The sequence below is a fragment of the Solanum lycopersicum genome, chromosome 3 (assembly GCF_036512215.1).
Source record: "Solanum lycopersicum chromosome 3, SLM_r2.1".
Taxonomy (NCBI): domain Eukaryota; kingdom Viridiplantae; phylum Streptophyta; class Magnoliopsida; order Solanales; family Solanaceae; genus Solanum; species Solanum lycopersicum.
In genome coordinates, this window is record NC_090802.1 from 53,513,038 (window position 1) to 53,579,689 (window position 66,652).

Here is a 66,652-nt window from a genome sequence, read left to right on the forward strand (position 1 = left end):
TCTACATATGTGAGTAAAACTAAATTAATTATCATATATATATATATATATATATATATATATATTGGGTAAATTTTTATCGAGGGGATTTAGGTGAACACCCTCCCACTCCTAGATCCACCCAGGATGCAATTTTCTTAAATCCGGATGACATTAGGGTGGTGAAGACTTGTCTTACTACATTTTAAAGTCTTACTTACCCTGTTTGCTTATTTTTTCGACTAATCATGGGCACGTGCATTGCAGGTGTGAGTCATTGCTTCTTTCTCTATCAAGCGGCATTTGTAAAGTTGTGTTGACATCAATGCGTGCAATACTATTGATGTAGTAGAAGGAGACAATACATAATTGCCCAATTAAATTTATACCTATTTTTTAAATAGAAACTTAATGTTTGCGAGAGTCTCATTACCCCCACTAAACTATTTTCAACTAATATAAATATAGTTAATCTCAAATCCCGCGCGTGTGTTCACTCTCAATGAAATAATATTATTTTATTTTATTTCTATCCACTAATAAAGAATATGTTATCTCTTGTATTAAGATTAGCAAACCAGAAAAATAATAAAAGATGAAAGAAAAACATAAAGAACTATTCGGTCCACAGAATCCACTATGTCCTTAAGAAATTCAATCCCCTCAAGTACACGAGGTTGCAGATTAATTTCTCCCAAGATAAAAAGGATTAACCATTAATGAAGTAGTGGTACCTCAAACTTCAATAATTTCAGCGAACTCAAATGACAGCAACGAATCACACATACAAACATGATCGATCAATTTTGTTTTCTAAAAAATGTATGCAAAAGAAAGAAAAAATTCAATGTAGAAAAATGACACAAAGTCTCTCTATTTATAGTCAACAAAGGGTAAAGGTCACAACTCTTTGGAAAGAAGACAACCTTTTAGAAAGGTCACAACACTTTCGGCACAATCTTTCAAACAGTCACAACCTTTTAGAAAGGACACACTCTTTCATAAAGGTCATAACCCTTCGACGAATAGACAACCCTTCAGGAGAGTCACAGCCCTTCATTTCGAGTTCACACCTTTAAAACCGAACAATCCCTCACATGAATAGGGAATGATGTTTTTTTTAAAAAAAACATATGCAAGAAAAACTATGCAATTCGTAAGCCAGTGTTAATCGCATTTGGATAAGTAGATTTCCCTTTAAACTTCCTGTAGTGTACATATATCGGATATACTCGATCAATTGATAGATTTGATATCTTTGAACCGTCAAGCTTTGATGTATACATAGACAACATAATTCACACAATCAACCCTTGAACTGTTTTTGGTTCTCATTGTTTTGTTCATTTCATCCATGAACACGTCTCGATTAATAAGTGCTTAGAGAATTGGTCTTACCGAGTTCTCCTTGAAGCGACTTACACTTAACACTTACATAGCTGAATTCTAAATGTGTTAGACCGTATATACACCATTTGATATACTTTGTATCAAACTTAGAAACCATTAAAAAGTCATAATGTCTTTATCCTTGTTACTGATCATTGTCATATCATGAGAATGGACCATAAAAATAATATTTTGACAATGTTTAACCGTCATTAATGATTTTGTTTGATCTCCTTGAACCTAGATCTTGGGATCTCCAGTCTTCTAGGTAGAGTTACCACCACAATGGCTTGTTCTAGCCATAGTCTCATTCCCTTTGATAATCTATCAACTCCCTCTCTAGTTAGGCCTTTTATAAGTGCATCTGTCACGGTATCCTTTGACTTTACATACTCAATGATGATAATTTCACTATAGAGTAGTTCTTTAATGATATTTTGTCTACCTCATATATGATGAGCCCTTCCGTTATACATCATCTCCATGCCCAACCTATTGCAAATTAACTCTCACAATGTATGCATATTGGAGCTAAAGGTTAGGGCCAAAAATCTTTTAAGAAATTTTGGAGTCATTCAACTTCTTCACCGGCCTTATCTAGAGTAATAAAATCAGATTTCAAAATAGAGCGAGCGATATATTTCTGTTTGGAATATTTCCTAGAGACTGCTCCTCCACCAAGAGTAAATACATATCCACTAGTGGATTTTATTTCATTTGACCTGGCGATTCAATTTGCTTCACTACTTTTAAATACTCAAAACTTTTTTCAGTCATCCAATGAGTTTGATTAAGATTAAAAGTGAACTGACTCAGTTTACTAATAGCACATGTTATATCTGATCGTGTACACTTCATGATATATATCATACTTCTCAATACTCTTGTATAATTCAATTGCGAGTAACTTTTGTCTTCATTCTTTTGAAGTACAAAGATCACATTCTTGACAATATTAAAATCCAAATGCTTGAACTTGTCGAGTATATTTTCAATCACATCAGTAACTTCAAGTCTTTCATATCGAAGTTACTTTCTAGCATATGCGTAGTAGCATTTATGTCAGAAATGTCTCTTTTGATGATCAACATGTCATCAACATAAAAACAAACAATGACCTTGTGATTTGGATGTCTTTAATGTAAAAACATTCATCACATTCTTGAATTCATTTGCCAACATAGTTTGGTCAAACTTCGCATGTCATTATTTGGATGCTTGTTTTTAGTCCACAAAGTGACTTGACAAGTTTACAGACTTTCTTTTCTTTACCATGAACCAAAAAACTCTCGAGTTTTTCCATGTAAATTTATTTCTCCAATTTTTCATTTTTTAGAAAAATATTTTCACATATATTTTGATGAATTTGAAGTCCATATACCACAACTAGCACAATCAACATCTGACTTGATGTATCCTAGTTAGTGGCTATTTTGTGTCAAAATAATCAAGGCTTTCTTACTATCTAAAGCTTACGACAACATGTCTTGCTTTGTATTTGTCAATAGTTCCCTCAACTTTCTTTTCCTTTTGTAGATCCACTTTGAACCCAAAAGTTTATTTCATGGAGGAAGATCAACCAACTCTTAAGTATGGTTTCTTAAGATTAAATAAATCATACTACTCACAACCTCTTTCCAAAATGAGTTCACAAAGAGCATAACTTCTTCGAATTTATGGGACTCATTTTCAAGAAGAAATATTGCAAAATAAAATTTGAAAAAAGTAATTTGTCCATTTACATTTACTACCCCTCTAAATCTCTTGATTAAGTACATTCTCCTTTGGTTCATTCCAAGGTCGTTTAGACCCTTCACTTAACTATCCGATGGTTCAGACATACGGGCCATAACTTGACATGTTTTACTATTTTAGAGCATATCCAATTAACATACAATCCACAGTCTTAGGTCCCTATTTTTACCATAGTTCCCTCATATCTCATATGGAATAGACTATATTTAAAATTGTTAAATGTAACGACCTGTTTTGTCATTTTTGAACAGTAGAGTTTATTCTGGTAATAATTGTCTGGGTGAACGGATCCCACGACGGACTGTCAAGGGGGTCTCGTTCCAAAACACTTAGAATCTAAAAATTTGGGTACTGAGAACAACTCTCTGAACTTCGCGACGACATGGCAGGACGGACCGTCGTGGGCACGACGGACCGTCACAAACCCTTTAGTGAAATTTAGTCTCTGAACTTTGTGACGGAAGCAGCAGGACGAACCGTCGCAGGCATGACGGGCCGTCACAGGCTGCGTAAACCTGACTGGGTCGGATTACTGTTAAAAGTTTTTAAGGGGCATTTTGGACTATTCCTGCTTATGATTATAAAGTTAGTGGTTTAATGTTAATAATTCAATTACCTGGGGATTAAAGGAGACAACCTTGGAATAAATAGTGGGTTACTTTTGTCATTTTTTATACTTAATTATATAGTAATTAGGGTAAAACAAAGAGATTTTGAAAGAGGAGAAAATTAAAAAGAATAAGAAGGGAGAACGACCGAGAGGGAGAGAACGAAGAGGAAAGCAAAGACCTTGAGGAGTAGCTTGCGTGATCACGAATTCTTCGGTGGAGGTAGGTTATGGTTTATGCTATTTCTTCGTAAACTTTTAATAGCGAATGATATGTATTGGGTAGTATTGTAAAGTCTTCTATATGCTAAATTGTATGCTTGCATGATGTGATTATGTAATTGTAATGGGTTGGAAAGATAAGGTTATGAAGCTTAAACCTAAAACCGTCTCTGTTAATGATGATGCCTTGGTATAAAAGAAGGCTTGATGAACTAAAAGAATGAGGTTAAGGGATCGGGTGTCACGTTCCGACACCAGGATAGTAATAGTGGATCGGGTGTCACGTTCCGACACCAGGATAGTATTAATGGATCGTGTGTCACGTTCCGACACTAGGATAGTATTAATGGATCGGGTTTCACGTTCCGACACCAGGATAGTATTAAAGGATCGGGTTTCACGTTCCGACACCAAGATAGTATTAATGGATCGGGTATCACGTTCCGACACCAGGATAGTATTAGTGGATCGGGTGTCACGTTCCGACACCAGGATAGTATGAGGAGGATCGGAGTGTCACGTTCGGACACCAGGATAGTAAAAAGAATGAATCTTGAATTATGCTAATATACTCAGATTTAATGAACCTGTTTCCCAAATGAGTATGGTGTGGAGGCTTGAGTCCTCATTGATGTGCTTGGGTTATGCCCAATGGTTCATGTGTTTTTTGCTTGACACGTGTTAAGTATTGTAGTTGATTTTATATTATTATTCATTATATATTGCTCTCTATTCTGAGTTGGGCGATGATATCTACTCAGTACTTGTGCTTGTACTGACCCCTACTTGTATGTTTCTTTCTTTGTTATTTGTGGAGTGCAGCAAACGTACCGTCATCTTCAACTCAACCGCAACTCTAGCCAGTCTTCACCACGTCAGATTTCAGGGTGAGTTATTGTTCCTAGCTCGGACTGGATTCTCTCGCATTCATGTCTTGATGTCCTTGAAGTTCGGACATGGACCATTTGTTTACTTATCTTAGCTTTCTAGATACTCTTAGATTTAGTAATTTGAGGATAGATGTTCTTGTAGAAATGACTTCCAGATTTTGGGGATAATAATAAGTTTTGAGTTTTAGAAGTTAATTATTGATTGCGTTAATGAGTTTTAAGTCTTCCGCATTATTTTTTTGTTCATTATGGTTCAATTATTAGTAAATGATTTGGAGTTTAGATTGGTTGGTTCGCTCACATAGTAGGATAAGTGTGGGTGCCACTCGCAGCTTGTTTTGGGTCGTGACAAACTTGGTATCAGAGCATTAGGTTCGTTGGTCTCATCACACAAGAACAAGTCTAGTAGAGTCTTGAGGAACGGTAGGGGGACGCCTTTACTTTTCTTTGAGAGGTTATAAGACTTTAGGAAAATTCCATTCTCTCTTTCTTTCGTGCTATTACTTGGATCCAATTGGTATCTAGGTGATACAAATTGGTATCTGACCATCTTCACTCTATTTCGCAGATGGTTAGAACTAGAGCAACAACTGCGCCGATGCCAACACCGGCAAGACAAGATACATCTGAACCAACCACTGAGGCTGTAGCTCGAAGAGGAGCAGTGGCAAGAGGCCGCGGTAGAGGTCGCGGGAGGACGTCCTCTAGAGGAAGAGGACAAGCACCTGACCCATCTGGTACTAGGGCAGTGACTCCTCCACCGACTGAGGAAGTATTAAGAGAGGGTGAGGAAGGGGAAAATGAACAAGTGCAGAATGAGGAATTACCACCCCAACCTACCCCAGAGATGATTAATCAGGTTCTTGCTTATCTTAGCGGGTTATCTGATCAAGGCCAGACACCTCCAGTGTTTTCTGCACCAGCACCTCAGGTTCCGGGAGTACAACATACAGCTGTTGTGGCTCCCCGCATGGATGCCTCATTGGAAATAGGCACGTTTCCTCGGTTGACTACAGGGCCTATAATGACAAGTGACCAGCACGAACTTTTCAGTAAGTTCTAGAAGTTGAAACCTCCAGTTTTCAAGGGTGCTGAATCTGAGGATGCCTATGATTTTCTGGTTGATTGTCATAAGTTGCTACATAAGATGGGCATAGTAGAACGATTTGGCGTCGAGTTTGTGGCCTATCAATTTCAGGGGAATACCAAAATGCGGTGGCGATTGTATGTCGAGTGTCAACCAGCTCAAGCACCACCTATGACTTGGGCATCATTCTCTAGCTTGTTTATGGAGAAGTATATACCCCATACTTTGAGGGATAGGAGGAGAGATGAGCTCCTGAGCCTAGAGCAAGGCAGGATGTCGGTTACTGTGTATGAGGTTAAGTTTCGTGCATTATCTAGGTATGCCACCCAGCTTTGCTTCAGTCCACAAGAGCGGATTCGCAATTTTGTGAAGGGGTTGAGGTCAGATTTGCGGATTTCAGCCTTACAGGTAGCTGCTGCAGCAAAATCCTTTCAGGAAGTGGTAGACTTTGTGATAAAGGTGGAGGGAGTGAAGCCAGATGACTTCACCATGGCATCAACAACTAAGAAGTTTCGTAAAGGAGGCGAGTTTAATGGTTTTTACTCTAGAGGACAGAGTTCAGGAGGTTATCCAGCCCGACCTATTCAGTCTTCACTAAAGACTGTAGTTGGGGGTCCACCGCAGACCGGTCAACATTTCTCTGAGTTTGGAGGTTATCCCCAGACTCCGTCGTTCTCACAGAGACCTACGGGTGAACCCAGAGAGTGTTATGGATGTGGGGAAATTGGGCACATTAAAAGATATTGTCCAAAACAGAGTTACAGACCCCCAATAGTCAGAGGTAGAGGTGGTCATGGAAGAGGCCGTCATTCTGCAGGACGTGGTGGTCAAGGTAATGGTGGTCACCAAACCAACCGGGGTGGCGGGCAAACTGGAACTTCTGCAGCGCAACATGGTAGGGGCAACGGACAGACAGGTGATAGGGCCCATTGTTATGCTTTCCCTGGGAGATCTGAAGCGGAGGCATCTGATACTGTCATCACAGGTAATCTTTTGGTTTGTGATTGCATGGCTTCTGTATTGTTTGATCCTGGATCCACATTTTCATATGTATCTTCCTCATTTGCTACAGGTCTTAATTTACATTGTGAATTGCTTGACATACCTATTCGTGTTTCTACTCCGGTGGTTGAGTCTGTGATAGTTGAAAAGGTGTATAGGTCTTGTCTTGTGACTTTTGTGGGGAGCAATACTCATGTAGACTTGGTTATCTTAGAAATGGTTGACTTAGATGTAATTCTGGGTGTGACTTGGCTGTCTCAAAATTTTGCAATCTTAGATTGTAATGCTAAAACTGTAACGTTGGCCAAGCCTGGGACAGATCTGTTAGTGTGGGAGGGTGACTACACTTCCATTTCAGTTCGTATTATCTCCTTTCATCGTACTAAGAGAATGGTTAGTAAGGGTTGTTTAGCTTTCTTGGCACACCTCAGGGATGATACTACCCAAGTACCTTCAATTGAGTCGGTCTCGATAGTCCGTGAGTTTCTGGATGTGTTTCCTGCAGACCTCCCTGGTATGCCACCGGATAGAGATATTGATTTCTGTATTGATCTGGAGTCGGGTACTCGCCCCATTTCCATACCCCCTTATAGGATGGCTCCCGCTGAGTTAAGAGAGTTAAAGGCCCAACTTCAATAGTTGTTAAGCAAAGGCTTTATTAGACCAAGTGCATCCCCTTGGGGTGCTCCTGTTTTGTTTGTGAAGAAGAAGGATGGAAGTTTTCGGATGTGCATAGACTACAGACAACTGAATAAGGTAACCATTAAGAACAGGTATCCTCTTCCTCACATCGATGATTTGTTCGATCAGCTACAAGGTGCTTGTACCTTCTCAAAAATCGATTTGAGATCTGGTTATCATCAATTGAAAATACGGGCAACGGATGTGCCAAAGACTGCTTTTCGGACCAGGTATGGACATTATGAATTCTTAGTAATGTCTTTTGGGCTTACGAATGCCCCTGCTGCTTTCATGAGTTTGATGAACGGGATTTTTAAGCCCTATCTGGATCTCTTTGTCATCGTATTCATTGATGATATACTGGTATACTCAAAGAGCAAGAAAGAACATGGGGAGCACGTGAGATTGTATTGGAAATGTTGAGGGAGAAAAAGCTTTATGCCAAATTCTTCAAGTGTGAGTTTTGGCTAGATTCAGTGTCCTTCTTGGGGCATGTGGTTTCTAAGGATGGATTGATGGTGGATCCTTCTAAGATCGAAGCAGTGAAGAGTTGGGTAAGACCTACGAATGTTACAGAGGTAAGGATTTTTGTTGGTTTAGATAGCTATTACCGTCGGTTTGTCAAGAGATTTTCTTCTGTTGCTTCTCACTTGAAAAACTTGACTAAGCAGAGTGTTCCATTTGTATGGTCAGACGAGTGTGAAGAAAGCTTTCAGAAGCTCAAGACCCTGTTGACTACTACACCAATTCTTACCTTGCCGGTGGAAGAGAAGAACTTCATTGTTTATTGTGATGCATCCTATTTTGGTTTGGGTGCAGTGCTAATGCAAGAGAAGAATGTAATCGCTTATGCTTTGAGGCAATTAAAGGTGCATGAACGTAATTATCCGACCCACGATTTGGAGTTGGCTGCGGTAGTGTTTGTATTAAAGCAATGGAGACATTATCTATATGGGGTTAAGTGTGAAGTCTATAGAGATCATCGCAGTTTACAGTATGTCTTTACTCAGAAAGATTTGAACTTGAGACAGAGGAGGTGGATGGAACTACTGAAGGACTATGATATCACTATCTTGTATCATCCGGGAAAAGCTAACGCTGTGGCAGATGCGTTAAGTAGAAAAGCAGGGAACATGGGAAGCCTAGCTCACTTACAAGTTTCCAGACGCCCATTGGCTAGAGAGGTTCAGACTCTGGCTAATGACTTTATGAGGGTAGAAGAAAATGAGAAGGGAGGATTTTTGGCCTGTGTGGAGGCAAGATCTTCCTTTCTTGACAAGATTAAGGGAAAGCAGTTCACTGATGAGAAACTGATCTGGATTCGAGATAAGGTATTGCGTGGAGAGGCTAAAGAAGCAAAAATCGATGAGGAAGGTGTTTTGAGAATTAAGGGAAGAGTATGTGTACCACGCGTCGATGATTTGATTCACACTATTCTTAAAGAGGCTCATAGTTCAAGGTATTCTATACATCCTGGTGCAACCAAGATGTATCATGACTTAAAGCAACATTTTTGGTGGAGTAGGATGAAGCGTGACATTGTTGATTTTGTTGCCCAATGCCCGAATTGTCAGCAGGTAAAGTATGAACACCAGAGGCCTGGAGGGACACTTCAGAGAATGCCTATTCCTGAATGGAAGTGGGAGAGAATTGCAATGGACTTCGTGGTTGGCCTTCTAAAGATAATGAGAAGTATGACTCCATCTGGGTAATTGTTGATAGGTTAACTAAGCCTGCTCACTTCATTCCGGTTAAAGTGACTTACAATGCAGAGAAGTTAGCCAAACTTTACATCTCAGAAATTGTTCGATTGCATGGAGTTCCACTTTCCATCATAGCAGATAGAGGTACGCAGTTTACTTCTAAGTTTTGGAAAACATTGCATGCTGAATTAGGTACTAGGTTGGACCTTAGTACTGCATTTCACCCTCAGACCGATGGCCAGTCTGAGCGAACGATTCAGGTGTTGGAAGATATGCTTCGTGCATGTGTGATAGAATTTGGTGGTCATTGGGATAACTTCTTACCCTTAGCGGAGTTCTCATACAACAATAGCTATCACTCAAGTATTGACATGGCCCCATTTGAGGCACTGTATAGGAGGAGATGTAGGTCTCCCATTGGGTGGTTTGATGCATTTGAGGTTAGACCTTGGGGTACTGACCTTCTGAGGGAATCGTTAGATAAAGTGAAATGCATTCAAGAAAAGCTTTTAGCGTCTCAAAGTAGGCAAAAGGAATATGCAGATCGAAAGGTTAGAGACTTGGATTTTATGGAGGGTGAACAAGTCTTACTGAAGGTTTCACCCATGAAGGGGGTGATGCGGTTCGGTAAGCGAGGTAAGCTTAGTTCGAGGTACATTGGCTCATTTGAAGTTCTGAAGCGCGTGGGGGAGGTAGCGTATGAATAAGCCTTGCCCCCAGGACTGTCAGGAGTGCACCCGGTATTTCATGTGTCTATGTTGAAAAGATACAATGGGGATGGAAACTACATCATTCGTTGGGATTCAGTTCTTCTTGATGAGAATTTGTCTTATGAGGAGGAGCCTGTTGCTATCTTAGATAGAGAAGTTCGCAAGTTGAGGTCAAGGGAGATTGCATCCATCAAGGTCCAATGGAAGAATCGACCAATTGAAGAGTCCACTTGGGAGAAGGAGGCTGATATGCAAGAAAAATACCCACACCTGTTTTCAGATTCAGGTACTCCTTTTCGCCCTTGTTTCTCTTCTTGTGATCGTTTGAGGACGAACGATGGGTAAATTGGTATCTATTGTAACGACCTATTTTATCGTTTTTGAACAGTAGAGTTTATTCTGGTAATAACTGTCTGGGTCAATGGATCCCACGACGAACCGTAATGGACACGACGGACCGTCGAGGGGGTCTCGTTCCAAAACACTTAGAATCTAAAAATTTTGGTAGTGAGAACAACTCTCTGAACTTCACGACGACATGGCAGGACGGACTGTCACAGACCCTTTAGTGAAATTTAGTCTCTGAACTTTGTGACAGAAGCAGCAGGACAGACCGTCGAAGGCACGACGGGCCGTCACAGGCTGCGTAAACCTGACTGGGTCGGATTCCTGTTAAAAGTTTTTAAGGGGCGTTTTGGACTATTCCTGCTTATGATTATAAAGTTAGTGGTTTAATGTTAATAATTCAATTATCTGGGGGTTAAAGGAGACAACCTTAGAATAAATAGTGGGTTACTTTTGTCATCTTTTATACTTAATTATATGGTAATTAGGGTAAAACAAAGAGATTTTGAAAGAGGAGAAAATTAAAAAGAAGGGAGAACGAGCGAGAAGGAGAGAAGAACGAAGAGGAAAGCAAAGACCTTGAGGAGTAGCTTGCGTGATCACGAATTCTTTGGTGGAGGTAGGTTATGGTTTATGCTATTTCATAGTAAACTCTTAATAGCGAATGATATGTATTGGGTAGTATTGTAAAGTCTTCTATATGCTTATTTGTATGCTTGCATGATGTGATTATGTAATTGTAATGGGTTGGAAAGATGAGGTTGTGAAGCTTAAACCTAAAACCCTCTCTGTTAATGATGATGTCTTGGTATAAAAGAAGGCTTAATGAACTAAAAGAATGAGGTTAAGGGATCGAGTGTCACGTTCCGACACCAGGATAGTAATAGTGGATCGGGTGTCACGTTCCGACACCAGGATAGTAATAGTGGATCGGGTGCCGACCCCAGGATAGTATTAATGGATCGGGTGTCACGTTCCGACACCAGGATAGTATTAATGGATCGGGTGTAACGTTCCGACACCAGGATAGTATTAATGGATCGGGTGTCACGTTTCGACACCAGGATAGTATTAATGGATCAGGTGTCACGTTCCGACACCAGGATAGTATTAGTGGATCGGGTGTCACGTTTCGACACCAGGATAGTATGAGGAGGATCGGAGTGTCACGTTCCGACACCAGGATAGTAAAAAGAATGAATCTTGAATTATGCTAATATACTCAGATTTAATGAACCTGTTTCCCAAAAGAGTATGGTGTGGAGGCTTGAGTCCTCATATATGTGCTTGGGTTGTGCCCAATGGTTCATGTGTTTATTGCTTGACACATGTTAAGTATTGTAGTTGATTTTATATTATTATTTATTATATATTGCTCTCTATTCTGAGTTAGCCGATGATATCTACTCAGTACTTGTGCTTGTACTGACCCCTACTTGTATGTTTCTTTCTTTGTTATTTGTGGAGTGCAGCAAACGTACCGTCGTCTTCAACTCAACCGCAACTCTAGCCAGTCTTCACCACGTCAGATTTAAGGGTGAGCTATTGTTCCTAGCTCGGACTGGATTCTCTCTCATTCATGTCTTGATGTCCTTGAAGTTCGGACATAGACCATTTATTTACTTATCTTAGTTTTCTAGATACTCTTGGATTTAGTAATTTGAAATAGATGTTCTTGTGGAGATGACTTCCAGATTTTGGTCATAATAATAAGTTTTGAGTTTTAGAAGTTAATTATTGATTTCGTTAATGAGTTTTAATTCTTCCGCATTATTTTTTTGTTCATTATGGTTCAATTATTGGTAAATGATTTGGGATTTAGATTGGTTGGTTCGCTCACATAGTAGGATAAGTGTGGGTGCCACTCGCGGCTCATTTTGGGTCGTGACATTAAATCACTATCTTTCAAGAGTTATTGCTTGTATATACTTTAAGGGGCGACAAACATTCTCCATCAGGATACAACAAAGTCTGAACAAACAAAACTTTTTGTTGCTCCCTTTTTCTCTTTCTGAACAGACAAATTTTTGTTGTTCTATTTTGCTATAATGATAGCACCCCCACAAATTTTGTGGAGCACCCCCCACAAATTTTGTGGTAAACCTGAACTTGACATTCAACATTTCCTTCAAAGTTTGGTTTTTCCTGTCAAGAATTTCCTTAGATTGAGGTGAGAATGTGCAGCAATTTGATGGATGATTCCAATGTTCATGTCTATACAATGTTCATGTTTTACAACACATATATAACATGTCACTTTTCACCAATGTTTGAGTGAAATTTTTTTCATCAAAGAAAACAATTCTTTTGAACGAGTAATATGATTTTGTGATTTTATACTAGTCATATCATATACCGGTAAAGAGAGATTCAACAACCACAATATCAAATATACTCCAAGAATTTTGTGGGTCTAACATAATACAAGAACGACATCAAATTTTATATTTTTTAATTTAAAATTTAAATTAGGTAGTTAGTCTAATTTTGTCTTTATCACAAGTAAAGAACCCCCACATTTTAAATATTTTCTCAAAAATATTTTTCAAGTATTTGAAATTATTTTACACATATCTTTTTCCATGCTTTCAAATTGTATACCGTCAAAATACATATTGGCAGTACGAAACCTTCTTTTGGAGATTTAATCCATAGAAACACCCATTGCAGGCACAAAAATCAATTATTTTATGTTACTTGTGTTTTTTTTTCCTTTTTGTCACAATTAGACATACCACTTAGTGTTTAGAATACTAACAATAAAGATTCAATCTTTATACAACTTGTTTCTAATTTAATGATGAAGTTTAATGAACCTTAAATTATGATGAAGTTTTTATATTCTTCGAAGCAGTCTTACATTAGACATAGTAGTAAAACAAAATGGTTTTAATCTCCAGAAACCTCAAATACAACACTGTTTCTAGCTAATGATGAAAATTTTGTGTTTTTCAAATCATTTAGCCTTAATCTTCGTGACGAAGATTTTGTACTCTTCAAGTAAGAATATTCATTCAAACAGAGTATTCGACAAATTGATGAAGTTTATATATTCTTCAAACCAATGCACAATCTGATTTGTTCGTGAAGTTCTTATATTCTTCAAATCAAAGGAATTAAAAAAAATCAGACGATTTTAGTCTTCAAAAGTCAAACACAATCAAATTTCACATTGAGTATAAACTACAAAAGGTTTTTCCCCCTCTTAACACAATAGATATTAGTAATAATCATCACATAATGACCATCTATCAAAGGATAGAAAAAATAATAATCAAGGGAAATAAAAATATAACTTGATTTTTACTCTCAGTGACTCCTATTCTATCTGTCAGCAATGATTCCATGCAGGTCACTTTTCGTGCTATTTTTTTCTTTTCTCAGTTTCTATCATATTCCTATTTTTTTCAAAAAGACATTTAATTTCAACAAAAAACGAAATTCAAGTTCAAATATTTTTAGAAGACAACATTTGTCCATTTACTTCTTCTCATAGTTATGTAAAATCAAGAATATAGAAAAAAAATTAAAGTGCATATCTTAACTTTTATGCACAAAATAACTTTTTTTATTGAAGAGAAGACTGAATGGGTGCAATGCTTCAATGCACTTGGGAAGAAAATTAAAATAATCTCACCCATCCAAGGAATTCTTACTTCAAAAAATATACTCAAACATATTAACGTAGTACTAATTCATCCCAAAACTCTTTTATCATATGATAAAATAATTTTCTTTTTCTTTCAAAAATAAACAGAGAAAATAAAAGTAATTTCCTTACCACAGAAAATACCATCAATATAAATTTCTTAAGCTTGTTATCTCCTTTATTCAGATTAGTAAACAGGAAAAATAATAAGAGATGAAAGAAAAACTCAAAGAACTATTCGAGAACACAGAATTCATTGTGTCCTAAAGAAATTTAACCCCTCAAGTACCCGAGGTTGCAGATTAATTCCTCTCAAGATAAAAAGGATTAACCATTAATGAAGTAGCGATACCTCAATCTTCAATAATTTTAGCAAACTCAAATGACAGCAACGAATCACACCCACACACATGATCGATCAATTTTGTTTTCTAAGAAATTATGCAAAAGAAAGAAAGAACTCAATGCAGAAAAACGAGAGAAAGTCTCTCTATTTATAGCCAACAAAGGGTAAAGGTCACAACTCTTTGGAAAGAAGACAACCTTTTAGAATGGTCACAACACTTTGGAAAAGGCACAACCTTTCAAACAGTTACAACCCTTTAGAAATGACACAACCTTTTGATAAAGGTCACAACCCTTCGACAAAGTGACAATCCTTCAGGAGAGTCACAACCCTTTATTTCCTGTTCACACCGTTAAAACCCACCAGAATCGGGTAATACCCTAACCATTCACATATTAACCCTCAAATCTAATCGGACCACCCATTTCACTCTCCCCTCTCTCCTTTTCACTCAAACTATTGTGAAAAGTTTTGTTCTTTTATGAATTCCACCATGAACAAGAATTGCAAATTAATGAAAACCAATGAATAAAATTTATATTTGGATTATCAATTGGTCATGCGTATTGATTCAAAAAGCTTATTCAACACATTTTGTATGTATTTTTGGATTAGTAATTGCTCATGGGTGTTGATTCAAAAAGCTTATTTAACATGTTATGTATTAAAGCATATAAAGCAAAAAATGGTCACTCTCTAATGGCTAAAATTGTGTTAATATCGTTAGAAATATTGACTTCTAAGTTGTAAATTCATCAAATTTTGCTATTTTAATTATGGGTAGCTTTTTGTTGTTGTTTCAGATTGGAATTTGTCTGAGAGACTCAATTGTAACTTGATAACAAAGTCTAACTCCATCAAAAAAATAGTCTTTTTGGTTCGTCACAGGGAATGAATTTCATCTACAACGAACTGGTTTCCTCTGCAATAGTGATGGCGATATCTGATTTCTTCTCCTCATTCTTGGCTGATGTGGGTGGCGGTGGAGCAGTGAGAGCATCTTTACAACTAAAGCTTTTTTGCTCAGGTTTTGGAAGTTCTTCAACTTTGCTGCATTACTCCTTAAACAAAGAAGATGCAATAATTTAGGGCTCAAATTGGCAATGCCGCACGTCATTTTAGCACTGGTTTGGAGCTGAATTTTAGTCATTCACGCGCTTCTCAGACGTGATATCACAACCTCTATTAGAATGCGTTAAAATGGTGTATTTATAATGATTGAAAATGGTTTCGTGGGGTAATAGGACCCTCACAAACTTTAAGGGATTGTTTGGTATAAATATCAATAATGCAGGGATTAGTAATGTAGAAATTATTCTTATCAAGTGTTTGGTTCATTGTTTTTTACCTAATTTTTTGAAAGTTTACAAAAAAAATTATTTCCAATTAAATCCTAGAGTTATTATGAAATTTTATGGGTCAAAGTAGATAATTAATAGACAACATTATTTTTCATAACATTTTTGACTAGCTAGGAGAATAAAACTGTATTGTCATGTTCACTATTTTCTCACTTAAATTATTTGAAAGTAAATAATTGTCATCTTAATAAATTGGAGTTAATATCTCAAAAGGTCACATAACTATAATGATTTATAGAGAAAATTTATTGAACTTTGTTTAATAAATTAAACTATTTTTATACTAGAGATGTGTGTGTATTTATATATATATATATATATATATATATATATATATATATATATATATATATATATACACATGCTCTTGTTTTAGACTTATTGTGTAAGTTTAATGGACTTTTGTTAAGAGGTAATATTTTACTTATGAATTGTTCTTAAATTCATACATCAACATTAGCATATTAGCCGGATTATAATATTTTATATTAATAATAAATAGATTAAATAACTCATATTTTAGAAATAAAAAATTATATCTAAATAATAAAACTTGTAAGGTAATTTATTTAAATAAATTTTTAGTATAAATATAAAATATAAATATAAATCAAAAAAATAAACAAAATGATTAAAAGGATTTGAGGGGGTCTTTACCTAGATTAGTCTCATGGTATTAGAGCTAATACCACCAAATGAAAGGTATTACTTATACACCCTCTAATACCATGTGCAGTGCATATTTAATCTCTAAAATTGTGTATGTGCCTTCTAAACCTGAGATTTGAATCAATGTAGTATTGTTAGGACTCCACAATAGATTGGAATTGTTTAACCTTACACTTTATTTATAGTCATTGCTAAGCAAAGACGTATCGAAAATTGCTTTCGAATAAATTTAAATGGATAGGCTTTAGTTTTTGGTGACAGTTGAATTCTGAGAAGAAACAAATGCTTCGTTGCACAATGACCACTTGATATTTTGACATGCAAGGCATAAGCATGTCATTCGGGTGTCATTGCATAAGCCATTTGAAGGATCTAAAATCCTTAGTAGCATGATGGGTGCATTTTCCTTTAATTCTAGTTTAATAAGCTAAGATATGTCAAAATATATTTTGAAAATTTAATTTGTATGACTTTGTAAAGAATCTGATGGATCCCTTGTACTAGCATGAGTTTATATTGTGGTCCTTTTTATTTAATTATTTGTCAATTAAATCTTTAAACTCAACGAAACATAATATATTAAACTCTTTTGATCATTGACCAAGCTAATGTGACAAATTAATTGTTAAACTTGAAACAGTTGTGTGATTCACTCACAATAGGAGCGTAGCATACCAGTCCCCAACCCATTCCCCCATTTCTCTCTCTTTCTCGCCTTCCCCAAGATTTTTCAATTTCTTCTTCTTTCTAAACATTTTTATCTCTTTGTTGATTTTTTACATGATATTGATTTTAAACAATATAGAAAATCTTGGAGTGAGCCACAACATGTCTGAAAAAAAGAGGATAGTAAATCCCAAAGCTAATAAGGAAGAGTGGGGAGCAATCCTTATACAATGATAATTGATAAAAACGGATCCCACCATGAATGAGCAAAAAAGAAGATGGAAAAGCTCAAGTTCCAATTCCAGACTCATGTTTTTCCGCTTCTCAAATAATTTTTTTTCTTTAATTTCTAATTTGATGTCCTTCATTTAGTTTTTACTTTTCATTTCTACAAATTTGTGAAATAATACATTTGATGGGTAAAAAATAATTGTTAAATGTCATTGTGAAATCAGATAAAGTGTTGTGTAAAATTGTGTATAATATTCAGACATATTGAGATATTTAAATGGTGATGAAGTTTGCATTAATGGAGAAAGGAGATTTATGGAGTTTTATGCGATGAACAAAGTTTTACAAAAAAAAATATATAATTGGAATTTATGAATGATGAAAACATAGAAAATAATGATGATTTTTGTGATATAGGAAAGTGGTGATAATGATGAAGATGATGTTTGTGGTGGTGAGATCTAATGGAAAAAATGGAGACATGGTTAAAGAAGAATGAAAGAGGAAAGAAGTGAAAATAAAATTATTTTTTTCTTAAAAATAAATAATTAATTATGTGCCATTTAAAATCTGATGTGGATGACGACGTGTCACTTTTGTTGAGCGATTGAAGTTCACGTAAAGCCAAGGAGGTTTACAATATTGAGTTTCGTTGAGTTTAAGAGTTCAGTTGACAAATAATTAAGTAAAAAGAATCCTGAATTTAAACTCATATAAGTATAAAGATCCGTCAGACCATTTTACTATTATTATATTCATTTATTTGGTGGAGTAAGTAATACTTTTGATAGTCATTTGTGTAGTTTTACTTTTCCTCATAACCAATATCTTTAGTAATACAAATTGCACAATTATTTGACTCTTGGCGGGTTTCTTTGTTTGTGTTGTCCAGAAAGAGGAGGACTCAATGATTATTAGTTCGCCGGAATCAGAAGTTAAAATTTTACTTTTTATTTGTAGCATTTCTCATTTCTTGCAAACATAATACTCCAACAGAGGACATAGGGAGAAACAGATAATGTACTTGGGCTTTTAATTCAAAGTATGAATAAATCAGTTATACACCAAGCAACAATAGGCAATTAAGATAACACTGTGACAAGTAACATTAAGGAAATAACAATATCAAAGAAGTAGCAATGTGAAGAAGAGACATGATTAAGAGAAGCAAACGAAATAAGCTAGATAAAGGCATACGTATGAAAACAGAGCAGTTGTTGATAAATAAAAGAGGAGAAAAAAAATATTTACCAGCAATTTTTTTTTAATAAATAAATAAAAATTTAAGTATATATTTTAATTTTTCCTACCCTGCCCTAATTAGTTCAGCTTTTAAGTTTGCAACTGTGCACTTTTGTTTCCCTACACCTCAAATCATCTTAATTATTATCATCCAATGGTTTATTGGCAAATGCAGTATATTTTGAGATTTTATTTGTTCGTCTTACTTAGATTTGAATTTGATACATTCTTTATTTCTTTATCAAATGTTCAAATTCAAAGTAATTTGTTAGTGTCCAGACAAGAATTTGATACTACTATTCCTTGGAAGTTGTTTGAAATCTCGCAAAATCTACCAAAAAGATACCTCAATGTGAGAAATCTAAAAGATACCTGAATAAAAATATAAAATATAGAATTTTTATGTCTCTAACTTTTATTTCTTCTTTTTAGCTCCATTGTTTTTGTCATGAATTACCTTCAAATTTTATTAATTATATATGGTTATGCCTAAGGTTGTTCATGATTATGTTAAAAAATTAAATCGGATCGCAGTTTGAATCAAATCTATATTTCGTTTTATTTGATTATAAACTTTGAATACTGATACAATTTGGTTTTTGTTTTGATTTTACTAAAAAACAACCGCAAAAATAACCAAATCAAATTGATAAATTAGATATATAAATTTAATAATTATTTATATATTCTTCATAAATAAAATATAAATATTGGGAAACTTTCGCATATAATTACTCAAAAATAGTCTAATTACGCTTAATAGTTATGGTTTGCTAATTACAATTAGTAGCTACATGTTATAAGAAGGAGAGTGGCAATTGGCGAGCGAGATTGGGAGAAGAGGAGAGAGGCGAGCGAGAGATGGCAGAGAGTGGAGAGAGATGAATTATATATGTTTATATTTATCAAAGAATTGTATATATGTACCTAATATACATATGTATTTGTATATCTGGGAGCGAGATTGGGAGAAGAGGAGAGAGGCGAGCGAGGTTGGGAGAGCTGGGAGGAGATAGGGAAGAGAGTGGAGAGACACAAATTGTATATGTATATGTATATGTATGTGTATATATATATACATATGTATTTGTACTACTAGTATGTGTTTGCTTTTGCATTTATTTTTTCATAAATATTTTGTTAAATTTTAATTAATTTAAGTCTTTAACTTTACCATTTTCTCAAGTCAACACTTCGGCCCAACAATGGCAGTCCTAAGTTTCAAGTCCATCAAAACTCATTTTAGTCTTTACCTATCCTACTTCACATAAAATAGTCACATTTTCTCTTAATTGAATCACCTTGTTTGTAATGATAACTCTATTATTTCTTAATTTAACCGACAACGGCTTTTTTGTGGATTGTACATGTACTAGGTGCTTGTATCTATCTTGATAAGTACGTCCTCAAAAAAGTTATTACTTCAAACTGCATAAACCAGAAAAATTGAACCGAACCGATGATTATCTTTTTTGTTTGGTTTGATTTAGAAATTTAAAAATTGACTAGATTGATTTGATTTTGATTTTAATCAATAACCAGTCTAAACTAAATCATAAAATTTCTAATATACCATGCAAATAAAATAAAATATTTTTTTGTTATATATAATGCAGATCATGGGTTAAAAATTGGTCTAACTAGCTTCACAAATTAAAATCTTAGGTCAGTCGATAAGTATTTTCGGATGCTAACATTTTTTTGGATCTAGCACAGATATAAATAGAGTATAGCTGAGGAAACGAGGATAATTTAATCTTTTAAACACCACACCAAATAATATAATGGCAAAAATATTATTTTTCGCTATTATTATATATTTTTAGCGACAATAAGGAATATATACATGTATAACCAACATTTATATAAATATCGCTAAAGACTTTAGCGATTTTGAATATAATGATGTTAGCATAATTACCGCCCAAAAAAAATTATTTTCACTAAATATTTTTTTTTGTCATAGTGAAACACGATAAACAAAAATATAACACCTTAGTGTAATGTTCAACTAAGCATATTGTATGAGGATTAATACTAACATAAATTAACATAATTTAATGTCTTCGATCTGTTATTTTTGTAAACACCATATTATAGCATATAGTAAATATTAGAGTATAAATTGAATCGAAAATCGAACCAAATCACAAATTGTGTTAAACCGAGAAAAAAATTCAACTAGCGATTTGGTTTGACTTGGTTTGATGTTGAAAAAAAATTCAACTATATTTTGGTTGGTTTGGTTTCAACTAAGAAAAAATAACCCAAGACCAAATCAACCCGACATTATATATATGATTTTAAAATTTTATTTTATACGTAAAAGCATTTATTTTGATATAATTTATAAATATCTCTTATACTTTTTCATAGTTTTTATCTTTTAATATATTTATTTCATGTTTGAAAGTTAGAATTCTTAATGATCTAATAAAGATTATAGTCCATACATGTTGGTAATTATAATAAAATTTAAATAAAAATCAAATTAAAACTAATGCAAAAGGAAAGTCAGTTTGACACTAAAAATGACAATATTATTGAATATTTGTTTTTTAGTTTTACTTAAATTTAGTCAATTAAAATACATAATCTAATTTTACTTTCTTTTAATATTTAGTCATGTGACTAATACTTACTAAACATATTTTAGCATGATTTAGTACTTTAAATTATGATATATTATGACTTATTAATTTGTAATATTTTATTACGCGATTTTATTATTATTTTTTTGTTGGATATTTTAGTGTCATTACTCATATCATATTTTTTGTTATTTTTTTGAGAAATAACTTAAATAGTTGCATTTTGATGAGACTAAAGAAATATTTGAAGTACAAGTAAATTATATGTTTGTATGATAACTTTATCCAAAAAAACCCCCAAAAATCTGGGGGGAAAAATCGAGAAACCCAAAAAATCCCGAAGTTAAAAAACTCAAATTTTATTGGTTTGGTTTGATTTATAATCTCTAAAAATCGACTCAAATAATTTGATTTGATATCTGAAAAATCCAAATCAACTCGATCATATACACACCCCTGGTAAATACTTGAGTCCATTTCAGTGAAATTCTATATTGTCCCTATTTTATCCCTTCAATACATAACATACTTCTTTTCTATTGATTGTTTTATTGGAAGAGCTTTGTAAGATTCACATAAATAAAATAATTAGTTTAATTATATCAATTTTTAATATATTAATATAACAAATTGATATACTGAATAATAATTATAATTGATAATATGAATAAATTAAATTAAAAAAATTGATTTTTCAATCAAACAAATAAAAAAGAAATTAATTTAGTATAATGACCAGGTGAACACACCAAGTATTAATTTTATTTTATTATCATTACTCTTTCCCCTCTATTTAAATTCCGTTAAAAGAATTTTGGAAGACATCCCTTAAGACTCAATTAAAGCATTAATATATAACAACTAAATAATGTACTATAACAATTAAGAAAAAAATTGTTTAAAATGTTATAAAATCAAGTTCATAAGACTATAATCATAAAGAGAAGAAGTCAAGAGAAATAGATAAAAGAAGAGGACTTTTCTTCTTATTCAAGTGTATACAATGGTGAATGGTATCTCTATTTATAGTGTTGAGATATCATAGTCAAAGGTCACCTTGGAATTTTACATAGTTATCATCAAGGTTCATATCACATTGGAACCACTAATACATGAATCCAATTAATTGTTGGATAACTCTAATGGATCATCCACATAACACAATAGATTTATAACACTCCCCCTTGGATGTCCATAGATAATGTGCCTCGTTAAAACCTTACTAGGAAAAACCCTGTGGGAAAAAAATTCTAGTGAAAGAAAAAAAGTACACATATCTTTTGATACGCACTATTTGTTGCCTCATTAAAAACCTTGCCAGGAAAACCTAGTGGGAAAAAACATCGGTCAAGCAAAAAAAGAGTGCAACGCATATTATACTCCCCATGATTAAAACATCACTTAAATTCTTGTGATGATGTCTCCAATCTTCGTACATTGTGGTTGGTATATTCTTTTTCAAAGAAAAACCACACATTTCTTGAATATGGTGTGTCATTTATCTCAACCATACGCACTTTCGACTTGCTTCATGGAGGACTTTTGTTTCTGCATAGAAACATTTGCTTCATTGATCGCTAGGATATTATTGTGCCTCGACATGCAAACACATAGCGTGCTTGAGATAGATCTTTATGCGGATCAGATAAATATTTTGCGTCTACGTAACCAATCAATTTTGTCTTGGATTCCTGGGGATAGAATAAATCCATAACTATGGTCCTTCAAGGATATTCAATCATGTGCTAAACACCATTTCAATGTCCTTTTATCAGGGAGAAACTGAATCTTGCCAGTAAATTTACTGCAAAACAAATATCTAGTCGAATATTGTTAGTAAGATGCACTAGTGCCCCGATTGCTCCAAGATAGAGCTTCATCACCAAGAAACTCTTCATCCTTCTTTTGAGATCAAACTGAATCATCATTTATCTCAAGTGATCTCATAATCATTGGGGTACTCAATGAATGTGATTTATCCATATAAAATTGCTTCAAAACTTTTCAGTGTATGTGCACTGTTAGACAAATATTTCATTTGTCAAATTATCAATCTGTAGGTCAAGACAAAAATTTGTCTTACCAAGACCTTTCATAAAAATACAAGGACAATTAGGGTCATTCTTTTGTACTCTTTTTCTTCCTTGATTATTTCAATCCATATAAGGATACTTGAAGCTCTATTGGAAAAGTTTCTTTCAAACTCTTATATGCTTCAAACACCTCGATTGTTTCGAAGATTTTCATATAACCTTCATTGTCTAGCTAGACATTACAATTATTCATAACATGCATTCAAGTTTTCATATGTTGCCAGATCAAAACAAACTTCATTGCATCCACCAAAGGAGAAAACATCTCCAATAATGTCAGGATTTTTGCGATAAATCTTTATGCCCCAAGGCACAATCCGTATTGATATCTTACGGTTATACTATCGCATAATAATTTATTTGTACCCCACTGACATTATACCTTAATTTATGGACTACCGGTCCAAAATGTCACTTTTTTAAGTGAAACAAAATATACTTGAATTGTGCATTTTACTTGGCCAACCATTTATCTGTCCATACTATATGACAGATTTGAATTCAAGATCCTCGTCACAGTTTATATCATTGAGCGCTACCTCATATTAAAGATACCGTCGACGGTTATTTGATATCGATTCCAACAAGACATAACTTATCAAGATCTCTTCATTTTTCTTCATTTGTCAGGTACCTAAACCTTTTTCAAGATTTTATGAAGTGTTATGTCAATGTGCTCTTTTATAGCACTTGCCTCAGTATCATGACCATATTGATCATTTGCTCCTTCCTTCTTCAAGAAATTTTATATTTGGAATCGATTGGTCTATTATGGTTCCGGCGTATCATAGACTTTGTCCTTCAAGGACTTCATATTGAAGCATTTGCAGCTGAATTATATCATAGGGTCAGTGAATTCATCTGGCAACTGATTTGTAACATTATGCAAATGAATTATCCCTTGAACTTTAAGTTCACATATTTATTTAACGAGGATCTAGGTAATTCATAATTAACCTCACACATAATTTTCAACTGTCAATCATCTCTCCCCTTAATGTTAGAAAATTTAATATTCATTCCAACCTTATTTGGAAGTTCATCTTTGTGCGTGGTGGAGCAAGTAAAATCATAACCGCACATTTAACCTTTTAGATGAAAAATTATTTGGTTCCTGACCCTGAACCAATTTTAATGGGGAAACCTTGTCGGCTTGATGCATACATGTGTTGATAAATGTTACTTATCTCATACCAAATCTCATTTAGGAGTTTTATTCTTATAACCATGATTTAGCTATAATTGGAGGCATACAATTTCTGCTAAATCAACCAGCATTATCAATATAATTTCATAGTTTGAAACTGTGCTCTTAATTTTAACAATTTGAGCAAACAACCTTACAAAACCAATTGTAAGTTGACAACAAAAAAATCATGTGACCATCGCATAGATGCATCGATCATATAGTTGCAAATGATCCACATGGCAGGTGAATGGGCCCATATTCACCCTTTTATATGTTTCAAAAAAATTTAGGGGATTACAATCCCAACCTTAGCTGGTACAATGATCATTTTATCAAGAGAATAAGCAACACAAGAGAATTCTTGAAGAATCTTTATTTCTTCATCATATAAATCATCTGAATTCTTAATTACATTTGCATTATATTTAATCGGAATGGTCAACCAGTCATGCCAACTGATCTTTATTTTAGTACACTTATAATTTATTTTTACATGTGATTTCATCAACATGTACATGTTTGTATGGAACAAACAAGAGGAAAAGCGGGGTAATCTTTTACATAAATATATATAACCCTCTTCGGTTGTAGTGACTTAAGTCTCAATATTTATTTTCAATTCATCCGAAACTTAAAAAGTTTCTTTTGAGAATTACTACAATCTCAATATTATTCCTCTGATAATAGCACAACTTGTTAGAGTTTGCAATTAATTTTATGTACTATCACATATCGCATGACACCATACCTATGGTGAGCATCTCCTTCAAGGAGAAAATTATATTATCATTGTCATGGTCAAAATCATTACGAGCAAGACATGTTTCTTGCTTTACTTTTGTTGTACCAAAGGTACACAACCAACGACAAATTTGTATTGTCACACAATAATGACTACAACTCTTATAGGGAAGAACTATTTCTTTCTTTTGCCCTTTCGGTAGTTCACAATAAACATACCATAGTGACGTATAAACATACAATACCATTAACTATTTCTGGCAAATAAAATTTATTTCCTCTCAAACCTCCCGTAGAGGTGAATTTTGGTATATATATACTTTTTTCAAACCTCGCATAGAGGTGAGTTGTGACATATATTCAACCCATAATGATTTTATCACATCTTGACCCATTCTCTTATAGAATGGTCGAGCATTCACGATACTCATCACAAGTCACATTCTCTTCAAGGAATGTACTAATCATTTATATGTACTTCATAAATTTACATTATAAGTACATTGTCATGATTTTAAAATTCATCATATTTCCATGATACACCACAACATCACTTTGAAAGATCAAGTGTACCATCACTTTATCTTCTTGTCTTTTGATGGAGGATTTATAAACTTGTCAAATTATTGGGTCGACAACATTCACAAGTCCAATGTCCTTTCATACAATTTTAATAATGAAAACTGCCTTCACATTTCGAAGGACTATTTGGAGAACCCGTAGTGTTCTTCCTTTTATAATTGCCACAATGATGACTATTATAATTTCGTCCCTTCATGCCCTTTTTCATATCGTTAATCATTTTTCATCTTTCAGACTTATTATTCACTGCAACCACATTCGTATGATAGACTGGAGCAGGTGGGCAGATTTCAAACTTATCATATACTGCTACCACATTTGTTTTAGGGAATGGAGAAAATTCATGAGACGAATTTCAAGAATTTTCATTAAAAAAATATTTTTTTTGTCTTAGTCATCATTTTATCATCATTATGGTGCACTGACTCAAACTCAATGTCTTACCCATATAAGGTGTGTTACGCCATAATTCTATGGGACTTGAACCAAATTATGGTGCATCAAAACTCAAATTGATGTCTTACCCTCTTGGTGCGATAGAACATGAATCTACCGTCTTATCCTCAAACATTTTTCATTATGGTGCATCCAGACTTTAACCTGATGTCTTACCCTTTTGGTGCGATGAAACTTGAATTCATCGTATTACCCTTAACCAACGGTATAATAGACCGAAGTACAACATGATTTACCCTTTGAGTCTTTCAAAACAATCAAAATAATATTCAAACTAATGCTATTAAAATTTTATACCTTCTTCCATTTAAGAAATTTTGTATAGTATGTCATATTCAACCAATAGTAGTATATGTCTTCGGTTCCTGATAATTGTTAGTGACTGAATACTATTTCATTCTAAATCATAAAATATTTTAGAAAATGCATACCTGATTTTATGCATATAATACTTTGATCTTCATAACGAGATCAACCAAAATATAAGCTAAAGAAAAAACAAGAACTCACTCTCAATTGGATAGAGTCTCGTCCTGATAACGTGTTATAAAATCAAGTTCATAACACTATAATCATAAAGAGAAGAAGTCAAGAGAAATAGACAAAAGAAGAGGACCTTTCTTCTTATTCAAGTGTATACAATGGTGAATGATATCTCTATTTATAGCTAGCGTTTGGCCATAGATTTTCAAATATTCTTGGTAAATATTATTTAAGTGAAAATTTGGGTGAAATTTTACCATGTGTTTGGACATAGGATTTGGAAAATATATTTCACCTTTTTAGAAAAATATGATTTATACACACAAGTTTTAAAAACTATCAAAACTAACTAAAATTTTGTATTATAAGTCAATTGAATGTTCGTTACAACAATAACAAATAGTGTCCATGACACTAAAGCAATGTGGTAATTTGGAGCGAGTGCAACAAAAATTATTCCATACATCGTGAAGTTGACAAATCACATGACTTTATTACCTAGAGCTAATTTTTAATAATTTTCATCAACAATCATATCATTATTTAATATATTCACTAAATATTTCATCACTATTTTGATATTCACGTAAAAAATTATGTATATACAACGCAAGCAACTACTAGAGATGGTGTTTTTGTAAAAGATAAAAGATTGGGGTAAAATTTTAATTTTCAAAATATCCCAAATAATGAGATTTGGCCCAAATACTAGAAAAAACTAGTATTTGGAAATTTGGGATATTTATCAAAAATATTTGCCAAATAATGGCAAATTGTATAGACAAACATTATTTGCCAAATTTTTCTCAAATATTATTTGAAAAATTTATGGCCAAACGAGCCCATGGTGTTGAGATATCATAGTCAAAGGTCACCTTGGATTATACATAGTTATCATCAAGGTTCATATCACCTTGGAATCTTATCACATTGGAAACACTAATACATGAATCCAATTAATTGTTGGATAACTCTAATGGATCATCCACATAACACAATAGATTTATAACATCAAAAACATTTTTTCCGAATATTTTTTGTTAAGTATTACAAGGATCTTTTTTTTTAAAAAAAAGAGAGATCTTAAATGAAAAAAATTAATGTATAATTAATTATGTTTCCTATTATTTTATTATTATTTAAAAAGTATTATGAGTAAGTGTAACTCAAAATAAATTATTAATGTAAAAACAATGATTTGGAAGCCGTGCACAACACAAGATATCCTTAAGCCATCTCTAACCCAATTTTTTATTTTACTCTCCAAATATATAGTTTTCTATTTTTCTAAATATATAGTAATCTATTTTTTCCGAGAATCAACTCTAATCCAATTTTCTGTTTTACTCTCTACAAAAGAATTTTTAACTCTCTCATCAATATTATATTATTATTTCTATTTCATTCTTATTTCTCATTTCATAATATGAATTCTTTATTTTATTTCTAAATAATTACTTTATTTAATTTTTAATGTGATATAAAATTATATTTCATACTAAATTTTTAAATAATATAAATTGCAAGAAAATATAATGTAATACATAAATTACGGGACAAATTCAAATAAAGTGACATACAATTACATAAATGCTCAATTTTCAAAATTATTATGTTGCTTACATAAATGTTCTATTAATGCATTATAGAGTTCAAAATGAGCATTTTTGTTCTTAATTTTTTTATGTCTAGCTAAAACTTATTCAAATCGAAAATTTTCATCTATCACGATTTCTATAGTAGGAGTTAAGCCTCTACGACATCTTGAATTGGTGCAGAAAGATCACATTCATCCTCAATTATAATGTTGTGCAGTATAATACATGTAGTCATTATATTATGTAGAAAATCCTTTGTCCTGCAATAGTTGCAAAATGTGATTGCAAAACTCCAAATGCAAGTTCAATATTTTTTCGGCACGATTCTTGTTTCATCGCGAAATATTTCTTATTTTGGAAATGAGGATCACCAATAGTTTGAACAATTGTAGACCATTTAGGATATATACCATGAGCTTATAAGTAATAACCCACATTATATTCTTTTCCTAGAATAACATAATGGGCAGAAGACGCAATACCGCTAGCAAGATTGAAAAATAAATGTGATGACTCTAAAACATTAATATCATTTTTGATACCAGGCAAACTAAAAATAAGTATGTCGAAAGGCTAGATAGATATATCAAAGCCAAGGAATTTCGAGACGAAACTAAAATTTTAATAAAAAATTTAAAAACTATTAGTGATCCAAATGTTCGTGATTACTTGCAACGAGAACAACAATGAATACTTGAAAAAAGAAATTGACAGTCACAACCACAATCGCAATAATTTTCGGAATCATATCCTAAGTTTTTTTTTTAATAGTGCTAGATCTAGAAGTGGAATTACTAAATTATTGTTGTAATCAATTAATTACTATGTCATTTATTGTATTTTATCTTGTATTTAAATTATTATGTTATGTATTATATTGTATTGTTATTTTGTACTTAAATTATTATATTATGTATTGTATGTTTTCTTTTATTTAAATTATTATGTCATGTACTGTATTTTTAATTAAATTTTTCATCTTGCCATTTGAATTTTGTGTTCTTTATAATGAAAATTAATAATAAAATAAAATTTTACTATTCATGAAAATAAGTAAAAAAAATAAAATACAATTAATTTGAAATTAAAGTAGTATATATTAAAAAATATTTTTAAAAATATTATATTACATTTAAAAAAGAATTATGAATATTAGATATTTAATTAATAAAATTATATGTAAAATAATATGTTAATTCAAAAGTAATAGAAATAATAATAAAATAACGAAAAAGTTAAATAGAGAGTGAATTGTAGTTCTCCTAATTTGGAGAACACTATTCACCTATCTCTATAAATAAAGAACAGAGAGTGATTTGGAGGTGGGTTGAAGAGGACATTCTCAATTTTTCTCTCCAAATATAGAGAATAAAGAGTAAAATAGAAGTGGGTCGGAGATGGTCTAACTAATAGATATCTTAATTTAGTCTCATTTGGATCTCATGTTTTGTTTTTACAATTATTTTGAATTAATGACAAACATTAGAGAATTTATCATAATTCAAATTTCTTCTAAATCAAATGCAGTCAAATAAAAATATCATACTAAAAATTTATGTCTAAGTAAATTTTTAGAGAAAATTTCAAAACAACAATATTTTAGCATTTAATAGGATCACTTAGCTACATTTTTAATAATTATTAAAAATTTATATTTTAATTTGTTATGTGTTGATTTATGTAAAACAAAAATCTTTGATTTAAATTAATCGAATACAATTAAGCAATCATAAATTAGAGAAAATCAATGACGAGAATCTTTTAAATTAGGTAAATAGTGCTAAAAATCTTCATTTACGTTACGAAAATTAGGAGACCCAAATAGGCTCTTTTCTCCCTTCTTTGTCAAACTTCATTAGCGACCTTCAATTCTCCATTGACATTCTCCTTCATCGTAGAAGTCAAGTGAATTGGTCAACATTTTTGCTGGAAAAAAAGAGATTGATATTAGTGAATAAGATTTTCATTAGAAAATTTGATCAATAGGAGATTACCGATCGAAAAAATTCGTTAAAATACATAATTAGCAAGCAATTCCAATTTGATCTTCGAGCTATTTTTTATCAGGTGTTCAATCAAAAGTTTTGTATGTCTATTTTGAATACAAAGAGCACTATATTCTAAAATGATAACAATTTAAAAAAGGCCAATAAATTCTGAAAAAACACAATCGGTTGAGGAAGGATACACTAAAATAAAATAAGTAAACTGTGAAAGAAATAGGATACAACTATGTTTAAAAAATACAAATCTATTTGACATATCTTGAAATGACTACAAACTGAAAAGAAATACAACGTTCTAAATAAAAATACAAATATTGAGTAAAAAAGAATTTGACAAACAAAAATTTATAAGAATACAAATTTTGTTTATGCAAGACAAATATAAATTATGTTTATGCAAGATGAATACAAATTATGTTTATGCAATATGAATTCAAAATTAATATGAATATAATTTTTGATTTTTAATGTATATCTTTGGGATAATGCACAAGTACCCCTTCAACCTATGTCTGAAATCTCAGAGACACATTTATACTATACTAAGGTTCTATTATCCCCTGAACTTATTTTATAAGAAAATTTCTATCCCTTTTCGACCTACGTAGTACTATCTTGTGGGCCCAATGCTGATTGACTTTTTTTTCAAGCTAGTGCCACGTAGGCCGAAAGGGGTAGAAATTTTCTTATAAAATAAGTTCAGGGAATAATAGGACCTTAGTATAGTATAAGCGTGTCTCTGAAATTTCGAGCATAAATTAAAGGGTTACTTGTGCATTTTCCCTAAATCATTTAAAAATATTGTACGATTTTTGAAAAAAAATAAATGGTGAAACTTTATGAGAGAGAAGCGGAAGTTTGATTTTAACTAGGAAACATGGAGAAAATGGTAAGTGAGAGAATGTGAGTCTAATATTTTGTTTTAATTAAAGCCCAAAGTTAGAAAAATTAAAAATCAGATTAGGATATCTTTTATTTGCTACATAAATAAAATATTGTTCTTTTAAATAAATAATTCAAAGTGTAGCTACTTTAAATAAATAAATAAGAATTTTTGATTAATTTCATAATTATTCTTAGTTTTTATTTAGATATAATAGACGTTTTGCTTATTTTCTTGTACGCTTATTTATGTATATTTTATATCTTTTTAGTGAAAATCCTAACTTTATTGAGTCCTCCACATATATTGTTTATATACATTAAATTAGTCTTTATTATTTATTGAAAAATGCATAAATATCACTGAATCTATGATCAAAATTTCATAAACTTATACTATACTAAGGTCCTATTACACCTGAACTTATTTTATAAATAATTTTCTACCCTTTTTCGCACTACATGACACTAGCTTGGAAAAAAAATATCAATACGCATTGAGCCCACAAGATAATGCCATGTAGGTCAAAAAAAGTTAGAAAATTATTTATAAAATAAGTTCAGCGGATAATAGGACCTTAATATAGTATAAGTGTGTCTCTGAGATTTCGGGCATAGGTTAGGGGATACTTGTGCATTTTTTCTTATTTATTAGATAGACAGTACTCCCTCTGTCTCATTTTATGTGACAACATTTGATCGGTACGAAATTTAAGAAATAATGAAGACTTTAAATGTTTATCAAATTATCCTTCAAAAAAGTAAACTCATTTCTCTCTCTCTTCATAAATGTAATAGAATAATATCTTTAAAATTAGGGAAAAGAGTCAAATATGCCCCTAAACTATTTAAAAAGGTTTGGATATACCCTCCGTTTAAAGTTTTGTCAATTTATACCCTCGCCGTCCAACTTTTGGTCTACATATGCCCTTTTGGGCGTTAGTTGGCCAACTCGGAATATCTAACTCATTTTACTTTATTTAAATGCCAAATAGATTTTCCACGTCATTTTTATGTATTATCACTTGACATTTATATTCAAGAGAAAAGGGTCAAATATGCCCCTAAACTATTCGAAAGGTCTAGATATACCCCCGTTTAAAGAATGGTCACTTTATACCCTCGCGTCCAATTTTTGGTTTACATATGCCCTTATGGGCGTTAGTTGGTCAACTCGAGATATCCAACTCATTTTACTTTTCTTTAAATGCCAAATGGGATTTCACATCATTTATATATATTATCACTTGACATTTATATTAAAAGAGAAAGGGGTCACTTATGCCCTAACCATCCGACCCAATTTTAAAACACATATACGACCGTCTTTTAAATGGTTCAATTATGCCCCTAATCCGACTCATATATGTGTGAATTATTTTGTTATTTACATCATTATCACCTGCTGCAGCTTGCAGTTGTGTTTGTAACGTTGTTGCGGTGAATTCCTCTACTCTAGCCCTTGCCTGCCAGGTTTGCACCTCCAGCTCTGCGTTGCGCCAAAACGCTTTTCAAACCTCGACTTCCTTTTCCTTTAGTTGTCGTGTCATTGATTCCTTGGTGGTTCCAATCAAAGCACGATAGTGTTCGCCATTTAAATGGTTCAATTATGCCCTAATCCGACCCATATAGGGTATTTAAAAAAAAGGGTCGGGTTGTATAGATTATTTAAAAGACGGGTCGTATATGTGTTTTAAAATTAGGTCGGATAGTTAGGGGCATAAAAGACCCCTTTCTCTTTAATATAAATGTCAAGTAATAATATATAAAAATGATGTGGAAAATCCATTTGGCATTTAAAGAAAAATAAAATGAGTTGGATATTTCTAATTGACCAACTAACATCCATAAGGGCATATGTAGACCAAAAGTTTGGACGCGAGGGTATAAAGTGACCATTCTTTAAACGGGGGTATATCTAGACCTTTCGAATAGCTTAGGGGCATATTTGACCCTTTTTCCTTGAATATAAATGTCAAGTGATAATACATAAAAATGACGTGGAAAATTCATTTGGCATTTAAATAAAAGTAAAATGAGTTGGATATTCCGAGTTGGCCAACTAACGCCCAAAAGGGCATATGTAGACCAAAAGTTGAACAGCGAGGGTATAAATGAACCAAATTTTAAAGGGATGGTATATAAATCTTTTCAAATAGTTTAGGGGCATATTTGATCCTTCTCCCTTAAAATTAAGTGGGACCAACAAGAGTAAAAGATGAATTGTACCTTTAAAGACTTATCATATAAGAAAATAGTGACATTCTTTTTTAAACTGACCAAAAAAAAATAGTGTCACATAAAATGAGACGAAGAAAGTAGTATTTATTTCAAAAACACTATTGCACATACTAACTTCTATTGTGTGTTTTTAAAGAGGATCTCTTCTGAAACTTTATTATTCAAATATGATGAATTAATTTTAAAAAATATGTAATATTGACTCCAAAATATTTTAGCCCTTTTGGATTAGTAACATAGAAAAAAAAACTTATATTTTCAATAGATAAAATACTTTGGCTCATTTCCAGACATTGAAATCTAAAATTCAGAGTTTTGAAGTCTAAACTGTAACATTTCAAAAATTTCTAAGTTAAAATTCGAATTATTTTATAGCGCCTCACAATTCTACATTTAAAATTTGAGTTGCTCTTCGTAAGTATATGAGCTAGAACTAAGTTATTTTCTATTTTCTCATGTGTTATAAAGTCTTTTACCAAGGATCTGTTTGGCCATAGATTTCCCAAATAATATTTGGGTAAAAATTGATAAATAATGTTCTCCGTACAATTTGCATTTGCCATTATTTGATTAAAAAAATTTGTAATAACTCAAGTTTCTACATACTAGAAAACTAGCATTTGTGTCAAAATTTGAGTTTTTGGCCAAAAACATCCTTAAAGTATTATTCTTAGCAGAAACAATCCTTCAAGTATTTAAAAGTGATCAATTTCATCCTTCTATTAGATATCATCAAAAAAACTAATCGATCCTACAAAAATATGAGCAGTTTACGTGATTATCAACAAAAGTTTTCCTAGATTATTTCATTACCTGCTACAGAAGTTCCTAAAAAATATTTAAAATCTTAGAAATCATTACTTACTAAAACAAAAAAAACGTTTGAAAGGTGTGATGATACATGATCTGCTCTTTTTTCTCATTTAGTAACAGAAAGAAGCTGGAGCTTAACAATTATCTTTACTTTTTTAAAAATAAATATTGTATTATGATCAATAAACTTTTAGGTCATTCTGGTATTGAAGTGATCAAAATATTGATTATGTCTTGCATTTGAGTTTCATTCTACATTATTAAAGGCGAAAGTCTCCAACAAACGCTGCTTCTAGCTTATTCAATTGAGAAGAAACAGATCGATTCCAAATAGAAAAAACTTCAATAATAACTTTTGTTTGAAAGTAGAAAAAAAATTATGTAATATTGATACCTAAATATTCAATTAATAATATTTTTAATATCTAATTACATGAAAAGTAAAAGAAAAACTATCAATTTTAAAATGTTTTGCATAATACTAAACTCAATTACTGAAAAAATACACGATAAATTTTTTGGTACACTTAAAATAATAATCACGAAAGAATGACTTCATTTTTGTGACGGTTAGTTTTTGATAAATTAAAATAGAAGGAAGAAAATTGTTCACTTTCAAATACTTGAAGGATGTTTTATACTAGAATAATACTTAAAAGATTCAAATTCTACAACAAACTTTTAACTTTTACCAAAACACCCTCTATATTATAGTAAAGTCTCTATAAATAATACTTGATAAATTAATAATCTCTTTAGAATAATATTTTTCTACTGATCCGACTTGGGCCAATGGAAAAAATCACTAATTTCTATATGATAATAAGATAATATATTTTTAGATAACCCGTATATAAATATATAAATTAATAATTCTTTAAAAGTACAAATACATCTAAGACAATTTAGTAAAATATGATTATATCGTGTTTTGGCTTTTCTTGAAATTTAAATCTAGTTGAATCTCATCTCTAACTTTTCTTATTGCATCCAAGAGCTCCAATGTAGTCTTTTCGATATGCACTATAAATTTATGAAGAGTTCAAGATGTGATAAGTATTTCCTTATGCATAGCTGGTTCCAAACGTATAATATCATCTTCAACTTCATCATCAATATTGCTCTTTCCGATGGTATTTCCATTTTTTTCTAAGCTCCGGACCTCTGAACATGTATCACTTTCACCCGTATAATTTAATAGGTTATTGACATCCATTTGTGGTAATCGAGATCATTAATCATAATATCAAGTTCATAAATGTCGTTTTCACAGGTATGTTCGTTCAAATTCTCTGAGATTACATCTCTCGAACTGGTTTTACAGTGTCGAAACAATTTGCTATTGTCTTTTGTAGAACATTTGTTATTCAAATAGGGATTACAAATTAATAACATCCGAAACATCGATCTTTGCTGGATCAATTTGTCCCACTTCATAACCTTCTAATATCCTACGATAAAATATGTTCTATAATATATCTTGAAAGTTTTTATTATCACAACATCACAAGATTGAAATCAGTAAGATACGATAATTCTGATATATTCGTTGTACTTTATGTAATATATATTTTTATATGAAATCAATCAATATGACACATAAATTAGTAAGATACAATTATATCAATATAATTTAAATTAACCTTCATCAGATTTTAAATTATTTTTTAAATTAATAAATATTAATTTATCGATTAAATAATATCTTTATAAAATAATAAACTTTCATGGTCCACCTATATTAATTTATACAGGTTTTACTGTAGTTGATTGTACTGTATTACTTAATTTTTTTTACATGAACACCAAAACAATGATAAAATATCAGTGCATATGAAAGTGATGATATAGTTATTGATGAAAATGATGAACAATCGACTCGGGATAACAAAGTGACGTGTTTCGTCTACTTCACAATGTACGGAATGATGTTTGTTGCACTAACTCTGAACTACCTCATTACTCCAGTGTCATGGATACTACTTGTTATTTGTTGCAATGAAGATTCAACTTGTTACGGAAGTCATGTATCTTGTTTCTATCTTGCTACGTTATACAAACTTATAGTTAGTTTTGATAGTATTTAAGACTTACCGATATAAATCACATTTATTTTTAAAGTGAAATACTATTTTTGACGCATAATATTTTTGATAGTAGTAATCTATTGCTATCTTTTGTTTCCTCTCTCTTTTCTGCACACCCAAACACATCCCCCTTCTCTCTTCCCATATTCATTCTATGTCCATCTTTGAAATTCTCAAATATAATTTTATTAATTGGTTAATTAATTGAAGTCAGTTTCTTCAATGAAGATGGTTATTGCAATAGTAGTAATGAAGCAATTAACTAATTTATTCGTTTTGCTTGTTCGAAGTGCAGTACATATAATTGAGCATTAATAATTTTGAATGAATCTGATGTTTTGATAAAAGAAAGAAGATAAAATCCATATTTTTTATAATATTGTATAAACATATCTTGTATATTATTATTGGAGAGTTGGGATACAAATGTAAATGCAAAAAATCCTACATTGACTGAATAATCAAAAAAATATATTATATTGGCCCATGCAGGTCTCGAACCTGCGACCTTCGCGTTATTAGCACGACGCTCTAACCAACTGAGCTAATGGGCCAAGCTGTTAGTAAACTTTCAAATTAATTATTTGTTAGTTTTAGTTATTGAAACTATCTTAGTCAAAAGAAGCAGCAACTTTGACAAGCAGACCAAAGAGCGCCAAAGGAGCAGAAAAGAATGGGCTGTGATCACTTTCCAAAGTGTAAACATGTTGTGGCTTCCATCTTCTTATCATTGCATCTTGTTGTTCCAACTTCAACACTCGATCATGCGTCGTTCGTATGTATATTCTATCCACTCTCTCCACGCCCTCTTCTTCTTTGAATTGAGCGCTTTGTAATGCTTGAATTGGTCCTGGACGTAACAACATTGATGCTAACGTTGAATCCTAAGAAAAAAAAACAAAATTTCATTACATTACATGTATGAAGAAAATGGATTGTTTGGCTTATGAGATACCGAATTATAATTTCAAGATTAGTCGTGCATTATTTTTAACCATACTTCATGGGGTCAACAATCTGGGAATTAGTAATCTAAAGATTAAGAATCAAAATGTCACATTAGCCCTTTTCCCAATGTCGTTTAAGAAAGTTGAGGTAAGGTTAATTAACTTTTTGAGATAAAAGTACGTTTCACTTTAAACTAAGTAAATATCTTATATTATAATTTATTTCGAAAATAACTTGTATGGATTTAATTACCTCAAGTGGGCTCATTTGGTAAATGATTTCCCGTTGTAAATTTTTCTTAACAACAACACTTGTTGGAGGCTTTTCAGGCCCTAATCCAAATTCCATATCATATACATCTCCAAATTCTGATAAATCAGGGACTCCCTGCGAGTTATAATAAAATATTATAAATTGAATAAATTTTAGGAATTACACAATTTTAATATAAAATAACAAACTATCCATCTTTAGTTTGTAATTACATTAATCTCTTAAAAAGTAACATAAACCGAATACATAAAACATTATTTCAGATACATTATAATAGAAACGGGATACATATATGTGGCTCGGATACATTATAAAATAAATCAGATACATAATATGTAGTTCGGATACATTAAATAATGGCTCAAATATATTAATATGTAGCTCGAATACATTAAAGAGATAAGAAATTTTAAAGGTTTTTAAAAATAAAAAGGAATATTAAAAATAAAGGAAACATAAAATGTGTATTTCACTAATTTTTCCTTTTAAAATTACTATTATTATAGCTGAATAATTATAAAAAGATAAACCATTAGCCTTAATAATTGTAACGTAGCTAGCTGTCCCCAATTTAGCATAGATGGATATATGGTGTTGCTTAAAGAAATATTCTTCAATCTACGGATTTAATAATTGATCTAATATATATAATTGCTTGATGGAAATGTTGTGGTTACATAAATGATAATTAAATTATGTTGAATAATGCGACATAATTTAATGTGAAGCCAGAGTAACAACTTATAGGACCAAATAGTGTATTAACAAATTATAAAATAAATTTTACTCTTAAACATGTTTTAAAAAGTCACAATTAATAAAAGAATTGGTTGACTTAAAAAGGGATATATAGATCCAAGGTTGGACAAAACTATTGGTTTTATAAATTCTTATAGTTGTTATTTAATTCACATTCCTAAACTATTATTTATATGTCTCCATTTAGTAAAATATTTATTAAATAGAGTCAAGTTACAAAAAGTAATTTTTTTTAAAAAAAAGAAAAATATATCACATAAATAATAGAATATCAAATTAAAAACGTTTTCGATCAATTTAAGGAAAGAAGATAGTTGTTTACTTACATCTTTAACATCTTGTTGAGACATGAAACCAGTTCTTAGCATGGTTGCTGCAATATACACTGCAAACTTTATTTTCTTTGGGAATTTGTGGATAGCATCTGTTACACTCATTCCTCCAGCGCTATGTCCTACCAATATTACCTATATTTATCCGTTCAATAAATAAATTAATAACGATTTGATACGATAATATTCATATAAGTTAGACATAATATCATAGGTATCATACCTGTTCATTATGAGGCAAAGATGACAACAAATCTAGTAGAGGTTTGTTATATTCATGAAAGGATAAGATAGTGTTAGGGTCAGATGGGTCGATGCCAGCACCTTTAAGGTCAAGAGAGGTGACTTTATAGCCACAATTCTCTATAAGAGACCTAATTTTGTACCAACACCACCCTCCTCCCCCTATCCCATGTATCAGAACCAAGTGACCTCGTTCTGATCGTTTACACTTCTCTAAACCTTCCATCTTCATATCTACACACTCTTCTCCCATCTTCTTTCCTCTAAATTATAAGATGTTTTTGTGCATATATTTTGATTTCTTCAATTTGTTTCTATTTAAGAGTTGAGGAAAATTTCAATTCATATAGTTGAGATTTGAGATGGTCACTCATGTCATAGTGTGATACAATATTCCATAACATATTGCTTCGTGTCCTAGTCAACCTATTTTTATTTATTTCTCTTCAAGTAGAATGTTACATATATATTATTTTAATTAGATTTCGTATTATTCTATGTTTCATTTAGGAACTGAGTGGAATATAAAATTTTGTAAACCTTTATTTCTGCAAAAAGTCATAGTATAGAATATTCGTTGACTTACAAAAAAATAAAATGGGATGGATTCAAAGGTTGGACAAACTTTATTGGATTTAGCACTAATTCTTATTGTTTGACTTTTTGAAGTCTGATTAAAATAAATTCAAATGAAGTTATGATCGCATAGATTCGAAAAATCCTTCTGGCCTAGAATAATGACTACAATGGTAAAATAAAATATTTAGTTATTTTATTTTATCTTTTTAATATTTTAATTTTTTTAATTTTATAATATCTTTTAATTTAAAATAAAAAAAGATTACTCTAATTTAAAATAAAAAAATATTATAAATTTTTAACAAAATTTTCTAATTATTTAGCATTAGCCGTCGTTACTACTATATATTAGTCCCTACTCCTTCCATTCAATTAGAAGGTTCTAAAAGTTAGATGATTTAATTTGGACCTCAAAATGAGGTTATGGAGTACCACTAATATGAAATCCTATGCATGAATATTGTTTTAATGGGAGTGAACTTATATACTTGGAAATTTGACAAAAATTTATTTTTTGTGCACTGTGTTACGTAAATCAAAAGGTATACAAAATTACAATAAAAATAGATTCAGGGATAGTTGAATCTTAGTTTAGTTAAGATGTGTCTTTGTCATTTCAATCATAGTGTATGTGAAATAGTTACACCCTTTTTCAAACATATACATATATTTTTCAAAAGAATTAACTTGTAAGTAAGAGCCATATTTATTTATTTTATCTTCACTATTTGATAAAAATAGACTTCCAAGTTAATTATAATAATAAATATTGTTCATAGAATCCGATATAATATTTTGAAAATAGAATAATGCACCGGCCTGGACGTTGACATTGAATTGTTTATTATGGTAAACCTTGTTTAAGGAGATTATTACATCTGTAATCATAGGAGTACTAAATTTCATTATGCATCTTAATTCTTATAATAAATTTTATAATTGACTGCTATAGGATGATAATTCTTATAATAAATTTTGTAATTGACTGCTATAGGATGATAATTTTCTGTGATTTAAGGTACTTTTTATGAGTACTAAGAATTCAAAACAGATTAATTAAAAGGTTTAATACTCGATATGACATTCATATATACAGTTTAATTTGTACGATTTTTTTAAAATATTGAATTAATTATTGACAATCAATTGACCTTGAATACATTTCTATTGAGGTTTAAAATATTAATTTTCTTTCCACGAATTTCGTCAATGAATTGATCGATATTCAATTCTGTCTTCACATAATCAATTGCAATTATTCCATCTTTCAGCATATGCTTAACGACATCGATCATGCCTCAATTTCACATGTCTTCTCTTATAACTGCAAGATTTATTCTTCGCAATATCAATTGTAGCTTCATAATCCAGTATATAAATACATGAAACAATTCATCCTTATCAAAAAGATCATCTGGTGATTCATTCTATATTAAAGCGATCAACGATTCATTCTTATTAAAGACTGGTAATTCATTATCATTAAAGGGATCAACAATTCATCCTTTATCGAAATGATCAATAATTCATCCTTCATCAAATTCATTCTTTATTAAAGGAATATTTACTACGAAATTTCTTAGCCATTCAGCTTTTGAACCAGTCAGCTTAGAGCTACAAACTTTGACTCCATAATTATCTAACATTATCTGTTCAACTGATTATCAAGATATTGCACCACCACTTAAGGTAAACACATATCCAATAGTAATTTTGTCTGATCTGAAAGTGTGGGTCGATTTTATTCAGCAAGAATCGTGGTTGAGTTGAGTTCAAAGGTTAGTTTTTTCTTCATTTATTTTGTTTTTTGTTATTGTTATGCTTAGATTTTGTAGGGGTCATGATATGTTGTTAAATATTGATTTCGATTTTGAGTGAAATATAACTTTTAGGGTTTATGTTGTGGTTCTGTTAGATCAAATTTCGTATTTTTAGGGTTGATGTTATTCATATATTCATACTGTCACCTTTGTTGTTATGGGGTATGTAACTTGTTATTCATACATTTATATGAAACGTGTTTTGAGTGTGGGTTGGTTGGGTGGTATTATAGTTGTGTGAGTTATGTTGTTATAATATGAAATATGCAAGAAGATAAAGACGAGTTGGGTGTTGTGTTGTCTTATATTCTGGGTTACAATAAAGTAACTTCATGTTGGTGTTGTGTTGTGTCTGTGTGGGTGTGAAGTTAAAGTTAAATAACATTATCCTAAGAAGAAAATATATGTTGGGTGTTGTGTTGTGTCTGTGAGGGGTACATACCTAATTGTAAGAAGATAAAGATATGTCGTGTATTGTGTTGTTTATGTGGGGTATTGTGTTATGTATGTGTGGGTATGTGTTTTCTTCAACTTGAATTGTTTTTATAACTATTTGGGTATGTATTTTCTGTAGTCAATTATTATATTCTATTAGCAACTTTTACTTAATTATTGTTATGTTTATGCATATAGGTATGAGTGGGTTTACATTCATTACTTTAAAGTTGTATCATGGTGGGGCCTTATTGTATGAAGGTGATAAAGCAAGATATGTGGGTGGGTTAGTGAGTGAATATTATGATATTAATGTGGATACAATATCATATTTTGAGATTAAAGACTACATTAAAGAACTAGGGTATAGCCCAAATTGCAAATTTAGCGTCCGGCCACCTAATAGTTGCATCTTAGGAGATATTGACAATGATGATATTCTCTTAGCAATGTGTAATTGTTTGCAAAGTGGGTCTGTCTTGGAAGTATATGTCCACATGCCTGGTGAGAAATCTGGTGCAACTTTTAATAAAGTTAAGACCACTGAGGCTAGTGATTATAATGAAGTAGGTGAGGTTGATTTTAATGGGGTAGATATAACTATAAATACTACCTCAAATATTCATTCTACTTCAAACCCAACAACTCCAAATAGTGATCCATCAGATTTTGAAGATAGTGAATACTCTGTAAAAGTATCTGATGAGTCAACTGAAGAGAGTGATGATTCTGAAGATAGTGAAATATTTGAAGATGATCAATATGGAAGTGATGTTCATAAGGAGTTAATTCAACTGAGGGCTGAGAAAAGACCTTTTCTTAGGAGGAGAAAAATAAGGGAAAGAATTCATGCAGATACTGAAGAAGTAGCATGTGGTAATGCTGGAGCAAATCTTGGGTTTTTGATGAGACAGCTATCAATAGATGTACTTTAGAAGGAAGGTTGGAGGGTGATGAACCATATTATGCAAGTTCTGATGCTCGTAGTTTTGAAACTGACACAGATGATAATTGTCTAGAGGAAGGTGAAAAAATGAAGTTGAAACTGCCTAACACAAAAAGGAAAAAGCATACCATAGAGAGAGTCAGATTTGATCCCATTATTAAGAAGATTGTGTGGCAATTGGGTATGATTTTTGAAAGTGTAAAAGAGTTAAGATTGGCAGTCACTAAGTATGGAATTCAGAGAGGGGTTCAGATTGAAAAGTGTGTGAATGAGACAAATAGAGTAAGCTGAGATGTTGCAAGGTAAATTGCAAATGGTTGTTATATGCAAGTTTGGACAAGAAGACTAATAACTTTGTTATTAAGACTTACATGTCAGTCCATTCATGTCAAAAGGCTATTAGGAATTATTTGTGCAACTCTACATTCATTGCTACTGTTTTTAAAAAGAAAGTTATTGAACAACCAAATATTAGAGTGTTCAAGCTGCAAGAGTTAATCCGTAAGAAGTATAATGTGCATGTTGGTAAGAACACAACTAGAAGAGCAAGAGCTAAAATTTTGAATGAACTTATGGGTGATCATGTTAAGAAATTTGGAAGAATTCTTGATTATAAGGATGAGTTGCTGAGGACTAATCCTGGGAGTACTTGTGCGGTGAAGCTAGGAGAAGCTAATGGATCTGGTAGGCCAGTATTTGAGGCATTTTACATTTGTTTTGCTGCACTCAAGATGACATTTGTGTCAGCTAGAAAATGCATTGGTCTGGATGGTTGTTTCTTGAAGGGGGTTTGCAGGGGGAAATTACTTATTGCAGTGGCTAAAGATGGCAATAATCAATGCTTCCACTTGCTTGGGCTGTAGTTGAAAATGAGAACACAATCACTTGGAGTTGGTTTATTTCTCTGTTGAAAGAAGACTTGAGATTAGGAGATGGAACAAGTTTTCCAATTATGTCAGACATGCAAAAGTAAACATGTTTAAAATTATCTGTTGGTTTATTATTTTTTAAACTTAATTATCTAATGTTTGTTGTAACTTGTAGGGACTAGATATAGCTATAAAGGAGTTGTTGCCAGCTTGAGAGAAAAGAAGGTGTGCTAGGCATATACTAGCAAATTGGTCAAAGATGCCTTTCTGGATATTCCTCAATGTCCCGGCTATTCACGAAACGTGAGCAACAGATGATTAATCATCTGTTTCCAGAAGAAATCGAAGAATTTCTTGGGAATCCTTCAAGATCATTGGAGAGGGCTGCAAAGGAAGAAGTAGTTCTGGAAGTGTGCTAGAATTACTTTTGAAGCTGAATTCAGAGAAAATCTGCACGAGTTGTCTAAATTAGGTACTGAAGGTACAGATATAGTGGATGACCTAATTTACTATGATAAAGAATAATGGTGTAAGGTGTATTTTAATTGTGAAGTCAAGTCTAATGCAATAGATAATAATAATATGTGTGAAAGCTTTAATGTTTGGATTTTGTTTGCAAGGCATAAAACCATTATTACTATGCTTGAAGAGATAAGAATTAAGGTCATGAATAGGTTAGATAGGTTAAGTGAATTTCCAAACTCTTTGATAAGCAATTTCTCTCCAATGGCAATGAAAGTATTAGAACAAAATATTGATAAGTCAATGGCATGTAACATTGAGTTTAATGGAGTAACAAGCTATGAGGTTTTGGATGGATACAAACAACACACTGTATGTTTGAGAAAGAGGGAGTGTAGTTGTAGATCTTGGATGTTGAAAGGTATACCATGTGCACATGCTTTAGCTGCAATGTTTCATAAACAATATGACCCACATGATTTCATTCATCCATGTTACTCTAAAGAGAGGTACTTGATGACTTACTCACATTTCATACAACCTATGAATAACATGCCAATGTGGCCAGAATCAAAAAAATCCTCTTGTTGATCCACCAGTGATAAAACAAATGCCAGGCAGACCTAGAAAGTTAAGAAGGAAAGAGGTTGGTGAAAAGAAGGTGTCTGGTAAATTATCTAAAACAGGACTAACTATGACATGTACTCTTTGCCATGTTAAAGGTCACAATAAAAGAAGTTGTCATTTACGAAGGAGTGATGGAGTTGGTTCTACTGCCGGGGAACAGAGAGCTACTCCTATTTCAAATGTTGAAGAACCATCAAGTTCAAAAAAAAAAGGGGAAGACCAAAGGTACATTACTATTTTGTCACTTACTTTTAAAGTGTAATCAACTTACTAATATAATATTATTATTTTTTTACTATTTAGAAATCAACAAATATTGAGAGTGAGCCTGTTGCCAAAAGAGGGAGAGGCAGACCTAAAAACACAAGTGCAAATGCAAGTGCAACAGGGGATTCACCTACAATTATTGCACCTCCAACAACTTCAAGAACAACAAGAGCTACAGCAAGTGCAAGTGCATCAAGGGTCTCTCCTAGAACCACTGCACCTCCTACAACTTCAAGAACACCAACACATGAAGCAAGTGCAAGTGTAAGTGGTGTAGGAGTATTATCAAGATCCAGGAGTGGTAGAGGAAAGGGTAGGGGATTGGGAAGTGCAGGAAGAGGTAGTAATCATCCACTTGAAAATTGGTTTACATGATCTCAAGGTAGTACAACACAGGGTGTAGACCAGAACACAAATGTTGCACAAAAGAAAACCGCTACTACCAGGAAAGGAAAGGGTGTTGAAAAGACAACTCAATTTAAAAGGCCAAGAGTCACTGGTATGGGTGTGTTTCAAGCTAAAAATGGTTTCAAAACTTTAATGTAAGTATTGCGATGCATTCATATTGTTTGTTCTCTAATAACTTGCACATTTATTCTCTAATAATCTTAGTTCTCTAAAAAATTTGTAGCCTGGACTGTCAAGTAGCACAATATTAGCCGGACCAAAGAGAGTTTTGAGATCAAGTATTGTAACTGGGGATGTTGGTTTCAAACCGACAAGTGGATTGAAGTGGAAAGGAATCAGGCAATCACAACTAGAAGGCTCCAGCAGATTAGAGATCAATCAAGGCTTTCAAATTCAAATGCTTCCTCCTCTTCACAATCTCGACACTCATGAAAACTATAATGTTAATATCAATGGTGTTTTATCAGTACTTTTTTGGTCGCCACTATAAATATTATTTTGTTTCATGTTTGAAGGAAAACTAAATATTCCTATTTTTTGTTATAGTACTGAAATTATGGGTACTTATGCAATGTGAAAACTTTCTTTTTTGCATATGTGTTGTGACTTGTATAATTTTGGGCACATTTAGATTTTGTACTGAAAATTTGCTCTTAAGCAATGAAATTCTGGGCACCTGTGCGCTGTAACTAATTCTTGGCACTTTTACAATCAACTTTGTACTTAAAATTTGCTCTTAAGAATGATTAATACCTCTTGTTTTACTTCATTTTACAACTTCAACACAAACATATCAACATCGCAAATAGAGAATTAAGACAGTTTCAAACACAAACAAATTCAATTTTACATTACAATAGAGCAAATAAAGGTTTCGTTACCACACAAAATTATGACAATTTCATATGATCCTTATACTTACCAACTTGGGTTAGAAAACTAACAAATACAACAACAAAACAAATCATCACACAACAAAGGAATTTGCCAAAACAACAACCTTTATTTGTTTTCTTCATTTTCATCCCTTTCATCTTCTTGTTGTCTTTCAATTCACCCATTTCTTTTACGTTGTCAACCTTCTCCTTTGAATTGATGTTCAGATTTTCATAACGATTTCGAAGACTTTCACCTTCATCCAAAGGAATTTTCTCTAGTTTTGACTGTTCAATGTTGGAATTATCAAGTTGTTCCAGTTGCATCTTCACACGCTCGTAATTTTTTTTCTAACTCGTTAATGCTATTCACCAATTTTGGAAGAATAAAACGAGATCTTTCATCAACTCTCTCTGTGTCTCTCCATCTAAAGAAATTACAGTTTGTGGCCTCGTAGTGAGGACAAGACCAAAATCGTCTTTCGGGATTGCGATTTGACCAAGACGTCTGCATTTGCAGTAAGATTCTATGCTTGCATCGCACTTCCGCGTTAAACATTGAATCGTTCTCATCCATACACAACTTATTCAACTCGGATTTTGTCATAACCCTAACTTTACAAACATTGTCAAAAAAAATAAGAATTAATAATCGACATAAAAAATGTAAAGAATATATTAAATTTTACTTTACCTTTTCAAATCAAGGAGCTATTTAACTTGAATGATAATGGATGGAGCTTCTTTAAAAATGAAGAACCATGAAAATAGGTGGTTTTTTTTCAAAAGAGGAAGACAATTACTTTAGAGAGAAACATTAATATTTATTTTTGATTTTTTTTCAAATTACTTTGACACGTGACTAACTTTTATTGGTCATTGTTAGCTAAAATCTTCACTCACGCGCCCTACATGGGTGAATTCACTTATATTGCCACGTAGGTACGAAAGTGATAATTAATTACTTAAAAAAAGTTGGAGGGGGTAATAGGACCTCATCAAAGATAAGGCGTGTCTCAGGGATTTTGGGTATAGGCTAGGGGGGTAATTGAGTATTATCCCTAATTCATGGTTCCTTTCAAATATTTCATCAGTCTATTCAATGCAAACCAATGCTCATTATTGAGATTATGAGTATATTTACTCAATATACAAATAGATAGGCAATATCAAATCTAGTAAATTTCATTAAATACAATAGACTTTTAGTATTTTAACATATTTAGACTGAACAAATTGACTTTTCATAATTAAAAGTTAGCAAGATAAGGAGTGACTAAATATGTCACATCAAAACATTTAAAATAATTTAAGAAGTGTACTCACAGAATTTTCTTGTGACAACATTATACTTCTCATTCCATATAACTTTCATATCAAAATTAATAGATAAAAGTAATTTGGTACTTTTCATAATATTTGAACTTGTACCAAATATAATCATGTCATCAATGTATAAACACATTATTATATAATCATTGTCAATCATTTTTTGTAGGGAAAATGCTCAAATATGCCATTGAACTTTCAGAAAAGGCTCATTTATGTCATTAGTTGAAAGTTTGGCTCATTTATGCCATTATCGTTATTGGAAAAGGCTCATTCATGCTATTATTTTTTAATAGTGGTTTTGCAAAATCATTTTTGACACGTGACCAATTATAATTTAGTCACGTCATCAATTTTTTTAATTAAAAAAATAAACAAAAAATTAATACAATTTTTATTTTGAATTTTATTTTTTTATTAAAAAATTGATAACGTGGCCAATTATAATTCGGCCACATCATCAATTTATTTAATTAAAAAAATCAAAAAAAATTAATTCAATTTTTTTTCAAATTATGATTTTTTTTATTTGAAAAATTGATTACATGATCAAATTGTAATTGAACACGTGTCAAAAATGATTTAGCAAAACCATTGTTAAAAAAATAATGACATAAATGAGTCTTTTCTTTGAACGTTAATGATATATATGATCCAAACTTTTTAACAAATGACATAAATAAGCCTTTTTTAAAAATTTGATGACGTATTTGAGCCTTTTTCCTTTTTTGTATAAGCACTTTTATCTACTTCAACAAAAGAAAAATTGTCTCTCAATAAGAGTTGCTCTAATTTTATCTAATTTTCCTTGCTATTCTTTAAAACTGGACACTTATATACAACACTATATTTAGCATATCCAATAAACAAGTACTTAATTCGAATTTTAGAACTTATTTTTCTTTTCTCAGGTTCGGACAAAAGAGCTTTTAGCAAACACACCACACTTTTAGATATTTCACATCATCAAAATATATATTTGAGTCTAAACATATATTAAACCAAGAGACATCATACTCTTTATATATGAGACATTTAACATGTCATAATCTAACATGCAATTAAAAAACATGTGAAAGCAAATACAATTTTATTGTAATCAACACAAATAATAAGCATGAATAAATCATAGTCAAAAAATTCATTGCCCACAAAAATATTATTTTTAGTCGATATGACTTTATTATCTTCCAAGAATATTTATTTTCAAAAAATTCTATCATTTTCAAAGTAATTAATTGAGGGTATAATAAGTAATTTTTTCGTCATTTCTTGACTTCTCATTAATTTAACTTCTTTAATAAATAAATTGATTTTGAAATTCTATCAATTAATAAAGATAAAATGATAAATTTACTATATCAATTATTATTTTCTTAATAAATGTTTCAAGTCAAAATTGGACAAGTAAATAGAGATCGAGCAATATAATTCTAATTAGCCACCAAAAGACTCGTATAAGAGGTGTCAATATGGGTTGACTCACCCTATTCGGGCTAACTTATACATGCTTTGACATTGTACAAGTCAAACCGGACTAGCCGATTTTTGGTGTGGGCGGAAAAATGATCCGTCCAACCAAAAAGTATGTGGGCTACATGCTTGCCGGGTCAGTTCACTTTTTCAAAAATTATATTTTATTATTATTATTAAATTAAAATATAAATTATGATTTAAAAATATGATCATAAATATCGACAAAACAATATTACATGATGTTAATGTTACAACTTGTTAATCAAATCCACAAATGAAATTATCTTAATATTATGAAGTTTTTTCAAATAAAAGTATAAATATCTAAATAGAAATATTAACCTAATTGTTTTGAGTTTGGACTCTCTTTAATCTTAAATTTTAATATTATATTTTATATAAATTTTTATTGGCCCACGAACTGACCTACCAATATTTTTTCAAGCGCCACAGATCAACATACTTATTCAGACGGGCTAAAAGACCTTTTTCTTAAAGGAAAATTGTATATAATGGCAAACTAATAAATCAAATTAAATGTTATAACGACACTTTGATTTAATTGTGCCCATATCAAATTGTTTTGCCAGTTACCTCTCTCCCTCAAACTTTTTCTCGCCACTCACCTCTCTTGCTCCAATCTCTCGCTCGCTTCCTCTCACTTTTATACAAACACAAGTGTATAAAATGTGTTTCTGTTTGTATAAAGCGAGAAAAAATGTATTCTATACATATACTTTCGTGCCCCTCTCCCAAATCTCGCTTGCCACCCTCGCCTCTATCGCTTATACAAACATAAACAAATTGTATAAATTGAGTTTCTATTTGTATAAATCAAGCGAAAATTGTATATATACACTTGCAAATACATATATCTTCGTCTTATACACTTATTATTATACAATAAAAATACTCCCTTGCCCAGTTTCTTTTGCATTATTTCTCTCTTTCTCTTTTTATACAAATTCAAATTGTATATAATTTCTCTCTTTCTCGTTTTATTCAATTCGATTCAATTGTATATTCTCTGCCCAACCCTCTTTTGCTTTTCTTTCTCATTGTATACAAATTTAAATTGTATATAATCGTCTTATACACTTATAATTATACAATACATCCTGCCCAAGTCTCTTTTGCTTTTATCTCTTTCTCGTTTTATACAAATTCAAATTGTATATAATTTCTCTTTTTCTTGTTTTATACAATTCGCTTCAATTGTATATGTATATATTTGTTATGGAGCACAATTATGTAAACTTTTGTTATAACATACAAATATTAGTTTTATGTCATAAAATAACACTACACACACATTTAAGATGATAAATATCAATTTATAAACATACTTTTTAATAATAAACTACTCATAGCATATTATTATCAAGTTATAGCATATCAAGAAAAAATATATTATTCTCATTAATCTTTTTAAATAATAATTAACTTATTTAAATAATTACATTTATTTTTCAGTTACCTTTTTTAAACCAATGTATTTAATTAAATTAATTATTTTAAGTTACCTTTCTTAAATAAAACTCTTTAACTAGTGTAAATTAAATTAAATATTATATAGTTACCTTTTTAAAAAAAATTACTAAATAATAGGGATTTAATCATTCTATAATTAATAACTACCCATCAATATCTAAAATAATAACAGTTTTCTTTTTAAAATTGTTAGACGTTATTAAAAAAAATTTATATTCCCCATATATATTGTTCTTCCCCAAATTCTCACAAAATTTTCTTTTTGCACGCCTAACATTTAATCTTCACCAAATTTGCCTCAAAAAACTTCCACTTTTAACATTCTTCTTCACCAATTCTTCCACTTTTCCACTCAAATCTTCCATTTCTGCACTCAAATCTTCATTCTTTGCACTCAAAAAATGATATAATGTCGAAGAGAGGCAATGAAACCCCTTCAAAAAAGTAGAAGGTTGAATGATGAAGCAAGATCGGAGTTCCGTGGGATAGGGTTGACGAAGTAATCATCCCAGTCAACATCAACGACAAATTTCATTGGTTCCTTGTTGTATTCCGGATCAAACGTAGATGTCTATATGTCTATGATTCGATGATGGGAGGATCTGTTCATTCAAGAAAAGTTAAAGATGTTGTTGATAAACTTGCAACCATGATTCCTTTATTTCTGACGAGCACAGGGTTTTATGGCAAAAGGCTTGATTTGTATGCGAATAATCTCCCTGATTATCAACAAAAGTCTCATTCTGAACCTCTCAGCATCAAGAGTGTTACACATGTTCCTCAACAAGAAGAAACTTCAAAGTATGTATACTTGTTACATTATTTTTTCTTCATCTTAAATTAAATTTGCTTTATAGTCATTACAAAATTTTTATTATTTTAATTTTTTTACAATGATTGTGGTCTATACACATCTCTCTTTGCCGAATACATGAGCAATAGTGTTTTTGATATATCACATATTGATATTGATTCAAAATATCATCGTCAAAGATATGGTACATTACTTTGGCATTATGCAAAATCAAAGAATGATGAAGGCGCAATAAGTGAAAGTGAAGTTACAGGAGCAATTGCTAGCAAGAAGGGTGGACCTCGAACTCATAAAGAACAAGTTATGGACACCACCAATTATCCTACTCCAAAATTCCGTGACAGGAAGTAGAAATCTTCATGGCACAATGTACATTTTTTTGGATGACTTGTTTTTTTTAACTTATGAACAATTTATGTAATTTTTCAGGTTTTTATTATGAATACTGATGGTTTTATATAAATTATTAGTGATTATTATTAATTAAAAATGTGTCTCACGTTGTATAAATTTTGAACGCAACAAGAAAATATAGAAACACTATATAAATCATGTATGAACATTATGTAATGTTAAATTCTTATATGCATAATGTATGAAAAATATATGAAATAGTACTGACATATGATTCAACATGACAATATGAATAAATATATAATTATACCTTAATAATTGTGTATGACTTTTGCATAAATTTGTTTTATATGAATACTATATGAATACTGTATACTTTTAAATACAAACAGAAACATATGTTACTTATATTACTGGTACGAATACTGTATGAAAAATGTATGAATTATATCATATAAATTCTTATATGCATAATGTATGAAAATAGTACAGACATGTGATTCAACATAACAATATGAATAAATATATAATTATACTTTAATAATTGTGTATGACTTTTGCATAAATTTATTTTGTATGAATATTATATGAATACTGTACACTTTCAAATACAAACAGAAACAAATGTTACTTATATTACTGGTATGAATATTGTACGAAAAATGTAAAAAGAAAAACATACATTATTTTTATATGCAACTATTGCTTGTATAAATGTATAGATTTTGTATATAGTCCTCATTCATTATGCAATAACTGTATGCATACTATATGATTATATGACTTATTAATGGTAACGAATGTTAATATATGAACAGTTGTATATACAATGTATGACATTTGTATGAAAAGTAATATGATTCAATAAAAAAATAATGTTATAACAATCTAAATACTCAAAAACATAGATGTAACAGTAGGAAATCATTGTTTTTGTACAGGGTAATTTGAACATGTCTTCCTATCGTGTTAAACTTGATGGCATCGACTGCATGTGCTTTTTGTCCTCTTGAATTTCACATCAGCGAACCCCTTCCAGCGTTTAAATTTGGATCTTTCCGTTGATCTTTTTGGACCGGGTGGCATCATTTTAGGCTCTGAAATATAACTTGGTATATCCCATGTACTCTCGCACGGGATAGGCTCGACAGAAATGGCATAAGCATCTCTGAAATTCTCGAGGCTGTAATATATTTTATCTCAACAAAATTTATATTTTCTTCTATATTAAGTTGAGATACTATAGCATTAACTAAATCAATATAAAGAGTAGAAGTATTATATAGGATGCCATTCATCTCAAAGTCGACGTATTTTTCTGTGTTCACAACATTAAAATTACATTTAGTGCATCACATAATACATACAAAATTCATACACAATTTAAATACAATTCACTGATACATACAAAAAAAATCCAATTTAATACAATATTTATACACAATTCCCACATATGAAACATATCAAGTATGAAAAATTAATTCATACACAAATACTATACAATTCACTGCTACATACAATCTAAAATGCACTTTCATACACAATTTAATAAAAATTATATACACAATTAATCCAACCTTTATAAAGAATTCATATATATATATATATATATATATATATATATATATATATATATATATATAACAAATTAATCACTGATATATACAATAAAATAGGGCGTTCATACATATTTCATACAATATATTGATACATTACATACATAAATAATACAATATTCATATTTCACCAATATACAAAATTTTAACATCTGACAATTTAAATATAATATGGAATAGCTTTTACCAAAAATTCAAATTTCATATAACGTTCAAACAATATCAATACAAATTGTCAGATTTTGTTCATAATTTTTTCATAATAAAAACTGCAAATTGATTCAAAATCTGTAAATTTTTATATTTTATCTAGTAATCAATTATTACACCAAACTTCATTTTAATTACACATCAATAGAAAATTACTATACGTTATTTATTATCAGAAACACATCGTAATTGTAACACACAAAAATACATCAAATCAACATCTGCAATATAACAGAAATAAAAAAACCGACACATTCCATACACGACAACAAAAAAAATATATAATTACAACCAATAATTTAGAATTAAAACATAACAAATCATAAATAAAAACTAACCTGATGAATTCCATTTGCCACCATGTTTAATTAAAATTGACACAATTTTCTCCATCAAATCAAATCTAAACGTTTTCAACCTTCAATTTTAGTTATTTTTTTTAAAAAAAAAGAAAAAATATATCAATATTCAAATATAAGAATAATCCTCACTTATAGAAAAAATCAAACAATGCACGTTTATGTAAAGAAGATAACATATTAGAGTTTTTTAAGGATAAAAATCATAACTTATTAGAATTTAAAACAAATTGAGACATTTATGATGTCTATCTATTACTAAAATATTTTCAAATCCCTTAAAATGTGCACATTAGTTATCAATTAATAATAATAACTTTCACGCACATTATCTAATTTTAAATTAATCCTTTTTTTTGTTTACTATCTAATTTTACAAAATTAAAATTAATATTATTTTCTTTTTAAAAAAATGCTATAACTTGATATATTAAATGTTATAGAATGAAAATCAAACTCTTATGTCATAACTTGAGAATATGACTACATAAAATGCTATATACCTAATTTACACTTTTATGTCTGCTATATGTAAAAGTTACCCATTCTTAAATGAGTTCAAAAATTCTTAGCTCAATCCTATAAAATCTTGAATTAAACCAAAACGGCCCAACGGACCTAACCAAAATTGACGATTCGAACTCTTACCACCACTTATTTTGAGTAGTAAATGAAGTACTATATTTTGAATGTCAAAAATGTGAATGCTTTGTTGAGAGAATCTTGAAAAATTATTAGACATGAAAATGAAATAAAATGACAAAAAATAAGAGGCCAAAACCCTTGAAAGAATTCAAACAGAAAAGGGGAGCAAAGCGGCGAATATTGCTATGGTTTTCCCGCCTTGAAGTCCTGAGTCCTTGTCGTCTACTGTGTGTGGAGGCCCCTTTTCTTCTTCTTCTTTTAAAATCCCTATTTCTCTTCACTAGTCTCTACCCTCCCCTCTCTCTCTCTCTCTCCTTTCAAAATTCTCCGTTTGTCATCTCCATTCGTCGAGGTATGTCTCTCATCCCTATAACTCAATTTATGGTTTCGTCGATCGATTGTTGGCTATGCTTTTGCTTTAATTTTCTCTGTTTTGATTGTTTGAGTTTTTATTATAAATCCATTGTTATGTGTTGAACACTCTTATGGCGTAGGTTTTGTTCCTCTCCAAATCGACATCTTGTAACACGAGGTTTAGTTGAAAAATTGCAGGTGAATTGTGCAAAACTAGTAGATTAGTAATTTACTTTGCGAACGTTTTTATTAATTTGAGATGAATTGCTCAAATTGGAGTGGTGATTTAATGAAAAGCAGATGAATGTAACAGAAAGAGGTTTACCTCGTATGAAAACAAAAGGAAAATACATATATCACCTCTAAGATGGAAAATCCTGGCATGGATTGTTTTTGGGATTTAGATCCATCATTGTTCTAGGATGGATACACCGTTGGGTTTGAGCATGTGAAGAAGAGATGTGGTAGATGACCTAGTTAGGAGGTGCGAGAGATTGGATATATGTGACGAGGAGAGGTAGAGGTAGGTCAAAAAGTATTTGCAAGAGATAATTGGACAGGACATGATATGACACAACCTCAAGTTATCGAGGATATGATCTTAAGATAGAAGGGTGTGAATGTCATAGATTAGGGTAGACAGTTAGGTAATGGAGTGTTGTCTTGCTTTTTAATGGGTTTAGACTTTGTGGTGTTTGTTTTAGTATTAGCTTTATTCTTGTAAATTTCTTGTTTTTGATATTTATGATTATGTATTGTTTATTGTCTTCCGGTTATCATATTATTGCATTAGTGTTTCCTTATTAGTTGCCATGTTTTCTTTATTGTCATTTTTGTTTCCATACCTACTTTGATTTGTTGTATTTGAGCTTAGGGTCCTTCTGAAACAAGTTTTTTACCTCCTCAATGTAGGATAAGCTTTGTGGATTCTCTACCCTTCCCGAATCTCATTTGTGCTATTGCATTGGGTATGTCGTTTTTCTCTAGGAGTTTTGGTTTCGTATGTCATTACAAATGATTTCAAATTATATGACCCTTTTTACACGCACATACCATATTCTTACTTGTGACTTAGGCCCTTTTAAGTTCTGGGACTTGTGATTAGGCTGCATATTCCAATTCTGTTGCCATGCAAATTAATGAGTCAGGTCCATGACCCTTCTGTTTTAAAGGCTGTGGTTGGTCCAATATTAAGCCAGAGAGTAGAAAGACATAGTTTCATCAGTCTTCAAAAGAAAATTCCTGATATCATGAACTCCCACTTTAGTATGAATATTCATTTTATACAGTCTCATCTTTATCACACTTCTTTGTCTTCCAAGTCAAAAGTAGTTTGTTCTGAACTCCTTCCTTTTTCCATTTAGCTTTTATTGTTTGTTTGGGTTTGTGGAAGTGGAAGCAGGAAGGTTAGTGTTTTTACCTTCAATTCATCGAGCTATAATTCAGTTTCCTTGTCAAAGTTTAATAAAGGAGTTGTATGGTCACAATCTGCTACCATTTTTTTCCATCTTATATCACACTTGTTCCATTTTGGGATGTTCTTAAATGTTTGGCACTGTTCTATTCATAATTTAAACTCTGATGCAATGTTTGTTTCCTTTTCCAAGCCGACTTCTCGATGTACTATATTTTTCCGAACTATCACTTAATATAATTCAATTTATCACTTGTATATTTTATAACTCAAGATGAGTTTCTTAACTTATGCTCCGCATATAAATTAGCATGTCCTTGTGAACTGTTCATCTATTAATTGCAGCCATGCTTCATCTCGGTTTATTTTAAATTACTCATTGGAATCATGATAAGCTTAATAAGGGCTTAGGAAAATTAATCATTGTGCTTAGAGGTTTTGTGATGTGTGGTTGATCAAGTGAACAGTTGGACTTTTAATAGGGTATATTAATACAGTTGGTCATCGGAAACAAGTCAACAACCTCTCCATCTTGTAGGAGTAGCTATGCATACACGTTACCCCCAGACTCTACTTGTGGGATTACACTGGGTATGTGTTGTTGTATGTTAATATAGTTGATTTCATACATTTCTGATTGTTGTTCTACCCAATCTGATATGGGACATGGTTTATCTGTTCTTGGATGGGTGGTTGAATAGGGGGATAAATCCTTTTTTCTCCTTATATTAAATTTAGTCAATCATTTTGAGGTTAGGAGTCAAAGAGTCATAGAGATGTGAGAAGTTTTGCTTTCACTGTCAACTAACCTCCTGTTAGCAGTGCTATAGTAGAATGGTGCCCTAATTAGTACCTATACAGCTTCAATGAAGTTTATACTTTTTTCTTCACTAAAAAGTAACTCATCTCTACCTGAAGTGAAAACAGTATGGTCATTTAAGTGTAGGTATTCACACTCTCTATGTCCTTCAAGCTAAAACTTAGTTCATACCGTTTATTCAGTGCTTGGTTTTGGGATTATCTATTTTGATATGCTTTTAGAGAATAAAGATCTTTTCTCTGCATTTTGTATTTTTGGTGTTCGCCCATTGAAGCATTTAATATCAGAAGTCAGAACCATCAATGGCATCTATTCATAAACAATGGTACTTTCAGTGAGTTTGGACTAATTTACTGAAACTGTCAATGCTAGAGCCTTCACCATGGGCTGATCCCCTGATTTGAAAAGAATGATAGGGTTTTAGTAACTTCTTTACTATGAACTTCATGTCTTGCTATATTCTGGATTAGTAGAATCAAGAATGCTTTGGTGCGTTGTTCAAAATTTCAAACAACTGTAGAATGATCTTTGGTAGAGTTGTAATTCTTGTATCACTCATCTTATCAGTATAATCAGAGCACATGAAAAGGCATTAATTCACTTAAATCCAGGTGTTAAAACAATTGTCTAGAGAATGAAGAATGTAATTGAACAAGATGAAGTATATTATTCAGCTGTGAAGGGGCCCTATCAACTGAATGAAGATATCTGTCCAGCTTCCCCTCCAATGCAGCTTTCTGAATATACTGCTGCATTTCAGCATGGTTCCAACCTGCTTACTCCAAAACAAAAACTTGTTTGTAATGACGCTGCAGATCTGGCTCTTCTTTCTAACTCATCTGCAAGCTCTTGCTCTAGTTCCTCTGGTATATCTGCCAAGGAAGGTTTTGATTCTTTATCATTAACACCAGAATTTGATTCAGAGTCTTACAGTTCATCTCCTGATGAGCACCAAAAATCGGCCTTAGGTGGGGTGAAGACAACCTTGCAAGAAGACTATTTGGAGATGGAGAGCAAGGAAGAAAATGGCTATGGTATCGACCATGAATCTTTGGATTGTACATCAAAGCTTAGAGAAGACAGGGAGTATGAAATGGTGCTGAACAGTATCATGGATCAGGAACATAAACTCAGTGTTCCCGACCAAAAAATCCAGTTCTCAGAAGAAGAGATACAGGGCTTGAAGTATGAACTTGAGAGAAATGAAGCAGTTGCCAAGCTTGTCGTTTTCCTGAAAGTGCAGCTTGATACAGCTAGAAGTGAGGTAATGTTGCAAAAGGATGATCTTGAAATGGAACGAAGTACGATCCAGGAACTGCAAAAGCAAGTAGCTCTGCTAGAAAGTCAGATATCAAACTCTGATTTCAAGATTGAGAGATGGGAAAGTGAGTTAGAAATGAATAGAGAAAAGCTTGAGGCGTCGGAGGAAGAAGTTGCCAAGTTAAAGCATGATTGTTCAAAAGTGATCAACGACAACACTTGCTATTTGGCTGATCAGCTTGAATTAACTCAGGAAGAATTAATCTTGCTAAAGGGCAAGCTTGAGTCTGAGGAAAGACTTACGTCAGAACTACATGAGGGCATAATGAGGTACAAAGCTGACATATCAGATTGCGACCAAGAGATCAGGAGAATCAACGCTGTACTAGAGGAGGCCCAACAAAACTTCTGCATGCAGAAAGAGCAGTTCCAGTCTCAAATGACTAGTTTGTCAGAACAGCAGGCCGTGCTAGAGGCAAGGACTGAACAGTTGGAGATGCAAAACAGATCATTAGAACGCAAGGCAAGTCAATGTGGAGCTCAGATGGTTGAAATGAAAACTTTGCATGAGGTTCAAGAAATCAAATGGAAGGCTGAAATTGAATGCTTGAAAATGGAGATAAATAAGAAAGGTGAGGAGGTCCAAGGTTTGAATAAAGACCTTGACAAGCTTAAACTGGACTACGACACAGTAGTGGCTGAGAAAGATGAGGAACACGCTAAAGTACAAACACTTGGTGCAGAAGTGATGTCTCGGGACATCCAAATCCAAGAAATGGAAGATCATCTGAAGCAGCTGATTGCAGGATCTGAAAGTGCTCAGAAATCAATAGAAGAATTAAGGCTAAAAGTGGAGGAGTTGCAGAATGAAGTGGAGAGACAAACGTTGGTAATCTCAGATAGAGCTGAGGAGAAAAGGGAGGCTATACGGCAACTGTGTTTCTCACTGGAGCATTACAGAACTGGATATAAGGAACTCCTCCAGGATTGCGTGCAGCGTAGAAGACATGCAGTTATTGCGGCCTAGTTCACTTAATAGCTTTATTATTTGTTTCCTGAATTCTACCATTATGCATTAGAAATTTGGATTCTTTATATTTATTGTAGTTGCTTTTGTGGTATTGTGTCGTACTTATTATCTGGAATGCTTTTGTCTCGATGCTTATATCAAATGTGGATGCTTCTGAATGTATCTATCTGAATGTTCATGTCAGTACTCAATACCAGGTGATACATTGTCATGGAGTATGGACTGAAGCAATTAGAAGTTTTCAAATGCTCAACACTGTTTGCTTTAATGTGCTGTTTGTTGGTGGTGACAATTGATAATGTAGGTTCAGTTTAGAGTCGGATCATAGAAAAAATTCTCTTTCAGCCTATCTTTTGTACAGGGCTTGCACGTCGATTGAAACAAAGAGAGACATTTGGTTGTGAATTACCATAAGTATTTTTAAATTTAGGATTAGTGAACACAGTTGGTTGTTCAACCTAAACATTCAGAAATCAACAGATTTAATTTGTGTTATCAAATAAACAAGCATTTTCTTTTTTCTTCAAGTAAACCTATATGTTGCACATTTTTCTTGAAATTGGGCTCATTCTTGACTTTTACAACAAGAGGTTTAGACCAAAATTTGTGCCCAAAAGAGCAGCAAACGTTAGGTGTAAGTCTACTAACTAAATTATTCATTATTTGTAGATAAATTGTCATTATGTGTAAGTTATATAGAAATACAGCTAGCTTGAACATGAAGATTTAGAACCAACTAATATTAAATGTGTTTGAACCAGACTTTGTGCTTGGGTTTTGTTGACTTAGACTTTATTTGTAGAAACTGTTTGAAGGGTTGACTAATTCCTCACTGAATTTCATTTCATTTTTAAGGTGGTGTCTGACCATTTCAAAGTCAATGATTTCTTTTTCCTAAGAATTTCATTTTCTATTAGTATTTCCTAGTATTCGATATCTCGGGTTTATATTTTGATAAAAGTTTTTTTATATTTACAAGTACTCGTAAGATATATAAGTTAATCACTTAAAATATATATTTTTCTTTTTTCTTTAACATTAATATCAATTGGATCATACATGAGGTTTTACGGCTTATTAATTAAGATTAATGTATATAATTAAAAAAAATATGACGAATTTTGAATGATAAACTTGTCAACATAATGGGCACTTGAGAACATACATGCACAAAAATAATTCAAAAATCGAACCGACAATATTTTATATGAGCACATTATCATATGTACAGCAATATAATCAAAACAATTTATAGTTCGAATATTTGAGTATCTTAATGAAATCTATGGATAAGTTAAAGATGTTACCAATGTATTCTACCTTTTATATTTTCAAATAATCAATTTTAATTTTTTCATTATACCTAAAAAAAATAAAATTATAATCACAATATTATGGCTGCCCATTTTTTTATTTTTTATAAATTCTTTTAATATAAAATTAAATTATATTATATAAATTAAAGTGCTAAGTTGGTGGGAGAATATTTCTTTTTTGTCCTCCCTTTAATTATGTAGCAAAGTAAGACAGATATTCAGTACGAAAATAAATGAAGGATATATTGTTGGGGGTTGGAAATTTGCATATCAATTCAGTCAAGAAAAATTAATCCCAATTTACAAGCTAAAATATGTGAACTAAAATGCACACTTTTTGGTCCACATATTTAGAAGAAGAAATTGATAAACAAAGAAAAGGTCCACCTTAATTTATTTAATTTTACCTAATAATAAATAATTGGGAGAGTTTTTAATTATTATCTTTAATGAGTTATGGTCTAACATTTCTTAATTATGGTTAATTAACATTCATTTCAAATTTACACCATATTATTTCAATTCATCAAAAAGCTCTATTATGAATTTTTAAAACAATATACTTGAAATTCAAAATTTATTTTGATTTATAGTTGACTTATTACTGATAAAATTAAATTACATCTAGGATAAATACATCGTGTAAGCTATTTTTTTCTTTGAAAAGGTGAATTCCACATTACAAAAAGCTCATCTTTTAATCCAATTTTAGAATTAAACCTTTTTACTACTATATTATTCTTAACAGATTTAGAGCTTGTTTGGCTCAGCTTAAAAGCTTGTCAAACTGACTTAAAAACTGATTTTTGACTTATTTAGCTGTTTGACAATACTCAAAATAACTTATTTTAAGTTTTAAAAAAAAACTTATTTTAAGCCAAAAGTTAAAAGCTGAAGTAGGGGTGCTTTTTTTTTCCAGTTTATAAGCTGTTTTAAGTTGACCACATTTTTACCTTTTTGCCCTTAATATTTTTATACAATCTCCAAATTACCCGCATAACCCTAACATCTCTTTCTTCTATTTTTCCCTTTTCACGTGTGATTATAGACAATTACTATTACTAATGAATGAAAATAAAATAAATCTTAAATCTTTCAAGTGATCTATTCAAATTATATATTATTAAAATGTAAAATAAGTTGCACATATAACTTAAATAAAAATTTATATTCCTCTTATAAATAATTTGTGATAATAAAGAAATATGTGAATGATAGACAATTATTATTACCTATGGATGAAACTAAAATAAAATCTTAAATCGTTCTTTAATCTATTCAAATTATATATCTTTAAAATCTATAATAAGTTTATATTCCTCTTATAAATAATTTGTAAAGAGAAAGAAATATGTGAATGATAGCAAAATATAATTATTTATGGCTGTAAAATATAAATTAATTAACTTTTATTATGTTAATAGCTTTTAAGGGTATTTCAGACATTTTGATTTAAAAAGCTGTTTATCAGCACTTATTTGCCAAACACATCAACAACTTTTTTTTTAACTTCAGCACTTTTATCCAAACGCATAACTGCTTATTTTAAAAATAAGTTTCAACACTTTTAAAAGTACTTTTTAAAGCTGCTTTTATTAAGGTCATCGAGTATTAAATGTTTATTACTCCTCCTACAAATTAAGAAGACGACAAATTGATCAAAATGACATCAGAAAAGAGTATAGTGCTTGTAAAAGCAAGGATGGATCATTTTGGGAATTTGTGCACTAAATTTGGAGGACATGAATACTCAAAACTTCACCAAATGAGACCAACATGTCCACATTTAATCATTGTTTTTTTTTTTCCTTTTACGATGTTCGATATTTATATTAAAGATTAATTATTGTGTAAGACCAATTTAAAAGAAAGTTTTTTCTATAAAAAGTTTTTATATTCAAGATTCAAATTCAAAATCGTTAAAAAATAAAAGAAGAAACAATTCTATCTACTACTGCAAGGGTAATCATTGTCTTGTCTCTTTTCCCTCATTTTGCCCTTTTGCTCCTCCTACCCTATTTAGGCTCACACGCACATATACAGTTTTTTTACTTGATGTTTAATTTCTTCATTGCGTGATCTATTTATGATGATACTCTTAACAAAAAATTCATATTCAAGAATCAGACTCGAAAATTTTAACTAAGAATAAATGAATTCCATCAATATATACTATTATTGTTTGATAGTATTTAATAAAGAGTTAATTTAACTATATATTAATTTTTGTATAAGTTTTGCAATATTTGGAAGGTAATTATAACTACATGTAATTTGTTATTTAGAAACTTGTATAAGCACTCAAATATATGTGTCATTGGTTACCATTTGAGTTTGGAGATTGAATCCAAGCAAGGGGTTTAGGAACAAAAAAAACTCTTCTTTTCTAATATTAGCAAAATATTTTCAACTTAATAATGGTTTGTCTTTCATGGGATTGGAGAGACTTTTTTTTTTCTCTCTCTTATTTAATTTATAACTCAATAACCCATGGTGGTAGTGGGTATGTTGATTGGAGAAATATTTGTCCCCTCAAACAAAACTGACATAGGATACTCACTAATCACTATGAGTTTTTTTGGTTTGTTTTCTTTTAAATATTTCTTTTTTACTTTAATAATCAATTTTCTTGTTATGAAGTCAAGAAATGACTTTGCACAATTGTAATAGAGTAATTTTACTATATCATCTTTTGAGCTTAATAAATATAATATTTTGATAAATATAATAGAGAAATGACTATAATTAATGATAAGGATAAGTTAGAAATTAAGTGTAAAATTATTTAATTGATTTAATAAAGTGAATAAGTATTGCTGGACATCTTAAAATAATATAGTGAATAACTATTGTTGAACGGAGGAAGTAAAACACATAATCCCTCCGTTCCTTTTTATATGTCATCCATATTAAAATTAGATAATTGGTCCATGATACATCATTTCATAAAATCAATACATAAATTACAATATTCTTCCTATAATATCCTTAGTTAATTACTTTGAAAATAAATATTTCAACAAACCTAAGAAAACTACTGAGTAATGAATGTTCATTGTAATAACTTCATACATTGATTAGTTACTCTCATCATTGCAATACTCTATAAAATCTGGTTTTGAAAAAATATATCTCAACAAATAAATTAAAAATATATAAATCTATTTTCTTCCAATAGTTCGACCTATCCAGAAAAATTGTCGGCCTACGAATGTGGTTTCGATCCTTCCGGTGATGCCAGAAGTCGGGCATCCCCCTTCTACTCCGGTCGTCCGGGTGGTCAGGGGAACTGTCAAGTGTAAAAGCTTTAAGAGATAGGAGGGAAGTGATAGAGAAAATAATTCAAAAAATCTTGGTAAACACTGGAATCTTTACCCCGTAGAATTTATTTATCATTTGTTGAAGGGACAAAGAACAAATATATTCATGAACTATTTTAAATGTATGAGATATTCTTCGTCATATTTTTGAGACATACGTGTTTCTGTCATCCAAAAAACTAGATCATATATATTCTTCACGGTAGCAAAAGACTAAATAGAGACACGTGGTGCAATCTTATCTGTCAACCCTACGGATAAGATTACACGTGTATGTCTGTTCGTATAAATCATATATATGTCTAGCTTTTAGACGACGAGGGCACCAATATTCCAAAAATATGACGGATGACATATGCATACCATTTACGATAGTTAAAATGTATATTTATTCTTTTTCTCTTTATTGAAAAATTAAAAAAAAAAATAGAATTGTAAACTTAATTTTTTTTAACGCAAGTGGAACTCAAAAAAATGATATAAAAAGAAACGGAAGAGAGGAGAGTATAATATAACTTCTAACATGTCGAGAAGTCAAAACTCATGCTTCAAAAGGCTTTATGTATAGCAATAATTAATATTAATACCCTAATAATAATTGGGTTTGGTGAGTATGTGTTTAAAAGAGACAAAGAAAAACAGGAAAACGTTGGAGCACTAATTGAAATCCATTAAATTAAACAAATGATTATTCAAAATCTTAACTTAATTAATCTTTCCCATAAAATTATCGTCATTACAGCACAAGCATGCTCTCATCATCAAACTCCCCATATCCACGTGTAAGCTTTTCATTGGTCGTATGGCATTCCAGGCTGGAGCCAGTCTCAGCTTTGATGGCGTCGGCTCAGTCTCATTTACTCTTTAGTCACCGCTTTTTAAATTTTGCTCCTTTTTTATTGGCTGCCCAATTCTAGTGGAACCCACAGTTGCCTTCTTCTTTTTTTTTTTGCGTTCACATGACATGTTATTAAGGATACAAGGTTAAAAGAATAATTTTATATATTTAACATAATCTTAATTTAAGATTATAAAATTAAAAAAATCTTCTTTATTTTTTTAAACTACATATAAAATTAAATTAGATTACTTTTTTTTTAAAAAAAGGAAGAAAGTAGTAGTTTTTAATTTATAATAAAAGGAAAAGCTAAAGAGAAAGTGCTGTGAGGTTTACAGCTAGCGTTTTGTGTACCAAAGACTGCCACGTATACGTTTACTCGTCAATGCCGAGTTTTTATAAATTCCTCGCCGAGGGAACCGTTGACTCACCTATAAAGTCTTCTCTTATCGTTTCGTTTCGTTTATTGAGTGAAATCAATTCTCTTACATATATAGTTTCTAGTTGGTTTTGAGATGAGATAGGTAGGTAATAAATTCAATATAGAAATAGTATAAAATTTGATAGTTCGTTATGCGGTAAATTATTTATTTATTAAATTTATTTGATATATAATTATCTATCCGTTTAGAAATACAAATTATCATAATTTTTTTTTATTTTGTGTTCGAAATTTATATTGAAGTTTTGACTAAATTGAAATTCTACATTGCAAGGCTCATTCAGAAGTAACCTATCAACAAGATTCTCTCTATACTTAGAACTTGAACCCGAGATCTGATTAACTTATGAGTAGAGCCGTCAATATAGGCTAGGCTCATTAGGCCGACCTGGCCTAACTCGGGATTCAGTAGGGTAGACTTAAGATTTTTGGATTCAATTTAAGAAAAGGACTTTTTAACCCGACCTGAATAAACATGTTGATTTGAGAGACTTGAGAAATATCGGTAGGGTCGGTCCATAGGGCCAATAAAATTTAATTAAAAAATAGAATATAATGTTAAAATTTAAAATTAAAGAGAGTTCAACTCAAAACAATTAGGTTTATATTTCTATTAGATATTTAATACTTTTTACTTGAAAAAACTTAATTTTTTTTTGTTTTTCGAAAATGATAACTTAACTTAATAAATATTTTATAAAGACAATTTTATTCGTGAATTTGATAAACAAGTAGTAAAATTAACATTATGTAATATTGTTTTGTTGATATTTATGATTATATTTTTAAATTATAATTTATAATTTAAATTAATAATTAAAAAATATATAATTTTTTAAAAAGTGAGCTCACCCAGCAAGCCTGTAACCCACATACTTGTGGATTGGATCGACCATTTTTCGATCCACACTAAAAATGGGCTAACCCCGCTTGACCCGTAAAATATCAAAGCATGTATAGAGTAGTCCGAATGGAGTGGGCCCATATTGACGATTCTATATTTACGAGGGAATAAACATAATTAACTAAATTTTTGTATAAAATAATTCAAAAGTTTCTTTCTAATCCGCGACTCCTATGATTTGGGAAAAGAACTTTTAATTTTTAAAAATAAGTACCACTAAAACAATTTTATTTGTCTCATTTAAAAAAAAAATCATCATTAGGTTATTTTTAAAATTTGAGTTCTTTGATTTGCTATAGAACTTCATAGTTAATTTAAATGTATGTAGTATTCATTTATATTTTAAAATTATCATGACAAGTGTTTCAATATAGAGATACGTAGCCCCACACTGCATGGAATTTTGAGTTTTGAAATCTTTAATCACAAAAAGATATATATATAAGAAAAAAGAATGAATGGTCATAGTACTAAAGAGTTTCCAATAGTAGTATGTATTTGTTTAGTTAATTCTAGAAATG

At 31.3% G+C, this 66,652-nt stretch overlaps 3 protein-coding genes and 1 non-coding gene across 7 annotated transcripts; 2 read left to right on the plus strand and 2 right to left on the minus strand.

Moving 5' to 3' along the window:
* Positions 1 to 36,776: 36,776 nt before the first annotated feature.
* TRNAI-AAU (transfer RNA isoleucine (anticodon AAU)) lies at positions 36,777 to 36,850 on the minus strand. The gene has a single exon. It is a non-coding gene; the product is annotated as a tRNA-Ile (tRNA).
* A 1-nt stretch (position 36,851) lies between these two features.
* On the minus strand, positions 36,852 to 39,162 carry LOC101253761 (methylesterase 17-like). Its single transcript, XM_004235401.5, has 4 exons — positions 38,832 to 39,162; positions 38,603 to 38,743; positions 37,497 to 37,631; positions 36,852 to 37,180 (listed from the first exon to the last, which is right to left on the minus strand). Exons 1-4 carry the CDS (start codon positions 39,102 to 39,104, stop codon positions 36,908 to 36,910), a joined length of 822 nt encoding a protein of 273 aa, XP_004235449.1. The 5' UTR covers positions 39,105 to 39,162; the 3' UTR covers positions 36,852 to 36,907.
* Positions 39,163 to 41,885: 2,723 nt separating this feature from the next.
* Positions 41,886 to 43,494, plus strand: LOC138347664 (uncharacterized). Its single transcript, XM_069295967.1, has 3 exons — positions 41,886 to 42,561; positions 42,690 to 42,913; positions 43,081 to 43,494. Exons 1-3 carry the CDS (start codon positions 41,886 to 41,888, stop codon positions 43,492 to 43,494), a joined length of 1,314 nt encoding a protein of 437 aa, XP_069152068.1.
* Positions 43,495 to 54,499: 11,005 nt separating this feature from the next.
* On the plus strand, positions 54,500 to 59,473 carry LOC101253166 (protein NETWORKED 4B). 4 transcript variants are annotated; one of them, XM_010319924.4, is made up of 3 exons: positions 54,527 to 54,785; positions 55,700 to 55,755; positions 57,633 to 59,473. In XM_010319924.4, the coding sequence occupies exon 3, from the start codon at positions 57,656 to 57,658 to the stop codon at positions 59,306 to 59,308; it is 1,653 nt and encodes a 550-aa protein (XP_010318226.1). In that variant the 5' UTR covers positions 54,527 to 54,785; positions 55,700 to 55,755; positions 57,633 to 57,655; the 3' UTR covers positions 59,309 to 59,473. The 4 variants fall into 4 exon arrangements, with proteins under 4 accessions (XP_004235221.1, XP_010318226.1, XP_069151257.1 ...); XM_004235173.4 differs by lacking the exon at positions 55,700 to 55,755 and having other exon boundaries at positions 54,500 to 54,785; XM_069295156.1 differs by lacking the exon at positions 55,700 to 55,755 and having other exon boundaries at positions 57,589 to 59,473.
* The last annotated feature ends 7,179 nt before the right edge of the window (positions 59,474 to 66,652 follow it).

Bases quoted from the DNA above. Each gene is read 5' to 3' on its own strand.
- LOC101253166 (XM_004235173.4), top strand. From the start codon at position 57,656: ATGAAGAATGTAATTGAACAAGATGAAGTATATTATTCAGCTGTGAAG.
- LOC138347664 (XM_069295967.1), top strand. From the start codon at position 41,886: ATGAGTGGGTTTACATTCATTACTTTAAAGTTGTATCATGGTGGGGCC. The intron at 42,562-42,689 runs GTAATGCTGGAG...AAACTGACACAG, and splicing joins TACTGAAGAAGTAGCATGTG to ATGATAATTGTCTAGAGGAA. The intron at 42,914-43,080 runs GTAAGCTGAGAT...GTTTTTAAAAAG, and splicing joins GTGTGAATGAGACAAATAGA to AAAGTTATTGAACAACCAAA.
- LOC101253761 (XM_004235401.5), bottom strand. From the start codon at position 39,104: ATGGGAGAAGAGTGTGTAGATATGAAGATGGAAGGTTTAGAGAAGTGT. The intron at 38,744-38,831 runs GTATGATACCTA...GGATAAATATAG, and splicing joins CTTTGCCTCATAATGAACAG to GTAATATTGGTAGGACATAG. The intron at 37,181-37,496 runs GTAATTAAATCC...TTTTTTTCTTAG, and splicing joins ACCAAATGAGCCCACTTGAG to GATTCAACGTTAGCATCAAT.